Source organism: Thermobia domestica, chromosome 4 (genome assembly GCF_964235325.1).
Source record: "Thermobia domestica chromosome 4, izTheDome1.hap1.1, whole genome shotgun sequence".
Taxonomy (NCBI): domain Eukaryota; kingdom Metazoa; phylum Arthropoda; class Insecta; order Zygentoma; family Lepismatidae; genus Thermobia; species Thermobia domestica.
In genome coordinates this window covers 185279147-185351235 of record NC_137457.1, presented here as the reverse complement: position 1 = coordinate 185351235, position 72089 = coordinate 185279147, and positions in this window count along the sequence as shown.

Sequence of the window (72089 nt, the reverse complement as noted above, 5' to 3'; positions counted from 1 at the left end):
GGTGCTTTGCGCATACGCTTTTATGACATATACAAACATACTTACATCAAAAACATTATAATGGGATCCTATAAAAATATATTTACTGCATCTTAATCTCCGGTTAATGAGCTTTCATTTAACACTTGAATCATTAAAATCGGTTGAAAATTACTTTAAAAAGTCAATGAGAAAGAATGTATAATAAATATAGCATCTACTCTGGAACAGATGATTTGTCACTGATTCATTTGAACGATTCCAGTACTAGCGCTGGAACGCCCTAACACGAGATCATAAGAAATATGTTAAATAAATAGATCAGAGTTTATCTTAATAATCAGAGTTTATTTTAGCAAAACTGCCATCGCAGAAATCCAGGATCCATCTGAGAGGTCAGCGTTAATGTTTGTTGTTGCTGTTTTCTCCCAGATGGATCCTAGGATTTTTTGTTAAATTTCTATGTACCTTCTTTCCTTCTTTTCTGTAAGTGCACTTGTGGCTTTCCATTCAGCCTCGGTTGTCCCTATATGAATACGAGTCACAGCATTCACCCACACAGTTCACAATCTTATTGTTCCCATCCTATCCCTGGCGCCAGGTTTTCCCTTTACCCTCTCCTTTTAATTTGTTGGTTCCAAGCATTAGAGACGCCCAGCCACATCCCACACATGAGTCAGAGATGGGGGCAGTGTAGCCATTTGAGATGGAACAAAACCATTAGCTCAATTCACTTGACAGTTCCTTGCGAAATTACAAATTTATACCCCGTCCGAAGATATAAATTCGCAAGTCCTCGGCAAGGATTTGAACCTAGGTTGTCAGTTACAAACAACAAGCTTTAATGAACCGCGCGCTAACCAATTGAGCTACTGGCTAGCGCTGTGTAATGGAGATAAAATTCACGCTTATTCACACAGGAAGAAACCGATGCATAGAGAGAGCCATCTATTAGAGAAGCGTTTAACTATTTGAGGAGTCTGGCAACAGCAAGAGCCGTCTATGAGCAAAGTAATAAACTAAGTTCATATGTAACGCCACCTATTGTGTGAGTAATTGCTTGAATATGTTCACCTAGTCGGCAAATTCAAAACAAAAAAATATGAAAATTGTGAATATCTTGGTTCCTATAAGAGACAGAGGGCGGATATTTATTTTTTTCAATTAGTCTTTGGAAGCCCATAATTGTTTCCAACCCATAAAATTTAAAAACCATTAAGTCTAGTAACAAATTCGACCCTAAGTTTGCAACACTGCAAAATCGTGAAATTAAGATATTTGAAAAAGCAAAAATACTAGCATATTGTACATACAATTTTAAGACTTTTTTAAAGAATAACATTTTCCACGAAAACTCAAAGGTAAACCCGTAAAAATTCCCCGAAATTTTGTTTTTTTTTAACTTCGGCAAATATTCATCGATTTTACAAATTCAAACAAAGATCAATAGAGAAAAAGCTATTACTATAGTTTAAATGTCTTGTAGGTTGCATAAGTCTAAGGATATTAAAAAACTCAAATAGCTCTATTATTCATATATGGGAAAAATTTAAATGATATGCAAAAGCACTGCTTCTCCTTATGCGTCGTGAATGCATAAATCTCAGTTTTTACGAGTTTATAACCTTAAAAACACTTAAAATATATTTAAAATTATGAGTTTGGATACTACTAATAGAATTTTCTGCCAACTTCGTTATGGGAAACAATGATATCTTAAACTCAGTCTATTGGTTCAAGCTGAATAAACAACCATTGATTTCAAAAACTATTTGCGTTTCCTTTTGTACATTTTTCACAATTACATTGAAATTATTAGTAAGAATGAATTTCTTTTGAGGCTCTATACTAACTTCTGAATTTATTACTTTAAAAAATTAACCATTTTTGTTACTTTTTAGATTTATTTTTGAAGAACAGTTGGTGCATTTTATAACCATTAGAAAGATCTTTCATTCCATCATATCTCATAAGCAGTTTCTTAGTTTTCATATCTTTAAAAACTTGATCAATATCTTAATTATATCTCGGAAAAAATACAGTTTTGTATTTTTCATTTAAATATACTAATACTCTTTCAACAGTGTATTTTGTTGGTTTCAATTTCCATAAGGTTATTTCGTATAATTTTCCTTCCTCCAGATCTTGCAATTTAACAAGTTTTAAAATGGTTATATTGTTTTGCTTGTGTAGCGAACATGCAGCCAGAAGTGGCAAAATTATAAGTTTATTTAAAAAAAAACACCTTTCATTATTAAGAAATTAACATATCTTGTTTGGAACTGTGAGCATCCTTTGCGATTGCACAATAGACTGTTATTCCGCAAATACGGACACGGATGTCACAGTGACACACTTTCACTGACTTAAAATAAAAACCCATGTGAGTAAACTAGGATGCTTATCCATATATAAGCTCAATTTTCGAAAGTTTACTTGTCCAATTCAACACGAGTGAATAGAATGTCAACGCCATCGTTCTGTGCGCCGAACGAAAGGACCCGACGCCGATACTTCGGTGATGTAGCATCTTGCACCAGAGTTACAAATAGCTGATCCGGCCTACGTCCAAGTGTCCAGAAACGTCTCTGCCTGAGACGACCTTCAGGCTGGACTTCACACACCCAGTCCACGTTAACGACGAGGACAGACGTAAGCCAAGTTCGAACCCACGACCAGAAGATTCCAAGCCGAGTAGCGAGGCCCAGAGAGTTTACGAGACGCCGCCACAAGAAAAGAAGGAGAGGAAAAGTTTCCCGGCGGGTTTGAACCAAGGACCTCACCAACCGATTACAAGTGTATAGTGCGTCGTATGAATTCCAATAACAACAGTGTCAACAGTTATCCCAGTCATTGGACAGCATGCAGCCGAGAGATACGTAAGCAAAACCATATTTTGATTTGTATCTCAAAGAGGTTCATTTGAGGAAAAAGGAAGCTAATATTCAATTCCTACACATAGCCTTCCATTGGCATGTGTTAATTCATTTGTCTCAATTTGGTTAGTCTTCAGCTAACGAGACACCCAGGTCATAAACGAGACCCTTCAGGTCAAAGTGTAGAATGGTCTAGTTAAAAATTGAAATTATCCCCTTTTAGAACTCTGGATCTTTCATCTCATTCATAATCTTTTCATCATCATCTATTATGTAATAAAATATAAAATCCAATTTCCAATCTATCATTTACGTGACATATTATCTCTAACCACTGTACTCTATAGTACCGTTGTAGAACCGTTGTATGGCTCCCCGCATGTATTCAAAATGGAGTATCTTTTCCTCAAATTATCACGTAATCTTGATTGCATGCTTCAGTAATCTTCTATTTTACTGTGCTACTGTGATTTTTGAATTCTTTTTCTTTCAACATACTTTTGTGTTGCAAATTTTGTTCATTAGAGAGAACTAGTAGAGAGAAAATTTATATATGTCAAGACATAGGCAGAAATCCCCACCTCAACCTCAGACTACGACGGTTGTTCTGCCGTCAACACCCCTTCCCACCTTTTCTGCGTTAGAATTTTATTGATTCATTCAGTAGCCTTTCGGAATTACACAATTGAGATCCTAAAAAACTTATAAGCGTTTTGCAATCGTCTCTTCACGGCCCTAGTAAATATTATTTTTTGGCACATAAAGAGACTTCTCGAAATAAACTTTGGTATGAAATCAAAACAGAGCTTTTAAATGAGTTTGGTGCTACTCGAAATACTATTTCACGTTTCCGCGCTTTTCGATCGCGTGTACAGAAACCGGGTGAACCTTTAACTCTCTTCTTATACGACAAGAAATATTTAGCTGATCTTTGGACAAAAATATGGCAGAAAAAAATTATTTTTGAAGCAGTTTCATCAATGTTGCCGTATTATACAAAGCATTTCGCACAGCGGCCTGTTAATATTTTTGAGAAGCTCATTTCAGAAGCCCGCTAAGGCAATCAGTCGACGAACTAAACTCAGATCAGAAACTGGGACAGGTTTCTTTCTCCTCTCCCCCAGCACTAAAATCCTCCAATTCCCTCCCACCCAAACTACAACGCTGGAGAGCGTACGTTCTCAGCTTTGAATTCGATGTTCAGCATGTCAAGGGAATTGTCAATACCATATCTGACGAATTGTCACGTAACCCCCTCCCCCTCACAAAAGAGACAGAACGAGAAACGAACTAAGAACCTCGTGCATTTCAGTTGTTAGTACTAGACAGGAACGTTGTTATCGCTGCCCTACAGCGAGAAGATTCGTATTTTTCTGTTATTTGGCAAGTGTTTTTAGCAGACGACAAGACACACCCACAGTACAAAAATTACACCACGGAATTTTGTGATATCTAAGGGCATTCTGTATAAGAAAGTCACAGCAACTCCAGAAAACCGCTTGTTGCTATATGTTCCAGCAAAATTGCGACATGCAGTTTTTGTCGAAATTCAAGTGCATTCTCTAACACATCCAGGCTTTTTTAAAATGTACAATATCCTGAAGACCAAGTATTTCACACCACAAATGAAAAAATGATTTTACCGTCGTTTAAAGCGTTGCACAAAGTGCGCTATCTTTAAACGCCCGACACCTACTACTGTCGATGCAGTTCAATGACACCCTAATTACGTTCTCATTGAAACGTGGTCAGTGGACGTATGTGGGAAATTAATTCCATCAGATCCTGACAGATATCAATATTATTGTGTGGCAGTGGAACATAGCACACGTTTCTGTGCCGTTCATCCGATCGTTACTCCTACTTCCGATGCATTTATTTCTTTCCTTATGGAAGAAATATCCATTCCATATTCTTGCCCCAAGGTTTTGTTCACAAACCGACAGTCGAGTCACACGTCAACGAAACCAAAGCAGTTTTTAGATGTTTTAGGAGTGCAGGTTCGCATCCAGCAAGCCATTAAACTTTAGGGTTTTCTGAAACCCACGTGAAAACTGCTCAAGATGCGCTGCGTTTTCTAACGGAAGACGACCATAAGAAATGGCCAACATTTCTTAAAATCGCTGTCGCCAGTGTGAACAAGACTCCGCTCACGTCCGTAGCTGTCTCCCCTTTGAACTCCTGTATGGTGCTCAACTTGCGTTCGAGGTTGACAGGGCACCCCAAAACCACGTGAATAACGAAGCTTTACAGGATCGACTTATAACGCTAACCGACCTAAGGAATTGTGTCCCCTATAAGAAAGAGACAGTGATTCAGCGTCTCCGCGAAAAGAAACACGCTAAACAGACACCGACTGAGTTTGTTCCACAGTCCCAGGTCATGGTACGCAGTTTGTATACACGACTCCAAAAGTGCATTACTACCTGCAATTCTCCTTTTCCTGCAATAGCAGGCAACCCAAAAAGCTCGGCGGTTGGGTTGCTTGCAAATTCGAAAGACGTTGGACTAAACCTCAAATTTGTCACAAATATATCAGTGTGGCAAACTGCAAATAAGAGAATAAAACAAATTGTTAAGAAAGACAATTTTTATATTGTGACGGAGTTGAATGACATCAAAAGTTACAAAATGACTTACTTAAGTAGTTCAAACAAGATGAATGGTAAGAAACAGATATAAGAAGAAAGCATTTCTCTCTTTCCCCCTCCAAACCCAAAAAACAAACTCATAAAAAGAAAGAGTTATATAATATAAAGGTTTCATATAAAAGCCTAACAGCACCAAAACAAATAGCTAAACGAAATGAAGAAGAGAGAAACACAGATTAGGAAACATCAGTGGCGCAGCAGACTTTCGACTTATTAAAAAGTCGTTTCCTTTTCAAAATCTCTGACTCTGCCTAAGAGCGTGAATGCATATAGCGATCATGTGTGCACGTTTGTCAATGGGCGCTTCCAGAGGCCAAATGAGGTGGAAATTTCCAAGAGAGAAAAATAAAACCTTTCTTACGGCAAATTCTAGTTCAAAGTTCTAGGAACCTGCTTTTGCACGTGATTTTTTGTTCCTTTTTCCAGGGAACAGAAAAGTTCTGGCGCCTAAGAAAATATACCATATAATATTGCAAATATTGCAAAGTGGATGTATTTACAAGTACATTGCAATTTGTGGTAGTAAAGATATTAGGATTAGAAAAAAATATTGTAAAAAGTAAGTTTAATTTCTTCATTCATCGCAAGTCTTAGGGATACCTTATACCTCTCACCCCCGAATATCGATATCAAAAATTTAGAATGATATATTCATGTCCATATATTAGCGATATCGAATGCTGATATATGATAATATACGATCGACGATAGCGATGTATCGACACATCACAGGCCCAGGTCCGAGAAGTAATGCTTGAAATATACTGGAATCAACAATCAAATTCTAAATAAGTTCTCCATTTCCGTATTCAATGTTGAGGGGGAAGGGTGTGAACCCGAATAGAAATTTTAAGAAAAACAAATGTTAAGATAAAAGTAGGTTTTCCGTCTCCCCTTGAATATAAAAATTAACAGAAAACTATACTGTAATTTACCTTTTACTTCTGTTTCTGATTGTTATCATAAATCAGCGACAGTACACATACTTTACATAGTATACTAATACACTCTATAACTTTTCACAATCAAGCAAGCCGGAAGATGAATTTCCTGTGATATTAAAGTGGAATGTTCCACAAAATAGTCATATTTCATTGACCATATTTCTATCAGTACTCTGATACGGACTAAGAGCTATAAGACTAACAGAACTGGAAATTAGAGATTTCATTCCTTTTTTCCCTGAGACTAAAAGACTTCTGCATTTTCCTGAGATTTTCATTTTCTCTATATAAGTACCCTATCCTGGGCTAATTCTGGCTACCGAGGTTTCGAGGTAATCGGTAAACGCAAAAGTAAAGTTTGTCAACTCTCAACTCTCGACAGTTTGTGAGAAGACATTTCATAGTTCATGTTGATATTTCTTCGTTACAAAAACACTTATAGTTGACTCTATTCATGGTAAATTACTGAACTTATAAATATTTACAATTATTGAAAAATGAATAATTATTATTAAACATAAAAAGTCGTTACAGTTCAGTAGAATGCAGTAGTAGATGGAAGTGAATGAAAATATTGTTTATTTGTTGAGATGTGCAAACTGAATGTGAATAATAAGTGTTTCCCATTCTGTTCTCCAGAGGGGGATTTACGATGGACTTCTGGGTTCTCGGTGGTTCATAATACTCCTACTTAGAGCAACTTTTAAGGGCTCAAAACTCTGGAATGGGTTTTATTTATATGTAAAATAAGAAAGATTCCCTTTTCTGTGGGGAAATCGCGATGATCGCCCCCCGGATATGCCCCAGCTCTTCTGTAGCAGACTTTAAAGACCCTTAGTTCGTGTATGCTTCTGACGATGCAGATTAGGAATGGCCAATGTGGATAATTTTTTATTCTGATATTGGATAGAAACTTATCCGGATTTGCAATATCCGGTTGACGGAAAACAAAACGGATGACGGATACTGGATAATATCCGGATAACGGATGACGGATAAGATTGGGATAACGGATGATATCCGGATGATGGATACGAATAATATCTGGATGTTGGATAATATCTGGATAATGAATTTATCAGGATAATTTATAAAATTAAGATAACGGATAATATCTGGATCATAGACCATTCGAATAACTGATTACATCCGCATGACGAATAAAGGATAATATCCGGATAACGTATATGGTTTTAAAATGACATAATAGGAGAGGGACGTATCAGTCTTTTTTGCTCATGGAGTTATTAAAATACGATCATTGGGCAGTGGTCCTTACCATTGAAAGATATTGCGTCTTAAAATGTTTCTTAGTAACTACCAATTTTCTTATTCTTGTTGCGGGGCGCGGTGGCTCAATGGTAGACCGCTTACTCTTGTGCGTGGGGTCATTATTGTTTCAATCCCCGGCCAAGTAAGTTTGTGGTGGACAAGATCGTATCCGTGGGTTTTCTCAGGGTACTCCTTCCTCTTCACCCTTTTCATTCAACCAATTCCTCTATTATCATTGCTTGCCTTAATCATTGAGCGCGGTGGCTCAGTGGTACAGTGGTTTCTATCGTGCGTGGGGTCCTTAATTTTTGAAACGCAGCCAAGTAAGTTGGGTGGTGGACAAGATTGTATCCGTGGGTTATCTCAGGGTGCTCCCGCATTTTCCCGCTTTTCTTTCCACCAATCCTTCGAACATCACTAACTTACTTTATTCATTGGGCACGGTGGCTCAGTGGTAGAGCGCATCGTTTTGTGCGTGGGGTCCTTATCGTTTCGATTTCTGGCCTAGTAAGTTCGTAGTGGACAAGATCGTATTAGTCGGTTTTCTCAGGGTACTCCCGTTTTTTCACTTTTCATTACACCAATTCCTCTATTAGAATTTACTTGCTTTAATCATTGGGCGCGGCGGGTGAGTCGTAGGGCGCTTTGTCTGGTGCGTGGGGTCAATCTTTTTTCGATCCCTACCCAAGTAAACTTGTAGTGGACAGGGTCGTATCCGTGGTTTTTCTCAGGGTATTCCCGCTTCTGCCCACTTTTCATTCCACCGATTCCTCTGTTATCATTGACTTGGTTTAATTATCGGTCGCGGTGGCTCAGTGGCAGAGCGTTTCCTGTGGTGGGTCAAGTAAGTTTGTAATTGACAAGATCGTATCCTTGGTTTTTGTTAGGGTACTCTGATTCTTCCCACTTTTCATTGCACCAATTAATCTATTATCAGTGAAATACCTTAATCATTGGGCGCGGTGGCACAGTGGTAGAGCACTTCCACTCGTGGGCCACGTAAGTTTGTGATGGACAAGATTTTACCGTGGGTTTTCTCACGGTACCCCGCTTTTCCCACTTTTCATTCCACCAATTTCTCTGCTATCATTGACTTGGTTTAATTATCGAGCGCGGTACCTCAGTGTCAGAGCGTTTCCTGTGGTGGGCCGAGTAAGTTTCTGGTGGACAAGATCGTGTCCGTGGGTTTCCTTAGGGTACTCCCGCTTTTCCCACTTTTTATTCCACCAATTCTTCCGTTATCATTGACTTGGTTTAATAATTGGGTGCAGTGGTTCACTGTTAAAGCGTTTCCTCTGGTGCGCTAATTAAGTTTGTGGTTGACAATATCGTATCCCTGGGTTTACTCAGGGTAACTCCGTTTCTTTCGAATTTTTATTCCACCAATTTCTCTATTATCATTGACATGGTTTAATAATTGGGCACGGTGGGTCAGTGGTAGAACGTTTCGTCTGGTGTGACAAGTAACTTTGTATCGGACAAGATCGTATCCGTGAATTTCCTCAGGGTACTCATGCTTCTTCCCACTTTTGATTTCAGTAGCTGCTCTATTGCCATTGAATTCGTTTAATCATTGGGAGCGGTGCCTCAGTGGTAAAACGCTTCCTCGGGTGGGCCAAGTATGTTTTTGGTGGACAAGATCGTATCCGTGGGTATTCTCAGGGCACTCCCGCTTTTCCCACTTTTCATTCCACCAATTCCTCCGTTATCATTGACTTGGTTTAATTATCGGGCGCGGTGGATCAGTGGTAGAGCGTTTCCTGTGGTGGGACAAGTAAGTTTCTGGTGGAGAAGATCGTATCCTTGGGCTTTGTCATGGTACTACCGCTGCCTCCCACATTTCATTCCACCAATGTTTGTATTATCATGGACTTACTTTAATCATTGGACGCGGTGGCTCAGTGGTAGAGAGCTTCCTTTGGTGTGAAAAGTAACTTTCTAATGGACAAGATCGTATCCGTGGGTTTTGTCAGCGTACTCCCGCTTCCTCGCACATTTCATTTTACCAATTCATCTATTATTAATGACTTGCTTTAATCATTGAGCGCGGTGTCTCAGTGGTAGAGCGCTTCTTCTGGTGTTCCAAGTAAGTTTGTGGTATACAAGAATGTATCCATGTGTTTTGACTGGGTACTGTCGCTCCCTCCCATATTTTATTTACCAATTTTTCTATTATCATTTACTTACTTTAATAATTGGACCATGTGGCTCAATGGTAAAATTCTTCGTCTGTTGTGCCAAGTAAGCTTGTAATGGACAACATCGAATCCGTGGGTTTTGTCAGGGTACTCCCGATTCTTCCCACTTTTCATTCCACAAATTCCTCTATTATCAGTGACCTACCATAATCATTGGTCACGGTGGCTCACCGGTAGAACGTTTCATCTGGTGCGTGCGATGATTACTGTTTCGATCCCTCGGCTGGTAAAATTTTTGTGGTCAAGATCGTATCCGTGGGTTTTGTCAGCGTACTCCAGCTTCCTCGCACATTTCATGCCACCAATTCTTCTATTATTATTGACTTGCTTTAGTGATTGGGCGCAGTGGCTCATGTGGTAGAGCGCTTTCTCTGGTGTACCAAGTAAGTTTGTGGTGGACAAGATCGTACCCGAGGGTATTTTCAGGGTACTCGTGCGTCTTCCCACTTTTCATGCCAGCAACTCCTCTATTATTTTGAATTGGTTTAATCATTCGCGCAGTGGCTCAGTGGTTGGACGATACCTCTAGTGGGCCAAGTAAATTTGTGGTGGACAAGATCGTATACGTGAGTATTCTCAGGATACTCCTTCTATCTTCCAACTTTTCATGCCAGCAACTCTCCTATTATCATATTATTAGTTTAACCAGTGGCGCGGTAGCTCAGTGGTTGATCTCGTCCTCTAGTGGGCCAATTAAGATTGTGGTGAACAAGATAGTGTCCGTTGGTTTGGTCACTGTACCACCGCTTCCTCCGTAGTGTTGTATATAGAAAAAAGCCGTTCGTATTTTTTCAGAAATGTACGTTTTTTAGAAGAAAACATTGCCTCTTGTTTTTTCCTAAATTTCGTTTTTTTTCAAATAGTTATTTGTAATGTATCTTTATGTCATGAGATACAGTATCTGTATGTCATGAGATAATGTATCTATTTATGTCATTTAATTCTGAAGTATTTTTATGTAGGTATATTTACCATAAAATGCAACATAAATAAAACACCAGATACTAATACCAATAAAATACGGTACAAATATTTTACAATTTATATGAGTAGCGTACCTACTAATAATCCGGGTTTCTCTACTGTTTCACCAATATCAGCGAAAAATAACAGTATAAATGAAAACATTTGTTTTTTTCTTGAAAATTGGCCTTTAATACGTACAAAAATATTATCACGAACAGAATAAAATGCAAATAACTTGTCTAAAGGTAAAAACTAATACTAATTTGTCTACTAATATTTTTCTGAATATCATATAAATAATTTGTCGACTAGATATATAATATGCATTGCTGGCTCTACTATATGTGCAACACGTGCATTGGCACGGGGCTGCAATATCTGTCATAATTATCTTATTTAAAATAAATATTTTTTGTTGAAAACAGACTTCATGATCATGGTAGCTAAATTTACTAAGCTGACCTTCTATTTGAATACTACAGTCATAAATTATGTTTAGGTTGCATTGGTTTGTCACATGATCAGTGCTAAAGCAAATGGTAAAATAAATCGCAGAATAAATTGCTTGATTGTTGTCAAATACAGGAACTCAATGCCTGTCCCCTTTGGTTAGTTATCAGAGATCTGATATGAAAGCTTCTCTTGTCTTTGTCGCAAATAAGATCGTTATCATTGAAGGTGGAAACACTTTTTTAAAAAGAAAAAGAAAAAAATAACAGAAGTAGAATTAAAATCAAGAAATAAAATAAAAGAGTTAGTTGCACTATAATTGCAAACTGATATGTTGACATTGGAACTCGATATTGAATTCTATAAAAAGGATTACCATCTTTCAGATGTATTTGTTTTATCTTTCACTAACATAATAGATGAATATTTAAAGAAAAAAAAACAGACACAACAATATTGTATTTGTAGTAAGTATTTAAGCTTTTCCGAGTGCGACTGTAGGTTTCCTCCCTTTCGTTGTTCATGCTGGAGTAGCATATCTAAGATCGTGACTTTTGAGATTTGTTCTTTCTGGAGAAAGAGTGAGGCGGCAAATTACGTCATTGCGCGGGCGACAAATTGCTTAGGGCCGCCCCGATGATATCTACACTCATGTTCAAAATGATTGTCGCATATCTATAACTGTCTTCTTGTAAGAATATAATTTCATAATGATTTTGCAGTGTACTTTTAATACTGATGCTGTGTGTATAATCGGAAAATGTATATTTGTGGTAAATTTCAAAGGAAAAGAATTATAAATACGAAAATAAGAAAGAGTTAAAGAAAATGTTGCTAAATGGACAATAAAGTTTTATTTTCGTTTTATTGTCCTTATTTACTGCTGTTTTGACATGAAATGTGCCACATACATGTCTTTGCCGATTATACACATACTAACATTATAAGAAATACCAGGCGGATCCGTTATCAAATTATATTCCTACAACAACATATTTATAGATATGCGACATTAATTTTGGACATGAGTGTACATACAAGACATGAATATAGGATGATATAATTTGAAGGAATGCAGGGTGTTTCAAAATGAATATTAGGGTTTTGAAACTTTGTAGTATCTATTACAATTAACTTACAATTATAGGTCTTACCAAATGAAAGAGCAACTCAAAGAGTTTTGTACACACGCATGCTATGCATTGTTTCCTCTGTCTGCCGTTGAAAGAGCAAGTAGCAAAGATGGAGACTAGAGACAAGAAAGTTTTGTGTTTTTTAATTTTGCAAAGACTGAATCTGTAGTTACAGTGCAACTGCTTGTGTGAATTGAATTTTTTGTGCTATGAGACGAATGAAGCTCACATCGAACAATTGAAGCAAAACCTGTTTGAGGTGTTCCTTTATTTGATGTATTGTTTATAATTGTACATAAAATGTAATAAGTACTACAAAGACTTAATTCCCCCTATATTCATTTTGAAACACCCTTGCATTTCTCAGCATCAGTATTCAAACTAAGATTTAAAAAGGAGAGATTGCGATTGTTTACAACAATGATATTATTATCAGTCAAGACTATAATTAATTTAACACAAGTTAGTATTCAAGAAAATGTAATTAAATGTACACTCTTAACCCTTCCGGACCCAGCTGGACAAAGTGGCACATATGGGAGTTTCACCTTTTTAATCCGCTCCTGTATGGTCACTGATTAAGATATCGGTATATATATATTTATATATATATATATATATATATATATATATATATATATATATTTGCCAAATATGGTTGGTCCATAGTTTATCATTTTAGTTTCTTTTTCTTCTGTGTGTCGAATTTCCTTCTCAAATTTCACCCCAGTCAAAAATTCAAGAATTTTCGAATTTTCTTTATTACTTTGCCCCTGTAGCATCATTCGTTGTAAAGAGACCTCCTTAAGACTTGTCACGTAGATACGTCGGATGGTTACCTAAGTGTTGACATCAATCGTAAGGGTTTGCGCGTAGTGTTGCCAACTTCGGAAATTAAAATCCTTAAATTTGGGCAAACAATTTGAAATTTTTGTTACAAACCGTACCTATCCGTCCGAATGCAAGTCAACTTACGCCAGTTGAACATTTGTCCTTATTGAATACTCTCGGGTGCATATGGTTACAGTGAGGTAATTAGGGGACGCACGAAAAATTCGGATTTAGGTTCTAACTCATGATTTTCCTTTTCTGTTTATCGAAATATATTTTTGGTAATTAAAAGCATTGTTTCTTAAATATCGCCATGATGCTTGCAGGATATATTAGCAATGTACCAGTGTCTTTTTAAGATAGTTTTCGTCTGTCTGGTAGCAGTGTTGCCAGCTACGGAAATTTTAAATCAAGATGTTAGGGAAAAATTACGTGTTTTGTCTATTATATCCCTCTTGTTGGCTACATAGGAACAAAAGTACCAGTATCTGAAAGCCTTTTCTTTGCCCTTCACAACGCACTATATAAAGTTTCAGTAGGATAGTTAGGGGAAGTACAGTTGAGGTTTACAGTTGACCTTGTTCTGTAAGTGGAAAGATAACTGTGATTTTTTAGGTAGACTGAAATTTATATAAAAAATGTAATGACCTGCTTACTTTATTAGATATCGTCACAGTTCTTGTAGGGTATATTATGGAGATACCAAAGCTTCTTTTAAGATAGTTTGTGTGTGTCTGCTAGCACTGTTGCCAGCTACAGAAAATTTTAATTTCCGATTTTAGGGGGAAATTTTGAAAAAAATCCCATTTTGTCTCTATTATTTCCCCCTTGTTGGCTACATTCAAACAAACGTACCACTGTCTGAAAACCTCGTCCTTAGCCTACACAGCACACCATAAAAAGTTTCGGTAGAATAATTAGGGGAACTACAGTTGAGGCTTATAATAAACCATGTTCTGTAAATGGAAAGAAAATTGTGCATTTCTGAGTTAAAATGAGATTTTTTAAAAATTTCATGCTTGCTTTGTTAGATATAGCTATGATACTTGTAAGATATATTCTTAGGGTACCAATATTTACTTTCAGATAGCTTACGTCTGTTGTATGGCAGGGTTTTATGACCAAACAATTAATTCCCGATTTTAAGTGAAAAATTCTGCAAATTTCCCTTTCCCATTTATTATTTCCCTCTTGCTCGCTACGTTGGAACAAATGTACCTAAAAGCCTTCTCTTTAGCCTACAGAACGCATCATAAAAAGTTTCAATAGGATAATTGGAGAAGCTGTAGGCCCGGCATATCTGTTGCTTTTTGCTTCTGAGGCGTAAAAAGTGTCAAAATTTCATGTGTATGGAAACAGAGAAGTTTTCTTTCTCTCTTTGAATGGAAGCCAGCGACTTCAGGTTTTCACTGTACCTTGTCAATGCACCAAAGAATTTTTAGCTGACTTAAACCCATATGGCAACAGTGGTGCTAGATAGAAAAAAATCTTGAAATTCGGTTAGGGATTTTTTGTCAATTTTCACCCCTACATTTCCCTCAGTAATTTCCCACCCGCTCGCAACACTGCAATGTAGCACACACCAAAAATAGCCATATACCTTTTCTAAAAAACGAGGTGTTAGCCATATCAATAGAGTAAACGGTTTTTGAGCAATAATTCACTAACTGACAAAGTAGGAAAACCCCCAAAAGATCTGGGTCCGAAAGACATAATCACACGATTTTGCTCGTATAGGTACAAGGAAACATCCGATTTGTAAGTTACGAGGGCTTCGACTCAAGTTCTATTGATTATTTCAATAATCTTCAACATAAATCAATAAATAATAGCTGCCAGAAAAAAAACAGACATTTGAAAAAAACATGAAAAAGAACGATGTTTTTTATTGAAAAAAAACTTCACAGAAAAAAACTGTTTTTTTACAACACTATTGCTCCTACATTTCATTCCACCAGTTTCTCTATTAACATTGACTTGATTCAATCATTGAGCAAGGTGGCTCAGTGGTAGAACGCTTCATCTGATGCATGGGGTCCTTACTGTTTCGATTCCCGTGTTGGTAAATTTGTAATGGACAAGGTCGTATCCGTGTTTTTTTTCAAGGTACTTTGATTCTTCCCACTTTTCATTCCACCAATTACTATATTATCAGTGACCTACCTTAATCATTGGGCGCGGTAGCTCAGTGGTAGAGCGCTTCCGCTGGTGGGTCAAGTAAGTTTGTGTTGGACAAGATCGTATCCGGGGGTTTTGTCAGGGTACTCCCGCTTTTCCCACTCTTCATTCCACCAATTCCTCCATTATCATTGACTTGGTTTAATTATCGGGCGCGGCGGCTCCGTGTTAGAGCGCTTCCGCTGGTGGGCCAAGTAAGTTTGTGTTGGACAAGATCGTATCCGTGGATTTTCTCAGGGTACTCCCGCTTTTCCCACTTTTCATTCCACCAATTCTTCCGTTATCATTGACTTGGTTTAACTATCGGGCGCGGTATATCAGTGGTAGAGCGTTTCCTGTGGTGGGCCAAATAAGTTTGTGGTGGACAAGATCGTATCTGTGGGTTTTCTCAGGGTACTCCCGCTTCCTCCCTCATTTCATTCCACCAATTCTTCTATTATCATTGACTTGGTTCAATCATTGGGCGCAGTGGCTCAAGGGTAGAGCGCTTCCTCTGGTGGGTCAAGTAAGTTTCTGGTGGACAAGATCGTATCCGTGGATTTTGTCAGGATACTACCGCTACTTCCAACATTTGATTCTACCAATACCTCTATTATCATTGACTTACTTTGATCATTGGGCGCAATGGTTCGGTGGTAGATCGCTTCCTCCTGTGGGCAAAGTATGTTTATGGAGAACAAGATCGTATCCGTTGGTTTTCTTAGGGTAATCCGGCTTCTTCCCTCTTTCTATCCATCAATTCTTCTATTATCATTCACTTGCTGTAATCATTACGCGTGGTGTCTCGCAGTGCGCATCGTTTCTTGCGTGGGGTCCTTATTGCTTCGATCCCCACCGAAGTAATTTTTTTGTTGGAAAGGATCGTATCCGTGGGTTTTGTCAGGGTTCTCTCGCTTCCTCCCACATTGCATTGCAGCAATTCTTCTATTATCATTGAATTGGTTTAATCATTGGGCGCGATGGCTCAGTGGTAGAGCGCTTCCTTTGGTGGATCAAGTAAGATTGAAGTGGACAAGATAGCATCCGTGGGTTTTGTCAGGGTACTCCACCTTCCCCTTACATTTCCTTTCACCAATACCTCTATTATCATTGACTTACTTTAATCATTGGGCGCAATGGTTCAGTGGTAGAGCGCTTCCTCTATTGGATCAAGTGAGTTTGTGGTAGACAAGATCGTATCCGTGGGGTTTCTCAGGGTACTCTCGCTTCCTGCTACATTTCATTCAACCGATTCTTCTATCTTCATTGACTTGATTTAATCATTGGAGAAGTCTTGGTGCCTTGAGCATTGCGGTGATGTCAGAAATCTGATTCGGTTCCAAGCATTTGGGTTATGATGTAAACCTTTGCTGTGGTTCAATCCCAGTATTTTATTACGCGTGATAAAATCACCCATACACCTATAAATGTTGTTCTATCTTGCCCAACCAGGTGTTGATATTGAGTGAATTCGGAACCTCATTTGTGGCGCTTAGAAGCCAGGAACTGATTTCGGACATTACGCTGTCCTCAAAGGACAAGGATTTTTCAATGTTGCCATCCGCGTCCAACAACCCCATGTTTAAAAGGGGAACAGAATGGACCCGCCTCTAAAATTTCGGGACCCAGTTTATTGAGGTTCAAATCTAGGGATCGATTTTTGACATCACAATTGTGCTCAACAAATCAAAACCTTTCAAATGCCGCCAACGCCGTCCAACAACTTAATGTTTAATAGGTGAATAGAAGGGATCCGAACCCATAACGTCAGGACCCCATTCATTGAGCTTCGTGGCCTTGGCCCGATATCTGACATAACTACTTCACTCAGGGGCAGTGGTAATGTCAGAAATCATCAACCTAACTTTGTCCTCCTCGCTGGGCTATTGGCTAGCACGTGACTCTTTGATGCCCCAGAGTTTTTCAATGAATGCATTTTTTAATAATTATACTAATTTTGCCAATAAAAAGGTGCATTCAATACTTTTGTTTACCTAATACGTAGTGCCTCTTGAACAAAGTTCTCATTTTTATATCTGGCAATAAGATCCCCTCTCTTCTGTCTCTAGACTCAGTCATATTACATTTAACAAATTCCAAATTATGATTTTTATCAACAAAGATAAGCTGGAAAATAATAATAATAATAATAATAATAATAATAATCCATCATAATAAAAAAGATATTTTTCACCCTTCTATAAAATTTCTGTAGGCTTCTTTGAATCTGGATATGTTGTTTTATAGTGTATAAAGCAAAAAGGCTTCAAACAGCAATCTGGCAAAAAGTATTTGTGTAAAAGACACAAACGTCTTGTCAAGTTGTTCTACAAACAACTAAACAGCTGACCTTGTTTCTGTTTGCCCTTAAACATAATGTTACGATTTACAAGGCACAGACAAAAGTAGAGAGCAACGTGATATTCGCCTAAGGGTAAATTGGTTGCTAAACTGAAGACTAGCACTCTGTCAATATATTGCATAGCTATCAATAAGTCACACTCACAGTTCTTTCCAAACGTCTTGTATAACAGGTTAATCAAACTACGTTGTTGTAGGTAAGGGATGAGACTCTGAAAGACCGATAAGTGTGGGAGCTCAGAGCCGTAGCTAGAAATTTCGTTGCCCGGGGCGAAGTAGAATTCGGCGTCCCCCGACATCTACCTTACCAAGATTTGACTTTACTTTCTGTGCTTTTATTTTTAACACAAAATTTAAACACCTTCTTTTTGTTATGCTACGCTGACATTTTTCTTTTTTTACCAAGCCGCTTGTACGGACCACTGCAACAGCCAAAAGTGATCGTTATGTATTCTTTAACAAACAAGAGCCGCTCTGAAGTGGCTTACTTTAGACCTGCTGCTAAACTTCCTAAGCTAACAAAACTACCTTGTATACAAATCCATTCGGAGAATAATTATGAAAAGAGAATGGAATCGATTCTCCTACGTCAGGGGGACCACGTTAGACACGGAGTTGTTGGATGCGAGTGGAGCGTTGGAAAGCTCCGGGTCCCATGAGTGCAGTAGTAATGTCAGAAGTCTGGCCCGGGCCACGAAGCTCAAGGAATTGGTTCCTGATGTTATCGCTTCGGGTCCCTTTTATTCAGCAATTAAACATGAAGTTGTTGGACAGCGTAGGCGGCATTTGAAAGATATTGATCTGTTGAGCACAATTGTGATGTCAGAAATCGATCCCTAGCGTTGAACCTCAAGAAACTGGGTCCCAAAATTTTAGAAACGGGTTCTTTCCATTCCTGTTTTAAACATGGGGTTATTGGACGCGGATGGTAACATTGAAAAGACCCTAGTCCTTTGAGGACAGCGTAATGTCCGAAATTCGTTCCTGGCCACAAAGCGACAGAAATGAGTTTCCGAATTGGCTCAATCTCAATACCTGGTTGCGCAAGATAGAACAACATTTATAGCTGTATGGATGGTTTTATATTGCGTAATAAATTACTGGGATTCAATCACAGCAAAGCTTTACATCACAACCCAAATACTGGGAACCGAATCAGATTTCTGACATCACCGCAATGCTCAAGGGACCAAGACTTCTCCAATGATTAAACCAAGTCAATGATGATAGAAGAATTGGTTGAATGAAATGTGGGAGGAGGCGAGAGTACCCTGAGAAATCCCACGGATACGATGTTGTCCACCATAAACTTACTTTGCCCACCAGAGGAAGCGCTCTACCACTGATATACTGCACCCAATGATTAAAGCAAGTGTATGATAATAGAAGAGTTGGTGGAATGAATTGTGGGAGGAAGCGGGAGTACCCTGACAAAACCCAAGGATACGATCTTGTCCACCAGAAACTTACTTTGCCCACCAGAAACTTACTTTGCCCACCAGAAGAAGCTCTCTACCACTGAGACACTGCGCCAAATGATTGAAGGAAATCAATGATAATAGAAGAATTGGTGGAATGAAATGTGGGAGGAAGTGGAAGTACCCTACAATACCCAGAGATACGATCTTGTCCACCACAAATTTATCAGGCAGGGATCGAAACAATAAGGACCCCACGCACCAGATGAAGCGTTCTACCACTGAGCCTCCGTGACCAATGATAGAAGAGAGTCAATGATAATCGAAGAATTGGTAGAATGAAATGTGCGAGGAAGCGGAAGTACCCTGTGAAAACCCACGGATACGATCTTGTCCACCTCAAACATACTTGGCCCGCCAAAGGAAGCGCTCTACCACTGAGCCACTGCACCAAATGATTGGAGCAAGTCAATGATAATAGAAGAGTTTGTGGAATGAAATGTGGGAGGAAGCTTGAATACCCTGTCAAAACCCACGGAGACGACCTTGTCCACCACAAACATACTTCGCCCACATAAGGAAGCGCTCTACCACTGAGCCAGTGTGAGCAATGATTGAAGCAAGTCAATAATAAGAGAAGGATTGGTGGAATGAAATGTGGGAGGAAGCGGGAGTACCCTGAAAAAACCCACGGATACGATCTTGTACACCAAAAACTTACTTGGCCCACCAGAAGGAACGCTCTGCCACTAAGGCACTGCGCCCAATGATTGAAGAGAGTCAATGATAATAGAAGATTTGAAGAAATGAAATGTGCGAGGAAGCGGGAGCACCCTGTCAAATCCCACGGATACGATTTTGTGTAGCACAAACTTACTTGTTCCACCAGAGGAAGCGCTGTACCAGTGAGCCATAGCACCCAATGATTGAAACTAGTCAATGATAATAGAATAATTGCTGGAATGAAATGTGGGAAGAAACGGGAGTACCCTGAGTAAACCCACGGATACAATCTTGTTCACCACAAACTTAATTATCCCACCAGGGGAAGCGTTCTACCAGTGAGCCACTGAGTCCGATGATTGAAGCAAGTCGATGATAATAGAAAAATTGGTGGAATAAAATGTGGGAACAAGCGGGAGTACCCTGGGAAAACCCACGGATATTATCCTGTCCAACACACAACTTACTTTGCTGGGGAACGAAACAATAAGGACCCCAAGGTCAAGAGGAAGCTCTCTACCACTGAGCCACCGTGCCCAATGAATAAAGTAAGTCAGTGATAATATAGGGATCGGTGGAATGAAAAAGGGAACAAGCGGTTGTACGCTAGGAAAACCCACGGATATGATCCTGTCCGACACACAACTTACTTGGCAGGGGATCGAAACAATAACGACCCACGCACCAGAGTAAGCGGTCTACCATTGAGCCACCGCGCCCCACAACAAGAACAAGAAAATTGGAAGTTACTAGAAAACATTTTAAAAAGCAATATCTTTCAATGGTAAGGACCACTGCCCGAAGATCGTCTTTTAATAACTCCATGAGCAGAAAAGACTGATACGTCCCACCCCTATTATGTCATTTTAAAACCATATACGTTATCCGGATATTATCTTTTATTCGTCATGCGGATGTAATCAGTTATCCGAATGGTCTATCATCCAGATATTACCCGTTATCGTAATTTTATAAATTATCCAGAGAAATCCGTTATCCGGATATTATCCAACATCCAGAGATTATCCGTTATCCGGATCATATCTGTCATCTCTTACCCGGATATTATCCGTTATCCGTTTTGTTTTCCGTCAACCGGATATTGCAAATCCGGATAAGTTTCTATCCGATATCAGAATAAAAGTAATCCAGATGTCGCCATCCCTAATCAGCATCGTCAGAAGCATACACGACCTAAATGTATTCAAATTCTTCTACGCAAGAGCAGGGGCTGATCCAGGGGGCGATCATGGCGATTGCTTCACAAAAAGCGAATATTTCTTATTTTATATACAAATAAAACCGATTCCAGAGTTTGGAGCTCTTAAAAGTAGCTCTAAGTTGGAGTATTATGAACCACCAAGCCCCCAGAAGTCCATCGTAATTCCGCCTCTGGACAACAGAATGGGAAACACTTATTATTCACATTAAGTTTGGACATCTCAACAAATGAGCAATATTTTCATTCACTTCCATCTACTACTGCATTCTGCTGAACTGTAACGACTTTTTATGTCTAAAAATAATTATTCATTTTTCAATAATTGTAAATATTTATAAGTTCAGTAATTTACCATGAATAGAGTCAACTAGAAGTATTTATGTAACGAAGAAATAACAATATGAACTATGAAATATCTTCTCACAAACTGTCGAGAGTTGAGAGTCGACAAACTTTACTTTTGCGTTTACCGATTACCTCGAAACCGCGGTAGCCAGAATTAGCCCAGGATAGGGTACCTATATTAAGAAAATGAAAATCTCAGGAAAATGCAGAAGTCTTTTAGTCTCAGGGAAAAAAGGAATGAAATCTCTAATTTCTAGTTCTGTTAGTCTTATAGCTCTTAGTCCGTATCAGAGTACTGATAGAAATATGGTCAATGAAATATGACTATTTTGTGGAACATTCCACTTTAATATCACAGGAAATTCATCTTCCGGCTTGCTTGATTGTGAAAAGTTATAGAGTGTTTTAGTATACTATGTAAAGTATGTGTACAGTCGCTGATTTGTGATAACAATCAGAAACAGAAGTAAAAGGTAAATTACAGTAATAGTTTTCTGTTAATATTTATATTCAAGGGGAGACGGAAAACCTACTTTTATCTTAACATTTGTTTTTCTTAAAATTTCTATTCGGGTTCACACCCTTCCCCCTCAACATTGAATAAGGAAATGGAAAACTTATCTAGAATTTGATTGTTGATTCCAGTATATTTCAAGCATTACTTCTCGGACCTGGGCTTGTGATATGTCGATACATCGCTATCGTCGATCGTATATTATCATATATCAACATTCAATATCGTGAATATATGGACATGAATATATCATTCTAAATTTTTGATATCGATATTCGGTGGCGGCGCGATATAAGGGACCCTAGGAATTGTGATGGATGAAGAAATTAAACTTTGTTTTTTACAATATTTTGTTTTCTAATCATAATATCTTTATTACCACAAATTGCAAGGTAAATATATCCACTTGCAAATTTGCAATATTATATGGTGTTATTTCTTATGCGGCAGAACTTTTCTGTTCTCTAAAAAAAGGAAACAAAAAATCACGTGCAAAAGCAGATCCCTCGATCTTTGAACTAGAATTTGCCGTAAGAATGGTTTTTATTTTTCTCTCTTGGAAATGTCCACCCCTTTTGGCCTTTAGGACCGCCCATTGACAGAACGTGCACACATGATCGCTCTATGCATTCATGCAGAGTCAGAGATTTTGAAAAGGAAACGACTTTTTAATAATAATAATATTACTATTACTATTATTATTATTATTATTATTATACCAATGGGGTTTACAACTAGGGTCACATTTCTTTATCTTGCATGGGAGCGCCGCAAGTCTGCTACACGACTGGTGTCCTCTATTCTGTGTTTGTCTCTTTTTCGTTTCTTTAACTATTTGTTTTTGTACTGTTAGGCGTTTATATGAATCCTTTATATTGTATAGCTTTCTCTTTTTATGAGTTTCTTTTTTGGGTTTGGAGGGGGAAAGAGAGAAATGCTTTCTTCTTATATCTGTTTCTTACCATTCATCTTGTTTGAACTGCTTAAATAAGTCTTTTTTTAACTTTTGATGTCATCCAAATCCGTCACAATAATATAATTGTCATTCTTAACAATTTGGTTTATTCCTTTATTTGCAGTTTGCCACATTGATATATTTGTGACAGAATTGAGGTTTTGTCCAACGCCTTTCGAATTTGCAAGCAACCCAACCGCCGAGCTTTTTGGGTTGCCTGCTATTTCAGAAAAAGGAGAATTGCAGGTGGTAATGCACTTTTGGAGTCGTGTATACACAAAAACAAATGAATCTGGACCTTTGAGACCTTTATTTCAAGGACCGTATCAAGTTCTAACTAAACTGGATGAAAATTTATACTTATTTTCAATAGAAGGCAAGCTGATGCCAGTTGCTAAGAATCGGTTAAAGCCCTATCTCCCGAAGAACGATCGGACGCACATTTTGAAAAAAATACAGGCAGTATTTGCAATAAACAAGGCTCGAACTCCATCACAAAACCATATCTTAGTCAATAGCTCCCAACGTACGTTTCTTGCTAATTCCTTGTTATGGGAGTTTTCCTGGATTTTCTCCTTTGTCTTTCAGAAATCCTTGCTTGCAAATTGTTCCCTTGTGTTTCAAACCTCTTCCCCATCCTACTTTCTTAATTCAGTAGTAATTTCCTACTCTCTTTTCATTCCACCATTTGCTCTTCCGAGTTTAATATTGAATTGATTAAGTAAATTTTTTGAGTAGTTGTAAAGCTATCAGCGCTAAAATTTTCTACTTGCAAAAATTCCAGGACAGTGCACAAAGCAAGTTGAGGTACTCACATGCGGTAATCCTTTTGATACCTTCCGGGTTTGTCCCTCTACCTTTTTTTCGTCACATTACGAAGTTTCAGCACTAAAAAAGAACTTTATTTTCGCAAAAAATGTATTACTAATACACATGGGTTTCTTTTTTTTCATGATAGGAACAACGTTCACTAATTACTCGTAACTACAAATGTAACTTATTTGTATCCCACTCAAATTTTCACTTACAGTGTAGCCGGTGTTTGTGTTTCCTCAGCACGGTCTTGTAATTTTCTTTCGTCGCCAAACCCACTCGGTATGCAAACATTTTTTTTGGTATAATTACTCGAAATTTTATCATTTTTCCTTTTGGCACACATGTTTCAAAATTTTCCATGCAGGTGTCTTTTCAACTTTGCTTTACCGAATACCTGCAATCTGCAAAACATCCTGCCAACCCGGTTTTCCCTCTTCGTATGCTTGTGACGTATGGGATTCACCAGGAATTCGAAGTGCACTAACATTTTTTCGGAATGCCGATACGTCAGAATCATGACGAAAATAGAAAACAACACGCTTTTCTGAAGTAGTGGCTGGCCACCACACAATGCTTTCAGAAGATCATGCTCTTCCTTTCTCCCCTCTCTGCAGTTTCATTACTCAGAGTAAGTCCGAGAACAAACAAAAAAAAAATACATTACAAATACCTAATATTTCACGTCAGGTCCTCACCCTGAAGACATTTTCCTTTAGTCTTGCAGGAATGCCATTCATTTGCTCCGAGTTGCTTTCAATATGCAGCTATCAGGAATCCTCATTATTACACTGCTTTGTACTGTCGTCGCTGGAATTCTAGTTCTGCTCATCTTTTGTTTTTACTTTTCTCCGAAAAACCGCAACCGTTTTTCAAAATTTTAGACGTAATATCACGTATCAATGTAGACCTACTACATGACAACCCACAAATGACGCTGATCTTGATCATTTGTTTGATGCTCTAAAACTTCCCGAACTCAATCGAATCACCACCCCAAATCCTGCACCCTTTCTGACACCTGTGTCCTCTCCTGTGTGCTCGCCCATTTCCCCATCTCTCCGTGGTAACTCACACTCTCCTGCATCTGATACTTCCGTTCACAGACAACGCACGAAACGTTACGTCACGTTTGCCCCAGCTGAGAGAGATGTCAATACCCACGTGAATTCTTCCCCCACCGCCATGGGACTACTTCAACAGGAGCATCCCGTCGGAGCTTTGGGATATGCTTCCCTCAGGTCAAATCATTTTGCTTTACAAATCATTTTCCTCTTTGTTGATATTGGGAATGTTGTATTTCGTTTTACTTGTGCTCTTTCCCACCTCCATACCTAGCGTGTTAGTAATAGATTACTTTTCTCTAAGGTAGGATGGAGTTGACTCAAGTCAGTAGCACTATTAGATCCATAGCATGTAATCAGGATAAAAATTAGAAAGCTCGAATATGGTTTTCTTGCTCATAAGATGCATGGAACATCTTATAGTGAACTCTGATTTTCTTTGGATTGCAAGTGGTGTTCTCCCAGAAAATAAGGGACTTTCGTCAGTGTTCACCTTTCCCCTGTGGACATGTGTTTAGAATGCAGTGTTTTTTACCTCCTTTGTTTTTTTCAACAAGGCTTCCTGTCACCTGCGACGAGAGGCAAGGACATTGAAGTTGCCGATCCAGGACTCTCTTTGATTGTGGACGTTCAGTGCCAACTTGTGTAAACACTGATTTGTTTTTTTCTTTATTTTTTGGTGATGGAATATGCATTTTTCTTTCTTTTTTGCTCTTTAATTGCAAAGAACCAGGATTGAGTATTTGAATTTTGGAATTTTCACAAGCCACAAAAAGGCATCCATTTTTCTCTTTCCTTTTTTCAAATTATTTTGTATACACCTCTGTATATCATTTCTTTCTTCATGCCTTTTTTGACATGAAAGATCATGCCCCTTCACCTTCCATTTTAATCAAGCCTCTTGTTACATGGACTCCGACACTTATGATTTTGTAAGGTTTTGTTTACTCGCTGTAGCTTTCGTCGTCAAACAATGCGAACTTTCCCCGCCAAGGTATAATTTCGTTCACCGACTTTCTACAGTAAACCTTGTTCATACAGGTGATTAACCAGATCTTATTGCCTCTGACCCGAATGGACGAATTATACAGATAATGGCGCATACTTCGATGTCGCCCTACCAACTCTTGTTCGGAGAGATATAGCGAACATACAGCCAGAATGGGCAAAATAAGTTTATTTTAAAAACACCTTTTATTATTAAGAAATTAACATTCTCCAGGTCCCAGTCCAGGTCCGCCGAGGTTAACGACGAGGACAGCCGCCAGCCAAGTTCGAACCCAGGACCAGAAGGTTCCAGTACCGAGGCCTAGCGAGTCTACCAGGCGCCGCCTCAAGGAAAGAAGGAGAGGAAAAGTTTCCCGGCGGGTTTGAACTAAGGACCTCACCGACCGAATACAAGTGTATAGTGCGTCGTTTGAATTCCAATAACAACAGTGTCAATAGTTAGCCCAGTTCATTCGACAGCATCGAGCCGAAAGATACGTGAGTAAGCAAAACTATATTTTGATTTGTTTCTCCAAGACGTTCATTTGAGGAAAAAGGAAACTAATATTCTATTCCTACACATAGCCTTGCATTGGCATGTGTTAATTCATTTGTCCCAATTTGGTTAGCCTTCAGCCCCCGGCCAGACGCCAGGTCACAAAGCGAGACCCTTCAGGTCAATGTGTAGAACAGTTTAGTTAAAAATTTAAATAATCCCCTTTTAGAACTCCAAATCTTTCATCTCATTCATAATCTTTTCATCACAATCTATTTTGTAATAGAATATAAAATCCAATTTCCAATCTATCCGTTACGTGACATATTACCTCTAACCATTGTACTCTATAGTACCGTTGTAAAACCGTTGCATTTGTTTAATTGTGATGCCACTTCCTATCTATTGTACAAAAAACTTTTAAATAATGGTTCATATTTGTAATAACCTTATCTCGTTATATATATAGTTAATTCTATCAAAAATGTCTTTTTATGTTATTCTGTTAATTCTACATTCATTACTTTAATAACATTAAGCTCATCCTTGAACAGGAATTTGAATAAACATATTTTTATAATACTCTGTCTTCAAAGCTATATTAAATCATGTTGATAGACAAGTGATAACGGCAGAATGTACATACAAATGCTGTTGTAATAATCGAATAGACTGTAAAAAGAATAAATATGTATAAAACCTGTTGAAGCAGAAAGCAGTATCGAAAATGCATTAAGAGTAACATAACTACATTTTAATCTCTTAAATTTCTTCTTATTTTTCGCTAGAATGTTTTGAAGTGTTAACATAGTATCTTCAATTAACGCAATTAGATTGTGTCGTGGAATGTTGTTTGGAATCTTCATTTTTATTAAGTAAGTTTTTATGATATTACCATAAAAACACTTACAAACTAAACAAATCTAATAAACATATAATTAATTTATATTTTCTCTATCATTTTTTTTCCTCTTGCACATCATATTCAAAGTTTTTCTTACCAATCAGTTCAACATAACAAATCGTTTTATCTGCTACATCGCTTTCAAAATTAACAGTCAATTTCAAATTAGTTATATAATTTACAGTTACTGATTTATGCTTGCTTGTGTTAATTACAAACATTTGCCTATTTTCTAAAAACTCTTTTAATAGAAAACATCTCAGTGTCCCAATTGCAACTCTCTTATATATCGAATACAATTCGGAAGCTTTGGGATATTTATGCCTTTCAAAATCTAAGTCGAAAGATTCTAAAGAAAAAGACTCATTTCTAGAATTAGGAAAATGGATATTCTTAACTTTACAATGAAGAAAATAGCTTGAATCTCTTTCTTGGTCATCATTTGTGTCAGTTTGGAAAAATACAATCAAGAAATTAGAGATGTCAATCTCACTTGAGCTAAATAATGTGGTTAGGTCGAATTCCAAATCTTTGTCTGTAACTGATTTCTGTTTAACATTGGTATGTGTTGAAGGAAATAGGAATCTTACCCCTTTTAACATGTTAGATCTTAGCAAGGTAGCGTACTTAGGTTCATAATTAACAATAGGCATTCTCAACTGAATATTAGTAATTTTAACTTTATCTGGATGCGGTTGATCATTCTCATACGTTACGTCCTTATTTTTTATGTTTTCCAATTAGCAAATACATTATCATCAGAACCACTTCTTTTAAATTTATATTTTAATCCTACTTTCCACATAATATCTTTATAATCTGAGCAAAATCCTGGTAAAAGTCTTAGTAAAAATATTATTTCTTCATCTTTTCTTCGCCATGTAATAACTTCCCATTCACATTCATCATAATGATTTGCTTCTGGTTTTGAAATCGTACTTGTGTTTACAGCTGTCAAAGTTAAACCAGAGTAATCTAAAATATCCATTATCTGTCCATGCTTAGAAACTTGTATTTGAGAAAAAATGGGGAAGAAGTTATTAATGAGTCTAATATTCTGACCAGCAGTATATTCTGCATTAGCATCTCTACCTCTAATTCTCAAAAGTTACATAAATATCAGCATAATAAGGATGAACCAACCCATCCCTAACATCTATATCAAAGTCAATAGATCTGTTTGGTTTATTTAAATTTTCGATTGTCTTTTGATTAGGTTCAAAGGATTGTAATTCATATGACTCCATTTTATCCATATTTATTATAAAGAAAAACTATTTTTATCGTTTTATGGATTAAACCCATAAAACAACTTAAATATAACTTCTCCAAATATCCTTATTCCTATTCACCAGACTAATGATTTTTGAAAAACTATATTCATCTGTAAACATTTTTTATACTACAATACATAAATGCCCACAGATTACCTCCCTAAAATGTTATATACGATTGACACTGTACCCTATATTATAAACAAGATATTTTACAAGGATTTTTGATGGTTTACCTCCGAATGAATCAAATACATACTTTCTATTTCCCTCTTTCCAATAACAAATCCAATGAGTACCTATATGTATAGACGTATCAAAATTAACAATTAACTCTTTCTTTTCTGGCTCTTTAGGTAATTAATCACTCATAAATACACCTCTAAAGTTTCTTATCTTAAGCTGCTTAACAAGATGAATTAGATCCAAGTTACGTAAAGGTTTAATTTTTTCGTCTTTACTCTTTGGGGCTTTACGTTCTTTGGTAGCTTACCACCTTGTTTTTCTTCCATTGCTAAGTTATGTCTCTTTTGTTCTTCTAATTCATTTTTATTCTTATTCACATTATTTACCGTTTTGGCTATAGCAGCAGCTCCGGTGGCAGCAGAACCTAGAGCACCTACTATAGCTAAAATTGTTAGAAGAGCAAATATAAAACTGACATTGTGAATATTGTTTTTAGTTTTCATTTCTTTGTTTATTTTCTTCACTTGTGGTATAGAAAGAGATAAGTGCATTTCTCTACCTCCTTTAATCCTCTTAGCTTTATCATTCAACTGTTTCTTTGTTAAAATGTGTTCAATATTTAATTTCTTACGTTCTTCGTTAGGTACTGTAAATGTAAAACTACTTAACTTCATCTATTATAAAATTTAATGGCAAAATCCATAATAATTAAAAACAATACTTAAAAACCTAAACCAAATCTTACTTTTGTATTCATAGTCAAAGCAGTTCCTAAATCTGGTAACTGTTCTGTTAAAAAGTTTGCATCCTTAGCAAAAGCTCCTTCCCATGCTTTATTTTCTAATTATTTGTCTGCAATATGTCTAGAAGTTGTATCTTTATTATCTCTGTACTAAATATCATGTTCTCTACAAGTTTCATCTAGGGAGTTAATACCTTTATCTCCTCTTTCTAACCTTTGTTGTAGTTTTGTGTAAGGACCGCAAAATTCATAACCTGGAATATGTAGCTCTGGTATTCCTTTCATGTTTAAAATCCTATTCATTAATCCTTTTCCATGCTTCTCACAATTCCAAGACTTTGGTGGTAACGTATGTAATATTTTTATCAAATGCCCTATACGCTTCGGATCATTTGGAATAAATTGTGAGAGTTTAGAATTAACCATATCCATTATGCCTACTTTTCATTATAAAAGTTATCATTTCCAGATTTTTTCTCTCCGTCAATAACTATTAATCGATCAATTAACTTTCTCACATCATTCATCCATATATATTCTTTAGGTAAGTCGTTGTATATTTTTATTCCTTCTCCAGACTTCGGTGTTTTCTGTCTTGTTGGTTTTGGACCCAAAGTTGGCTTTATATATCTATCCCAAAAAGGTTTGATAATTTCTTTATATTTTTCGCTTCTACTAGATCGTTGTTTTCTTGTATTTGGACCATTGTTATGAAATACTATATAAGAATCAATGACTATTTGTGTATTTCTCTAGATCATCTTCATTATAGTTTTTTCGATTATGTTTTGTTAGTAATTTCCACAAACCTTCTGTTCCTGTGTAATGTTGATTATTAATAACTTAATCATCACTATGATTTTTAATTTCTGTATTTCCTATGATATGTATGATTTTTCCATCTCTATCACATGGTTGTATTCCAAAACTTTTATCATCTCTAGTTGCATAATATTTCGAATCAATCATACCAAAATGGGTAGTTGCTAATGATTCTATTCCTTCTACTTTATACTTAATTTCCTTTTTCATATTTTTTATTTCTTCTGTTATATGCATATCACTTTCACATATTGAACTCACATACACAGAAGGTGTTACTAATAAGCTTGAATCTACTTTCGTCCTTTTATTTACAACTAGAACTAACTCTTGAATTACATTTTCATTTTCTTCTGCTACTTTTGATATATCTTGTCCTAAATCTTTAATTGCATCGATAACAGGTGGATCTTGTTCTTTATATTTCTCATTTTTACTTCGATTAGCTTCTTTACTTTCCTTAAATCTTTTAGCAAATTCTTTTTTAACTTTATGTATTTCTTAGCTTTATTAACATCCATTTATTATATAAAGCAAAAATTAAAAAAATATAACTCAACGTAACGTAACATATACGTTCATCTACGTTCAAGTACATTCGCTTGCGTTGTTTACTACGGCTTATACTTTCAAAATATCTTTAATTTTTTTCTATTTGCCTCGTTTCCCTAGCCATATCTATTGTTAAGAAACCATGCTCTGCTTCCTAACACTTATTGCATAAAGATTGCAATTTTTCAAACGAGGTGTCAGATCCAACAAATTAATCATATATATGCTTTAGATTTAAATTATCCTGTCTAAACATACAAAGAACGTTTAGGTTATCTCTAATTAATTGTTTTGGTACTTTAGAATATGTTTGTCCTAGATAGAAACAGTTTAAACCCTTATGACGACCTTTTGTAAAATATTCTCTAACGTGGTTTTGCTGTTCTAAAATGAAATCATCAAACGCTACCACAGATTCATTCTCACATTCATCTAATGGAATAATCTCTTCGTTGTTTCCCCTTACTATTGCTATTGTGTCTTTAATATTACATTATATATCTCGAAAAAGTTGTATTAGCTGTTGGTAAATTAGGTTGATATAAGCTTTTAGAAGAGATATAAACATTTGAGTATTTTAACCAGAAGCAGGTGGTAACAAGAAATTATCAATCACTTGCGTTGTTTCTCCGCACCCATTAGGTCCAACTATTAAACATCTTATATCTTCAGGTAACAACACACTATTCCTTTCTTCTTTGTGGCTTTTTCTGTTAACCTTACTTTAATATCCCAATTATCCATTTTATTATTTATTATATAATAAATGAAAGTATTTAATTTAATTGGTTATTCATCTGTGTTAAAAGTGTCTTTGCATTATCCATTTGAAAATTACTTAGAAATAGCTCTTGCAGGATTTTACACAACATACTTAACTCCAAACATTAGAGAAAGAAATAATAAATTAACATTTTGTAGTAACTTTTCTAACTTTCATCTATTTTCAATACAACTCATAGTTCAACCTGATCAATATACTTTAAAAGAATTAGAAGAATATATTAATTCAAATCTTCCATGTACCACCGATACTTTTAAAAATATTAAATTTACTAAGGACAGAGTGAAAAATAGAGTTAAAATATTTAACGGACATTGTGACATAATTTTAGATACCATTAATACTGTATTAGGTTTTAGTGAGAGAAACTTTGCCGAAAACGTAGAACATGTTGGAGATAAGGTGCCAAAGTTTCACCCATTTGATACTATAAATATTCACTGTGATTTAGCAGAAGGTATTATTTTAAAACATAATAATACAACACATAACGAAACAGATTGAACTGCAACATTTAGAACAAATGCAGAATTTAGAGCACCAATTATACATGTGCCTAGAGAAAAGTTTTTTCCAATACATCACAACAAATTTTATAATTTCAAAGTTTCAATTCGAGATGAGAATTGTGATTTGATTGATTTTGGTGGAGCTCGTATAACTGTTCTTCTCGTTGTTAAATAGATATATTTTTTATATAATAAATAATGGATATCTTTGGTAATGTTAAAATTGGGGTAAGTGTTATTAATATTAGTGAAGATAAATTAAAACGATTAGAGAATTTAAATAATGTTGTGAACGTAAAACAACTTTAATCATTAGAAGCCAATATTCATAGTCAATTAGAGAACGACAGAAAACGATTTGAAGATGTATTAAAAACGTCACAAGACACATATATCACGAAAAATCCTATTGATCCTAAGATGTATGCTACACAAGAATACTTTCAAATGTTGAGTTAAGACACCAAAACTTAATAAAGCAAAAAGAAACTATACCTCTATTATACCGATTGAGAGCTAAAAACGTCAAGGAGCCAATCGTTAGAATATTTAATCTCTCTAATGGTTACAAATTTCTCTATAATGGTAAAATAATGCACATGGATTTAAGCTTTGATAAATATTTTCTAGACATATATTTGGGCGATACTTTGATTAAAGAGTTCCCTTTTAGCTTTAACAAGAACGATATAATTACGATTAAACCAAATGAATATTCTGCTATGGAAGAAGGACATTTATTGTTGGTTGTAGTGTACATAGAAAGAGACCTTTCGTAAAAAAAAATATTTAGTATAGAATAAACATGGATATTTTTGGTAACATTAAAAGTAGAAAAGAAGTTTTTACGTCAAATTATATCTCCTGGATTGATTTTAAGAATAAAAGATTGGTTAATGTATCTAATGCTATCGGCAAACCAGATGTTTAAACATTAAAACAGCTTGAAGCAGCGAAAGAACAGTTTACACGAAAATAAACTGTAGAATCACCATGTCAAATGGCAGAAGATGTTGCTGAGAACCCCAATATATTTTTTGTATATAATTTAGCTCCTGCCTACAAATTTGTTTATAGAGGTAGGTAATGTATATAGAACCAAGTCTCAATTCATATCTTATAGACATATTTTTAATTGACATTCTAGTTGAAAGTTCTCCATTACACTTTAATATAAATGATCATCCAAAGATAACAATTAGATCGTCCAAAGATTCTGATCTGAAACAAGGCAAATTATTAATGCATATTATGTATATACCTAGAAAGAGAAGATGAAAGCGAATCAAGTGATAATGATGATAATGTTAGTAGTGTAGTATTAGGTAATGATGAATTTTAAATTTCTATAAAAGAAACAGGATGTATTGTGTTAAGTGTAAGAAATTAACAGATAAGAAGTAAAATACCATTAGAATAGAACAAACAAAGAATGGAAGATATCTAAAGAAAGGTATTTGTTTTGTATGTGATGTTACTAAAACTCAATTCGTTAAAAAGAAAGATTGACTAGAAAAAGGTAAAGGTATTAAAGAAGACATTATAGAAGAAATTCACAAACCTTCCAGAAAGAATTATCCTAGGTTAAGTGTTATTGTTAAAGATATAGATAATTTATGGCAAGCAGATCTTGTAGAAATGTATGGTGGAGTATAAAAAGGTGTTTCCAAGTTAAACAAATGCTAAAAGTATTTGCTAACGATTATGGATGTATTCTCCAAATATGCGTTTGCTGTTCTTGTTAAAGATACAAGCGGTAAAAATGTTACAGAAGAATTTGAATCCATATTAAGAACGAGAAAACCTAGTAACTTACAAACTGATCAAGGCAAAGAGTTTTACAATAAATAATTTAAGAACTTGATGGAGGAAAATAATATTAATCATTACTCAACCTTTACTGAGAAGAAAGCTTCTGTTGTTGAGAGATTAAATAGAACTCTTAAACAAACCATGTGGAAGAAATTTACAACACAAGGAAATTATAAATGGATAGAAATATCACCAACACTACTTAACGAGTATAATAATCGCGTGCATAGAACATTTTTAAAAGCCTATAGAAGTTAATAAAAATAATGAGCAAACAATATTGGATAAACTGTATAAGAAAGAATATAAGCATGTTAAGCCGAAGTATAAGATTGGTGATTATGTTCGTACAAAAAAAATAAAGCTACAGGTACTGTAACGTCAAATTTCTTCCTTTCTCTTCCTCACCTCTCACCTACCCACACTCTCTCTCTTCAAAAAAGCTAAAATTCTCATTTTTATTTCTCTTAAAATCAAACAAGTGTCATCCAGTCCCAAAACCTATTCTACCTTTAAAAAACATTCCAAAAACCTCACTTTAACAAAACGGCTTTCTTTGAAAATGTTTTTCAAATTAAGCACCCGTAAAATAAGTAAATCAAAAGGGTTATTTGAGAAAGTATATGCACCTAATTGGTCAAGAGAAGTATTTTTTATTAGCGAAGTTATTCCATCTAACCCACCTACGTATAGAATTAAAGATTTCGAAGAAGATGTGCAAGGTAGATTTTTCGAACCAGAATTATTAAAGACAATACTTGGTGAAAATGTGTTGAGAAAGGAAGGTGACAAAGTACACGTTAAATAGTTAGGATTTGATGATTCACATAATAGCTGGATAGATGAAACTAATGTTGTAGTGTAAATTTAAATATTGTTTTTACGGAATAATAACCATAAAAGGTTAGTATGAATAAAACTTTGAATGAGATATGTTACGTGCAGGACAAAGATAACTATTGGTATCCTATTTTCGGTATTTTAATCTGATTATACATAAGAACACAGGTACTTCAATCCTACTAAATTGTGTGCAATGCGAGGTAGAAGATTTAAAAAATGGTTAGAAAATAAAGATTCAAATGAAATATTAGAATACTACAATAACAAGCAAAGTGGACCGAAATCAGTCCACTTCAAGAACTCATCTTATACAGTAAAACTAGCTGGCAACGAAATAAAGTTTAAAAAAATTTTCTAAACAATAAATACGAGTACTATGGATAGTTTAAAAGATATTTGCTACGAACAGATTGGTATGGTAAGTTTGGCGATTTCAAGTTGATTATAGACAAACCAATAGGATATTTCAACGGTACTAAGTTGTGTAAAGATGGTGGTAAGAGGTTTCATAATTGATTCCAAAATAAAGAATCAAAAGCACTCAAAGCATTCATTTCAGAACCGGAATTCCAGGAGTAGAAATTATTGGAAAAGCAACTTACGAAATAAAACTTACAGATAGCGACGAAAATAAAGTTAAAAAATTACTTCTATATAATAAATATGGGTACTATGGATAGTTCCCTTAGTTTAAACGCTATTTGTTACGAACAGATTAAGACAATTATTGGTATGGTAGTTTTGGAGATTTTAAACTGATTGTGAATAATAGTTCAGGTTACTTCAACGCTACTAAGTTGTGTCAAGATTGTGGTAACAGGTTTGATAATTGACTGAAAAATAAAGAATCGCAAGAATTGATAAGTTACTATCAGCTAGAATTAACCAACTCCTCTAATTATAGGAATTGCTCTTCCACATACCTAATAAAAGGAGGAAACCAGGAAGCAACCTCAATCATCTCTGGAACTTATGTATACAATAAAATATTTCTTGCTGTTGCCTTTTCGTTATCAAAAGATTTTTATAATAAGTAATATGATATTATCGAAGACTACTTCATCCAAGACTTTAAGCAATATAGAGACCACAACGAATTACTCCTAACACGAATGCAAAAGATAAAAAATCAAATGAAAGAATTACATCTTAAGAATAATAATCTAAAAGAAATAGCGGCACCATATACAGACGATGATTCAAAAGATAATTGTCTAATCATATACAAGAACAAACCTAATGATCCTTTCCCTAATTACGCAATGAGATGTGTAAAGAGAAGTCTATATAAACCTCTTAATGAAGCAATAGAAAAATATCCAAATCATGAGATAATATACGAAAAGTTTAGAGATCGTAACAGTATGAAGTTATTCAACCTAGTGCAACAAGATCAAGATATTCGTAAAGGTAAGGGTAACAAGTTTTGGACATCTCTATTGGAAGAAGTTTTGGTTAAAGAAATTGATTGTTCATATGATCGGTTAACATCCAATCCTATGTAAAAACTTTTATGTTTATTATTTCATAAAAGCTTTACATCACTCTTCGCTGTTGTTAGTTCCATTCTTCCTCAGAAAAAAAAACGGATTATCAAAATCAGGATTTTCTTCAGAAAAAATCGCATTATCAAAATCAGGATTTTCTTCAGGATCTTCTTCTGGACATTCATTGCTGTCACTATTGTTGTTGCTGTTGTTGTTAAGTATAATAACTGTTCTACACAAAGGACAAGTGTTATTATTTCTTAACCAGGTAAGCATACACTCAACACAGAACACATGCTTACACGTCGTTTCACGCAATTCAGTTTTTGTTTCTTTACATATTGGGCATTCTTCTGAGTACTCTATTAAACGCAAATCTGTTAAGAGTAACAATAGTTTGTTTCTAAGGGAATCGTTAACATGCTTATTTACTCTTAAGAATTTAAACATATCTATCTTGCCTCTGATTTCCATTAGAAAGTTTTCAGAGAACTTCGTATCTTAACAAGTGCGTATTGGGCTGTTTAATTCCAAACCTTTGCTTTCGAACTCGAGAATGAACTTTTCACTTTTATCGTGTAAACTAACGATAGACCAATAAACTTTATTTTGATATTTTCTCACATGTGTTCTATCTAGCAGTGGTGTAATATCGTACCAATCGATAAGAGAATCAAATTCTCTCAAGAAGGCTGGTAATTCATTTCCTGAGATGCGACAACTTTTAGAAGCTACATCACAACAGAGTTTGTCTTTAAAGGTTTTCAGGAATGTAAGTTTGAGCAAATCTGTTTTGAAAGAGGGTATGCCCCAATGTAAATATTCTTTGAATTGTGTGCAAACCTCAATATCTTGTTTCTGCGGATATTCTCCCCAGTTCTTTCTTCCCTAAACACGAGCCAATCAACTTCTTCTCTAATTCATTAAGAAAATCTGCACTCACTTGTTGAGCGTATTCATATGTGTAGTCATCTCAACGAATATGTTATCTTGTATGTTCTTTATGGTTTAGTACAAATTCTAGTTTATGGGTTGATGTAACTGAACACCAATGTATCTTATTTTTGAAGATGTGTAGAAAGTCATCGGGTAAGTTCTTTATTTCTGAATTTGTTTTCATTCTTTGAATTTTCGACTACTAAGTGCATCTATAACTATATTTCTACAAAGCGGAATTTGAAAGTAGTTTACAATATGTTCAGGTTTCAATTTTTGAATCATGTCTTTTATAAGCTCATCTTTATTTATCGTTGTTTAATCTTGTTTACTTGGTTGTTGTGAATTTGCAGCAGTTGTTGCTAAAGACTTATTTCTGTGCTCATTGATTAAGGCTATTATTTCTGCTTTCCTAAGCTTTGAACAACCATGTATTCCGTTTCTGTACAGTATTGTTTAAGTTGAGGCATAGTTTTCCTTTGCACAACCTCGTTTGTTGTAATAAGAAGAATATAATTATTCATTTTTGTTAAATTTTGTATATAATAAGTATTGATAAGCAATATGATTTGATACAGAATAATCAGACTTATACATCAAGATCTTAATCTCATAACAGCACTACTAGAGAAACAAATATTATTAAAAGAAAAAAAAACAGAATGGAATACTAGAAAGATACACACTAGGATTAAATTGGGATGGTGACAAAAAACTTGAGTCAAATGATAGTGACAAAGAGCTTGAGCCTATAAACGATAGTGATGGTCATGATGAGGTAATTTGAAAAAAGAATAAAAATTAATTAGTTTTCATTATATCATTAGTAACTTTGATGGGTTATTCCCATGAAAGCCATGTTCTAATACAATATGCTAATAGATATTAAGATTTCCTACGTTACTTGAATATTAGCTGTTGTATTAAATAACGAAAATGATTAAAATTATTTTTTTGTATAATAAAAAGGACAAAGTAATTATGAAATTAATTGATCATACTATAGTTGAATTGAAAAACTTATGTAAAGCAATGGGGATAAAAGGTTATTCCCGATTAAGAAAAGTAGAAATTATTGACCGTATTAAAGAACATGAACATGAACTAAACTAATTAAACTTTAGGCAAATATTTCCCTTTCGAGAAGACATCTTTGGAAAATCAAAACCTAAAAGATTAGGCAGAAAGAGAGCTTTAAAACGGTTTCCATTTAAAGAAGAAGTATTTGAAGAACTGAAAATCAAAGTTGAGTCGATGTAAGACGTCAAAATCAACATTAGAAACATGTTTAAGTTCTAAATATAAGAAAGGAAAAGAAATTCAAGAGTTTTATTTTAATACTGAAAACCAAGAAATATAACAATCAACCAATTTAAATGGAGTACTAACTAATATGAAACAAGCATTAAGAATAAGAATGGATGAGTTTCATGCTAGAGGTTCTGGCTGGGCTCCTATAAACATTAACTTTTTAGAACTAGCAATTGTTAAATATGTACCATACAGAGGATTATCATACATAAAATTACCCAAACAGATTCAACAGAAACAAGCAGTAATTAATGTAAAGAATGAAGATGAAAAATGATTCTTATACTCACTATACAGAGCTTTATATCCTACAAATTTATATCCTGAACGAGTGCCAAAAAATAATGAACTATTGTCAACCTTAAAATCTAAACTAAAAGATATTCATTTTCTTGTAAAACTAAGCGATATTCCAAAAGTCGAAAAATTACTTAATATTTCTATAAATGTCTATGCATATGATAAAGACTATTCGATGTATATATTACATCACACACAAATCAAAAAAGAAAAACATGTGAATTTATTATATATAAAACAACTTGTTGAAGAAAATGTCAAAACACATCTTTGTTGGACTAAAGAATTGAGTAAATTAGTTAGTTCTCAAATGACATAAAAGAAAGCCCGAAAATATTTGTGTGATCGATGTTTGTTATACTTTTACTCACAAAGTGCACTAGATAAACAAGAGCAAGATTTTTCATTGAATAAAGCAGTAAAATAATAATGCTTACAGAAAACACATATGTTAAATTGAAGAACTATCAATATAAAATGAGAATACCCTTTATAATCTATGCCGATTTTGAATGCTTATTACATAAGGTTATGGTATGTGAAGAGTGTTATCCAGAAAAATAAACGATATACAAAAATTATCAGCAACAGAAACCTTCTGGATTTTGTTATTACATTGTAAAAAGTGACGGAACTAAAACCGAACCTATTTTGTTTAGAGGTAAAAATGCAGCTAAAAGGTTCATAAATAAATTGCAGAAACAAGCTAAAATGATATCAAAGATTTATAAGCTAAATAATGAATTGCCTTTAACAAAGAAACAGAGAAGAGAGTTTAATATACCCTAATTTTTTATTACTGTAAAGAAAAATACACTGAAAAGAATTATAAAGTTAAACATCATGATCATGTTACAGGAGAGTTTATAGCTCCTTTAGGTAATAATTGCAATTTAAAAGTTAAAGTTCCAAAGTTTCTACCGGTCCTTATACATAACTTAAAAGGATACGACTCACATTTAATCATTAAAGAGCTTGGATGTAATAAAGAAACAATTGATTAATATTTATTAACGAAGAACGCTACATTTTATTTAGTAAAAAGGTTGGAACTATCAAATTAAAATTCATAGATTCGTTTAGATTTATGGCATGTAGTTTAGACAAATTATCATCAAACCTAACAAGAGAACAAATAACTCACACCCAAAACTTCTGCCCTAATGAAGAACAATTTAACCTTGTAACAAGAAAAGGCGTTTTCCCGTATGATTATGATAGTGACTGGAAGAAGTTTAGACAGAGACAATTACCCCCAAAGGAAGCATTCTACAACAAGCATACCAACACACATATAAGTGACGAGGATTATGGGCATGCAAGATAAGTATGGAAAATATTTAAAGTTAATAATCTCGGACAGTACCATGACCTATACATAAAAACTGATGTGTTGTTCTTAGCAGATGTGTTTGAGAACTTTACACAAACATGTCTTACAGGTAATGGTCTTGATCCAGCTTGGTATATGACAGCACCATTTTTAGCTTGGGATGCACCGTTAAAGATGACAAATATAGAATTAGAATTATTAACAGATTATGATATGGCGCTGATGATAGAGAAAGGTACAAGAGGTGGAATTTCATAATGTAGTAAAAGATATATAAAAGCAAACAATAAGTATATGGAAGGTTACGATGGAAATAAAGAGGATTCTTACTTAATGTGCTAAAAACCTGTATGGATGGGAAATGAGCCAATACTTAACTTTTGGGGATTTAGATGGCTATGTGAAGACGAGATAAGAGAAACAGATTTCACAAATATACCTGACGATTCTGATACTCGTTACATATTAGAAGTTGATCTTGAATATCCTAAAGAATTGCATGATTATCACAAAGACTACCCAAAACATGTGCCCAGATGGTTGAAAACGATCAAAGCTGTTAACAACTTTATACATGGATAAGGAAAAATATGTAATTCATTATCGAGATGAGTTGAGTTGAATTTCAGTTTAGCGTTCCTTTTCAGCAGCAAGGCTATATGAGACGTAGACCTACTGATTAACGTGGAATCCGAACCACATGAGCTCCCGCCGGGATAATTCATTATCGAAACTTAAAACAATGTTTATCACTTGGATTAAAGATCAAGAAAATTCATCGTGTAATAGAATTTGAACAAACAGATTGGTTAAAGAATTACATATATTTAAATACATAGATGAGAACTAGAGCAACAAATGATTTTGAGAAAAAAATCTATAAGCTTATGAATAATTCAGTATTCGGGGAAGACAATGGAAAATAGTAGAAAGAGAGTTATCATTAAACTAGTAAGTAATGGGAAAAATTTGAAAAGCTTATAACAAAAACTAACTAAAAAAGCACTGCAGTTTTTACGGAAAATTTTGTAGCTGATCATACGAATAAAAATAAAGTACAATTTAACAAGCCGATTTATATGGGTATGTCAAGTTTAGACTTATCAAAACATTTAATGTATGATTTTCACTATAATGTGATGAAACCTAAGTATCAAGACAAAATAGAAAGTTCTTACACAGGTACAGATAGTTAAATTTATCAAATTCAAACAGAAGATGTGTACAATGACTTGAAAAATTATAATAGTTACTTCGACACGACTGATTACTCCAAAGATAACGGGCATAAGATGCCCCAAATCAATAAGAAATACTTGGCAAGATGAAAAGTGAACTTAAAGGAACAATTAGAAAAGAATTTGTTGGTTTTAGATCAAAAATATATTCAATGAAATCCGGAAAGGATAAATGTAAAAAATCAAAAGGAGTTAAGAAAAAAGTTATAAGTATGAAATACATACCCTGCCATGGAGACATTATAAAATAGAAGAGTTGTAGTTTTAGATGTAAGTAATTAGATGTAAATATGTTATGTTTTCAAATGTCATAAAAGCCTATACGCAAAGCACCCTGACAAATCACACTATACTCAATCTGTGTTGGTCAAAAATATTTCCAAAATGGGCCGGCGTAAAGTTTTGGCCCAGAAGTAACCAATGTACACTACTACTATGCATATAATAAGTCAGGGAGAAACAGTGAATAGGTTCGTCATTCACAGAAACGTTCATACCAAAAAGCAATGGTTTAAATATATATATGAAAAACAATGAAAGACTTCTTTGTCCAGTTGCGTGGGAGAGAAGCAATTCTCAAAGAAGAAAGAACTTATTTGCTTCGCAGAATAAAGTATAAATCGAAAGGCTAATCATTGTCTTTACGAAATATACTGAGCGTCCACAAAAAATACTTCTATAACCTGGTGGTGGATATAGATTTGACATTCGACAAGCGGAACGACCTTTTAAGTATACACGTAAGCAGCTTCAGATCTCCTGGCCGTTTAACGAGATTTGAGTAAAATTAGGTTTTTCTCCAAAAATTTGAAATCAGTTTGTTGGCAACACCGTGATATGGTGTGAGATTTACGCGCATAAACGTTGAATGGTTTTTCACCTGAAAAGGGCTATTTAAAATAGCTAACTGGCTTGTTCACTCACTTCAACATGATGAGGTTTCTGCATGAGCAGTATGCAATCCAAATGATTCTTGAAGTAATAAGTTCCTCTTGAACGATTGGTGCAGTTGGGTTTCCTTATCCTCTGTCTCCTCATATATAGAAGTTTATGTAGTCTTCCTGTGTTGAATATTTTCCATGGTTTTCCATCGATGAGTTTATGAGTGGAGAAGAATAGTTTTTTAACACTGGTGTGATAAAACACCTGTATGATAACTTTTTTCACTGATAGAGCATAAAATCGTTTACAGGGCTATTTAAATTGTTATTATTTATTCAAACACTAATAAATACTTTTCGAAAAATGTTTTAAGTTTTCCGTTTCGGTCACTTTATTTGGTATAATACGAAATACATATACACACGCAATTACAATTCATGAAAGTATCAACTTTAACGATTATCAAGCGTGTCAATAAAAATTAGTAAATGTCTTCTTTTAAAATATACTGATATCTGTATTTATAACATTAAAATGAATGAATATGCAAGTTGCAAACATGTTAAACGTATTAAAATACTAAGTTATTAAATTTTCAATATTACTATAATATATTTGAAAAATACGAAAATCATTGAAAAAGTAAAATGAATGAAAATGTAAACACATTATAAACTGAAAATATGCAAACAAAATAAAGTTTTCACCTGTATGCGTTTTTTATTGTCTTGTGTTGTTTACAGATAAGGAACAAAAAATCGTATTTCCAATAAAAATAAACTTAAGTGTCAAAACTGACCTTCATAGTATTTCCAAGAAACAAGGATGTTTCTGCATATCAAGAAAAAGATTGTGACTTCGTTGACATGTATGAAGAAAATTCGTTACGCCATAAGTTCAAAATGTCATCTGCTCGCCATGAGAAAATACATACTTTAATTCGATAATGCTCAATATAAGAAATGATTTTATTCTGAAACAGTTATCAATAGCTTAGGCCTAGAATAATAGTTGTTTTCACTTCCAAAAACGTAAACATTGAAGGGTTACCAGAACAAATGGGTATTGTCTGCAAAAGAACTTATTCATAAAACGTTGAAAACTATAGTGTTGATCCAAGTTTTTCGAAGGTCTGAATCAACAAAGTTGACTCACTAGTACAAACATTCCTGAAAATAAAAGGTCATTACGCCATGAAATGACCAAAACCATAGGTGGAAAAATGTGTAATACTACAAGTACTTACACAGAAAATATGCAACGGTTTCCCACGATGCAAAATTAGAAACATGAAAAGGCCGGCAACCCTAGGCACTTGCAAAAATTTCTATACGTAACTGAAATATAAACACATTAACATTCAGTAAAATACATGTATGTTCCCTAGAACATAACGTACGCCTTCCACCTAGAAAAAAATGTGTAAACACAAAAAATACAGATGCTCTTATAGCATCGTAAAGATATGCCTCTATAAGACAAAATACATAAAACCTATTAAAACGAAAATATGAGATTCAAACACAAAAATATATTCAACGACATCACAATTTTCTGGTCAGCCTGGAACATCAAAATTAAATTCCCTAAAAAACAGTTGTGACAAGCTTCTTTAGGCATATTCGCTACAAAATATTCAAAACGGGTTTATTAAAGCATTAAAATTTAAAGACATCGAACATATAAAATAATTACAGAAAGTAATTTCTAGAAAATGTTATGGCTTCATGGTGTTTGAAAGAAAGAAAATAAGTTTATTTTTCCTAATCTGTATCGAGTTCAAATAGTTTCTAGCACATACTGTAACTAAAATACAATTTTCTCAAAATTAATATGAAAAACATTACGACGTATTCCCATTCCAATATACATCATATAATTACGATTCATAAACAATAAAATATTCATTGAAATGTTATTAGCCAATAAAATATACTGCAAAAATCTAACCTAAGAATTCACATACTTAGTTACGGTTTACGATTAAATTGAAAACGCAAATTAAGATAACACTAAAAAAGAAATTTAACATTAATTATAATAGTAAAAGTTCATATTCTACACATGAGGATACGTACTACATTTCAATTACAAATACACAATAACCAATTTTCTTATCGTGAGCATCTCGATACATCCTTTTTTTTAAAGTCTTCTAAAAAGAAAATCAAACATTAATTGTGAATCATATGTACTAATGTTGTTAAGAATTTGGAAAGATGGAAGGGATTCTAAAAAGAATTTAAAAATTTAAAACACTTAATAAAATATAATATACAGCCAAAATATATTCCCACTAGTTCAAAATTGCTTTTGGATAAATGCAATCTCCCTACGTATGTAAAAGGGATTAATTTTTTACTATAATTCTTAAATTTAAATATCTGAAAAAAATTAGACATTAAATTAAAAGTAAGTTCTTAATAAGGTTTGCCACGTTGGTATTCAACTGTGAAGTGCGACACTGAGTAAAGACAGAAAGAAGAAAAAGAATCAGTGAGCTATGTGTCGTCCGTTATTCATAACCATAAATAGGTGTACGAGAATCCAGCGGCTATCTTATCAAAATAAAAAAAAGAAAGAAAACCGTAATAGTAACACTTTGCTGAACAGTTGGAAGCTAGAAACTACAAGAAAGAAAAATGAATACATGTTTATCACCTAGCAGTTGAAAGAGATGAAAAGAAATGCATGTTTTTCCCTATTCCGTGTGTCATCAAAACTAAAGTCAAGACAAAGATTAAAAGAAATACGTCGCTTCCCTGGAAGAAAAATTTGTATCAACATACAAAGTCTTGGTTACCTTTTTTCTTTTTCTATGATTAGCATTTCTATTTTGATAACTACAATTGCTTTGTATATTACTACAACGGTTATTTCTATGTACTAATCTATGCTTAATGTTGTCACTCAAGTTGCAATTCCTGTCTCGTTTGTGATAAATCAGATTACGTGACCGCGATCTACGAATCATTTTGTTTCTATTATTGCCATTTCGTGTGCGGCCTTGGTTCTGATTATCGTTAAATTTCGTATTGTTTGCGATCTGATCTTCGTATATTTGCCTATTGATATAACTATAATCTCGTTTACGCTTTTTCTCCCTGTGGTTGGTGGTAGTAGCCGGTTTAATGGGCTAGCGACCTCTGTCGTCTGCAGTCATAAGGTCGTGTGTTTCACTGCTGCTATTACTACTACTATATGTGTCACTGGATTCTGAATAAGCCGAATCACTATAGTGACTATTTCTTACTTGTCTAGGAATATCTGTGTCTAGTAGGGGCTCAAATTCCTGCGCTATATTTTCGATACTTTCTATTCTCTGAGCGAGCTCTCCCATATCAATTCTAATTTCGCTTATTTTCTTATCTATTGCCCGCATTTCAGAGCGACATTCTGCGTTAGATTCAGTTTTTACCTTCACATTGTAGCCTATTAGTTTGGCTTCTTCGTATACCATCTTAATGTCTTTTCCTTCCTTTTCAACACGTTCGGAAATTTCCACAATACGGTCGTGCATCTCAACTAATTTATCAACGGTATCTATGTGTAAACCACCGCTGTTGTATGAACGTATATTTACTGTTATTTTTTTATTTTCTTTTTCTTATTTTGTTTATCATCTTCGATGTACCTCCTCTTTTAGCAGTACTTACCTGGAATGCCACTGTATATAGTGTATATAAAGGTTCGGGGTTCGATTATAAGTTAGTGTATTTTATAGTTGTTATATTATTTTGAAGTCAATGTTAATATTGTATAAAAGAGGAATCTGTATTCTTTAAGCTATTGATAATGTGCCAGCCAAGAACAGGATGTAGGGTCACTGAAGGGTCACACATATGTGATGATATTATATGTACTTTCAAAATAGTCACTTTTGTAATGGTTTCTTTTCAAGGAAGTATGATAATGTATGAGCGTGTACATCACGCAGTGAGAGCATGGATTACTAATTCCAATTTCAAAGTCTGTATGATAGGTCTTCACGTGCGTCCACGTGTCGACCTAAACTCATGTGATGATTCGATCTTTGTGCTTACGATAGTTTTATATACTAGTTGCTATACTGGGTTTGGCACATTCCAGGAAAGACACTCGTATTATCATTTTTAGTTCTGCGGTCTGTATCTCGGATTATAATATCTTGACTTATAACAAGTATCTTGGTTCATAGTAAATTGTTTTATAACATCTTGTATTTTAGTCTATCTTATTAACGAAAATTTTTACATCGTATATTCTGGTATTTCTTCGTATTTGGTGATTCTATTTTGTATCTAAAGTGGAACTTTAACAATTTTGCTAAAAGAACATTCAGTGGAATTTTGTAATCGTTTGTAGTGGAACTTGTAACTTTTATTTTTCGTATTAACTTCAATAAACTTATCACGCCTACCAAAGTGAGGTCCTATTTTATTTGAAGAAAAATAAGAACCTGCGCAAGACGAAAACATCAATCATACAACACCGAAGCGCTCCTTATTACCCTCACACACATCCCATGCTGATTCCAATTGACCCTAACTGGATTGTGTGCATTCGTGCTAACCTCATAAATGATTCTGGATTTTACAAACTTTAGTCTCTACATGTTCTACACGATGACATGTTTCTGGCGAGTTAGATTGCCTGTTTCGTACTATGACTAACATCGTGAAGTTTGTCATGGATCTTAAGTGTTAGGCCATCATATTTGTATTCAAGGATTTCGTTCCTACGTTTACCCTCGGGTTCTATAGTCCTAATAATTTGCTCTAATCTTTCTTTATTTTCACGACATTCTTTTTATACGGCGTTTAATTTCTGACCTAATTCCGTCTTTAACTCGACAAAATTTTCTCTATTTGCCTGTTTTAATTTAGCTAGGTTTTCTTTATTCTCATTCCTCAGCTCGACACTAATCGCAAGTTCTCTTTATTTTTCTTTTCTGATTTAGTGAAATTCTCGTGAAGAAATAACTTTATATTAGTCATCAAATTTACTTCCTACTGAGCCACTTTCGACAAAAATTATACTTAAAACGTATTATCAGAATAAAATATACTGTCACTAAAGAATATACTTAAAATCCCCTGAAAGAACATTTTTTAATTCCTGAAGTCTGAAAGAGAAATGATATATTTAAATACTGATTTTATAAATATTCGAGCAAAAACGGTCTCCATTCGGGTCGGTAGTTCGGGAGTCATTTAATCGTAACCATCGATTGTATCGAGTCGGTGTTCGGGCTGATATTTATTTGTAATCAACCAGGTATCGGGTCACTGTTCGTGCTGCCATTTATTTGTTTACCAACCTGGTACCGCGTCGCTGTTCGGGCTGCCATTTATTTGTAACCAACCAGGTATCAGGTCGCTGTTTGGGATGTCAATTAATTGTAACCAACCAGGTATCAGGTCGCTGTTTGGGATGTCATTTATTTGTAACCAACCAGGTATCAGGTCGCTGTTTGGGATGTCATTTATTTGTAACCAACCAGGTATCGAATGGCTGTTCGGGCTGCCATTTATTTGTAACCAACCTGGTACCGCGTCTTTGTTCGGGCTGTAATTTATTTGTAATCAACCAGGTATCAGGTCGCTGTTCGGGCTGCCATTTATTTGTAACCAACCTGGTACCGCGTCGCTGTTCGGGCTGCCATTTATTTGTAATCGCCTGAAGTATCGTGTCGCTGTTCGTGGTTCTGCCAAAAAGGGTTTTCCTGAGACCTGAACTTACCTGGGTACGACGTTGAAGGACCTTTCCAAGAAGGCATTACAAATTGTTTCCAAATCGCCCTTTGTCTCAATGATGAGATGAGAATTAGGCGCCGAGAGGTTCGGATGACTCGTCTCAAAAACCTCACGGACGATCAGACAGTCATCCAGACCATAACGCACACAAATATCATTCACACACGCAACGAAAACACACTGGATTAGATAACACTATACTTATTTATTAGAATATTATTAATAAAAAATAACGAAGAGAAATAATCACAGCACTTAACAGAGAATATATATTATAATTTCCACTATCAAAATCGCACTTTATATTTCACTATATTGTAGCCCTTTCTATCAGTTTGAATTATAAATAGGAGATTATGACTGAGATTTCACTATAAATGCTTTTCTCAGAATCGACGCACTTGTGGGATTAGAAATGGGGAAAGGGTTGCCGGGATAATCCCACGTAGTAACCTGGTTGCTGCTCCAAACAGTCCTGAAGAATCGACGCGAGTCTTCAGCGAAATAATTTTCGAAGTGGAATGCTGATCTTGGAGGGCGCGTTTAAAACGCTTTTGGCGCACAAGGTTTATGAACCTGGGACTTATTGATTGGGGCTAGCCGTAAGAAAACGTCCTTCACCTGCTAATAGCTTGTGCCCCTTAACACAAAATCATACTTCATTCCCGACGCGAAATGCGTGGTTACGGCTTCCAAACCTGAAATCAAAGTCCTCGAGCGCAAAAGTTCGAGATCCGAGCTGCAATACTTCACAGAAGAATGTTGACAATTCATTCAAAAAAACATTGAGTTAATTCACCTGTATGCACATGCAAACAGAATACAAAAAATAATTTATGTTAATTTTAGTCCACTGATTACGATAACTCGGGCGTCAGAAAGTGCAGATAACGAGCTGAAAAATCGATGTAGTTGGTGTCACTCTGGTGCTCGAATATCTGGTCTACTCTTACCTGCTCTAATCTATTTCAATATTTCCATAAACGATTAAAGAAAGCACTTAACTCAGTTCAAAATAACTGAAGAATATATACTGTGCATATAATAAGTCAGGGAGAAACACTGTAAAGGTTCGTCACTCACTGAAATGTTCTCACCAAAAAGCAATGGTTTAAATATATATATGAAAAACAATGAAAGACTTCTTTGTCCAGTTGCGTATGAGAGAAGCAATTCTCACCGAAGGAAGAACTTATTTGCGTCGCAGAATAAAGTATAAATCGAAAGTATAATCACTGTCTTTACGAAATATACAGAGCGTCCACAAAAATGCTTCTATGACCTGGTGGCGGTTTATGTGCTCAGTTGCTTTTTTTGCGACAAAGTATTGATTATATATATATATATATATATATATATATATATATATATATATATATATATATGGAGTGCTTAATACATTAACCATTACGTCAGAATTATTTGGAGGATAGTGTGTCGTGTAAAAATGGTGCATTATAGCGTGTAGCAAATGATTCGGATATTTTCCATTAATCACAGAACATAATAGCTGTTTGCAGAATTGGTGAAAATATATGCGTTCAGCGTACATTTCCGATACTACTCTGCAAACTAAATGTTTTTTCCGACCTCGTTTGATATTAAGCCAAGTTCACTACTGTTAGCGGAGGCGACGAAGTGGATGGGATTTATTAATATAGAACAGTTAATACAGTAAAATATCGTTATACCGTACAACTCGTCCAAAATCCCCAATATCCATTAATTTTCATTTCTTCTACTTCCAGTATATATGGTGTTTTGAAATCAGTTGACGCCTCAAGATGTAGCGACTCTTGCTGACTGGGAGCGATTGCTAACAATTTGGCAGACAATTTGCTAGTACAAAAATTACTTATTTATTGTTTCAATTTTTGGCAATTCTTCTTAGAATATCTTCTATTTATCGACATTATTCTTGTTTCCATACTTTACTCGTAACTCTACTGTAAATTTCTGAGGGGTCGGACAATTTCTTTCATGTAGAAATTCTAAATTTCAGACCACACCATCATTTCGGTAGAACCGGAAACTCCAATGGCGTTTGACCGAATACAGTGAGGAGTGGGATTTCCTTAAATCCCTTGTCTTTATGAAAATCCCATTGAGGACATTGACTCGTTATGCACTTGGAGATGCATTTTTATCCACATATTTGGTATTCTATCTGTTGGCTGTGGTTTGTCATATTTCTAAATTGGAACACTTATCTTTGTAGTTTTAGTGCCCTGGCTTATTGTTTTGGCGCGCCGCGGTCTTCCCTTCTCTAGTTAAACTTCTATTTTGTCTTCTCTAAGGATTTTTTTCCAACCTTCCCCCAAGATTTGAACTTGACAAATATCAACTATTTAACATATATTATTTGAACCTGAATTACCAACTGAGATGTCGCGAGACACCATTCGTGGAGGTATTCGTTGATGTCCAATATCAAGGGACTGTTTAACATCACTTATCGTCCCACTGCGATAGCAAGAGATGGTTCAGTATACGATTAAATTTTGCTCGTTCCTTTCATCATTATCCGTTTGGAATTATCCATCTGTCTATTAATCATTTCTAATTGCGTTTCCATTAGTTACCATAAAGGTGAACGTTGTCGTAGTTGTTATAGCTGAAATGTATTATTAGAATTTTAGAGTCCTATATTTAGATATATTCTGTGTTAACTACCTGCCTTGAACATGAAATGTCAACTACTTTAAGCAGAATGCTTGAGAGTATGACGTTTATCATTATGTGCTTTCAATTAGTTAAACTTGTGATATAGTCGGATTTTCTTACGTGAAGTGTTGCTACCTAAAAATATTAATATTAATTTGAAAGATTAAATAATTAATCAGTATATGTATGTTGAGATAAAAATACGTGTGGAATATAAATATGATAGTAAAGTAAATTGTATAATGTCGAATTGTGTAAACAAATATATGTAAAGGGCCTCTGTACCTACTTCAAACGGTCGTTGGTTGCCATAGTTTATAAATATGACATATGTCCGACGAATATAAAATGTAAGTTTTAAAATACCGCCACATGTTGTATAATTTCTTTCAAATTTTTTAATATTATTAAGTAATATATGTAACTATTAATATCTGTCATTATCCTAAATACATGTAGCTTGAAATTAAGGTAGGTCGTAATCATTACCCTAAATTATCAGCTAATCTATCCTCAAGTTTACAAACCTGAAATTACTTTGTACCACTACGTTGCAACTTTGTCTATTATATACTGATCCTCAAACCTGAACAGTGTTCCACCTCAGTGAGCAAGTTCTTCATACGTAAAAGAAATTCCTTTGGACTTAGAAAATTCTTGTTTTGCTATATATTGTAGAAATATAAGTACAAATATGTGCGAATTGTGATATAAGGCGATAACGATTTAAAGCTTCTCGAGGAACGAGTTAATAACCGAAATGACCCGATAAGTGACGTACTCACCGCGGTATTAGTGACAAAACTTTCTTTTCTTAAACCAGGAAATGGAAAGATGTTTAGACAAATACGTCTATAGACTGAATATGTGTCGTTTACAATTGATAAACATGATCTCATGTGTGTACATTTAAACAAAATGAAGTTAAATGTATGGAAACCAAAAAGGTGCTTTGATAATACGTGTTACTTCACATATCGTCGGAAAGTACGAGCGAGAACTAGTTGAAATATTTTTTCCTTTTAATTTTTTATGAGATACAGACTCATTGTAACCACCATTTCAATTCTTTTGTAATATTGTAGAAAGAATTACTTCTTGTTTTTTTTATATAATTATTTTTCTCTAGGTTTATTTTTTACTAAGAAATATATATATCTACATTGCTATAATTCAATGTTGTATGTGGAATGTTACATTTATATTTATACTTATTTTCATTTTCATAACATTTTCTGTTTAATTTTTCAATAGACGTAATAAATATGCACTAATTGTTGTTAGATGGTGATTTCTTTTAAACTGATTCACCTATCGCAATACGTGGTACTGTATGTAATGAATAAATGACAAATTTAGTTTTAAGTGGTAGACTTTAATATTAATTTACGACAATACTCTTTATAATGTATGTGTAACCTATATTATATTTATGGTGAATGCCCGAGGTCATAAAAGATAGCTAACTCTAAATTATTCTAAATCGGCTCTGGGAGGAAAGCCAAAATAACAGGATAAGCTCTAATAACGACAGTCTTGTCAAGAATCTCGAAACTTCTATTTGTGAAAAATATGAACATCACTAGTTTTTTTTCTTGGCTTATTCGGATGTGGGCTTGATCTCCGCCATGAATATTCAGATACTGGATAAAGGTTACTTAAGCCTGTGTCCAACACTCGGAATGCGATGTGATTTCCCTATATAATAACATGGCATATTTCTTTCCAAAATATTATTAAATCTATTTATTTTATACGTTTCAAAATTCGTCCAAATGTCTGTTATATTAATATTGCATGTTCACTTTTACTTTTTCTTGATAGGGTAATATTAAAGCGCGCTAATTAAAAATTAACTTTCTTCCATTTAAAAGCTGTTTAATTTATGGCCTTTATGTTGCAACAACGCAGAACAGCAGATAGGAGGCTAAGCAGGTAGTTTGTTTCATTCTCTGCCCCCCACTAGATCACGTGCGTGAAATTTGGGTTGTCCCCGCAGACGAAGATACCAAGGAAAAGCAGATTGACAGCAAAGTCAGTTTTCTCTCTCTTCATAGATCATAAAGATTCTGCGTAAACATCTCGGCGAATCGTTACCTGTAGAGGCATATTGGAACTAACAACGTACGAAAGTTTCAGAAAAGATCTCTGTGTTGCTTTCAAGTGAGGGAAGTGTTTATCTTATAAAAATAGTTTTGAACTGTATAGTGAACTGAATAGCAAACTCGCTTCAACTCGCGTGGGCTCAGTGGTAGAGCATTCACCTCCAGTGCTTGGGGTCCCTGGTTCGATCGCAGCTCGCGCCGTGTAGCCTTTGTGGTGGACAAACACCGTGCTCATAAGTTTTCTCGGGGTTCTCCCGTTTCCTCCCACTTTCTTCATTCCACCATTTTACTCATCTCTCATCATCACCGTCTCCATTAGCCTAACAGGCATAACCGTGGGACGTAAAACTTAAAGATTTCATTTCATTTTTCGCCTCAACTCGCCGGGAATTCAACTCGGATCTCCGCATACACTATCCACATAGCTCCGACGGGCTCTATGGAGCCTGAAACCGGAAGAGTGAAACTGTTTTACCATATCCTGTTTAAGTAGAGAGATACAGGGGAAGATGGTATTTTTCTTCAGATTGTAGTATATCTTTTCGTAACTATCTAATTAATCTTCAATTCTTCTTTTCATATGAAACTACCTGGCCTAATTATCGAATCGGCCCTTTCCTTCAGGCAATAGTCGCTCAATATATATATATATATATATATATATATATATATATATATATATACTAAACATAAAAATTATATTAATACGTATATAATATTATCCAATATCTAAATATGTACGTACTTCTCAGTTTAATATATACGGGTATTTTTAACTGAAATTCCTTGTTCCCGAATTGAGAGACTTTTTTTTTATTTTAAAGACAAAACACCATTATTTTGATGATCCTTTTATTTACAAGATATATGTACGTATTAGAAGTTTTAGTAATAGCACACGCATAGTTATTCCCACAGAGTCTTCACTGCAAACACTGAAGTGTTTCTATCGGTATAGGTCCTCACTCCGAACCAGTACATGCCTAATGTAAATTCTCTAATACTCTAAAAGTCCTTTAAATGTTGGTGTGTCCTGTGGCACAAGCTTTTTGCTGTCCTCACTGATGCAACAGCTCATCTTAGCCTTAAATTTAAAAGCAATTCTCTCACTGGAAGAAAAGCTTGTCCTAGCTACACGGAATCCTCGTATACAAGAAAAACTGTGTTCGGGATGCCTAGCTAAAAATCTTTATTAGGATATAGGTGAGGGTAAGGTAGAAAAACAGTCTCTCATTATCAGACAAGAAAATGGCCCTTAAAGTAGACCGTGCCCTATCCATCGGTCTCTCACTAATGAGTCCAGAAAACTTGGCCCTTTTACGAGGGCCAATCCCTATCACAGGTTAAGACAGGAAAACCAAATTACAACATGTAAAACTATGCAAAGTTTCAGAAACAAATTCTCAACCAAAAAATGAATCGAACCCAAAACCGTTTGAGTCCGGGAATGTCCTTCATAAGACCTAACCAAAGGTTTATCAAACCATCACCTTAATAAAATCTCATCTAACTAAACATAATTCCTAGCAAGGGAACAAACTTACGAAAATTGAAAATTCCTATATCTTAAGAATAAGTTAACATTTTAAATTATTAAACTATGTATTCTATCTCCCTACTTGGCCGTTCGCAAGACCACCTAACCAGCAATCCTTTCACTGCATAGCCCTGACAAAAAGAAAAAAGTCCTCGAAGTTGACTTAAAAACAAAAGTGGTTGATCCACGTTAACCCAGGACCGAAGGCCTTATGTAGCCATGTGATCCAATGGTTTCTGAAAGAACAACCCTGACCAAGAGAACAGGGATCGCTTATATACGAATCGGGAGACACGTTGCAGAATCTGAATACGAAAAGTTCCCTAGCCAAAAGAAAGAAAAGATCGTTAACTTTGAAAAAAGGAAGGACACTAACTACCTCCCCTGCTATATTGTTTTCCGTTTCTCTGAAACACATGTGGACTAAAACTATAGCTTCTAATGGACCAGTGTTTCTACCTATCTTTAAAACTAAAATATTCATTTTTATCTATATGAGCTGCAATGCTTAAAAAAATAAATATACAGTTTGCATACAATATTCAAATTAATATATATATATATATATATATATATATATATATATATATATATATATATATATATATGAAATAAATGACTAGCTTGGGAATAAGCCTAATATTTATACGTTCATATATATAGATATATTTATCATATAAAAGTACAAATTAAAAAAATCATTATTAATATAAATCAAGTAAGTGGCATAAAAATGTCCACTTAAAAGATGCTCAATCGATTTTCGGAAATTGTCGTTATCTCTTACCAATTTAGTTTTATGGCGATCAATGTTAAAACCGAAAGAGATGATTTCTTCCACTTCTGGTTTGAATATAAGGTTAACGGAAGAAAGATAACCTATTCTTGAGACGCTGTATGAATTCCCGAAAATTACTCGCTATCTCTGACAGCTCACCTCTGGTGTGTGGGGTGGCCGGTTCGATCCCAGCTCGCGCCAAGTTGGCTTTGTGGTGACAAACACCATGTGTACGGATTTTCTCGGGAATTTCCTGTTTGCTCAAACTTTCTTCATTGCACCATTTCATTCATTTTGATCACTACCGTGTCCTTTAGCCTAGCCGACATAACTCTGGGACGTAAAACTCAAAGATTTTATTTCATTCCTAAATAATAACCTAATGCATTCTACAGTGCTCTATTCCCCAATAATAGTGTAAAGGTTTATTATATGCTTGGAAATTGATATGTCATAATATTGATTATTCATGCAAAGAAATGTACCAACATCTGCCAGGTAGTCGCTACAAGAAAGAGTGACATATATTTCGTTCAAATAGTGTTCTCTATGAAACAAGACGAGAAATAAGGTTTCCTCGTCTCGTCTACTAAATTTAATAGGTCTTGTCTTGTCTCGATCCTCGATGAATTCTTTCCCTCTTATCTCGAAATTTTATTTTTTCGTTTAGTTAATTTATGTAAAAAAAATCATGCCCTAATTGGTTTTCTTAATTTCAACTGGAAGTCATCACAACCGTTCTGTTTCACGATTGGTCCATGAATAGTGTGATATAACAACATTTAAACCATACTTAATATTGGAGTAAATTGTGTAATGACTTTTATATTTTAAACTTAAATAAATGCTCTTCATTGTTTTCGTCCCATTATTTTATCAATTTGTAGTTTTTTTACGTATGAATCTTGTGACACTAAAATAGTGTTTGACATCCAAGACTTGGGTGAATAAGTGTTGCCCACAGGACTCGAGGAATTTCTCGTCTCTAAAACGAGACGATAATTGTTGTGTTTCTTGCCTGGTCTCGAATTTCAAAAGGTAAAAAGATGCAATGTCCAGTTTTTGTTTTCGTGCACCACAGTGAAATATTTTCCAGTATAAACTGCCAATGCACTTGTAGAGATGTTAGTTTCAAATGCAAATTAACAAGTATCTATGGCATTTTTATTCAAGAGGTCAACCCTTTGAAACTTCGTTCGACAAGACGACTACAGTTATTAAGATCTTACGTGTTCTTATTCCTGTGATAATTCAGGGTTTGAACTCCCTATATAGTATTACTGCTTATAATACCAATTCAAATATTATCAAAACCGGTGGCAAATTTAGGATCTTGTTTCGAGGGGGGAGGGCTTGAGAATCAGTAAGATGCATTTATATTGTTCATATAATGCGAAAAATAATAATGCTATTATTTCGGGGGAGCTTCGAGTTCGATAGCTCCCCCCTAAATATCCAACTGATCAGAATATATTTATTATAATTATTAGTGCATAAATGTAAATTAACCTTCATAATATTACTAAATACTTATGTTCACATAGAACAATAGCATGGTGGGGCAAACTTTTTGTGCTGTGTCTCAGTTACATGAGTTACATGTTATTCGCCTACATAAATAAATTCTTCGTTTCTGAATTAACAGATTTTACACGTAAATTTTCAAAAAAAAATGGTACTCCGTTCTTGTTTTGCACTTTTATCTAATGAAATTATATGGTGAGCGAACTGTGAAGATCTCTCTTTTACGCAAGGGTTATATTAATAACCCTGGAACTAAGTCCTTAAATATCTTTCCTTTCCTCTTTCAAAAATTAATAAAATCACTTATGTTCTGCCTTCTCATTTATTTATTATAAATATTATTATTTTTCAAGTGTATAGTGAATATTTTATGGGCTAACTGGGAAAGGATATGATAAAGTTTGTCCTCTAAAAGTTGCAAGACATTTAATGTCCTTTCGAACGATTTCAACAGTTATACCACTTTCCATTTCATATTTTGATGTTGCCCACCGTTGGAGGTATTCACTAGACGCCACTGGTCACGCTACTATTTTTATTGCATTCTACACATACGATTTGGTAATGCAATTTTTTGTTTGAAGGCTATACGTGCAGTATTAGCTGCGATATAGGCCCGGTATGTTCTTATTGAATCAGTTTGGGGGAAAACAATAACACTCATGTGAGCTTAATTGTCGAAAGAGTTCAAATTTGTAACAACAGCATATTTAGTATGCTTTTTTTCTTTTTTTTAATCGAATTGTTTCCGCAATCAGCTCACATGAGTGTTATTATTGTTTCTTGTGACCCTGTAACCAACTCTCGCGGTTTTAAAATTAGAGTTATCATTGTATTCCCCGGAACTTTTCAATCAATTCTGTAAATCAGGTTTTCAGTCAAAAATCAAGTGAAAAAAAATTCACTTGCTTATCTTTGGAATGCCAATATCGGGTCCAAATGATCTAGATCCTCAGAAATATTGTAATATTTATTTATTTATTTATTTTGTATATTACTGTTAGGCACACGCCTGAAATTCCATGATTTGTTCTTTCATCTTCCCAGATATTTCTTTTAAATTTATAAGTTTTATTTTTTTAAAGTTACATTCCTTATGCTTTTAGTTTTGCGTTTCCTCTGTTGTGTCTCGTCTTTTTCACCGCGCAAAAATCAAGACAGGCTAAAAATGGTCGAAAAATGACAATAGAGAAAGTGCATCCTGTTCGACAAGGCTTGTTATAAAATACAAGTAAAAAGATGTGTAGGCAGATAAGGTTGTCTCATTTCTGACAGCAGCCAGTCTTGCCTTCCGCAACCCTTTCTTCTTCCGAACCATATGGTCAGATTGTCAACTAACATAACTTCGAAGATTTACAATCTCCACATTATTAGATGAACAATCTTTTCTCATTGCATAACCTGTTATCCTCCCCGTTTTGAAGATCAGTGAGGAACAATGGTGTGAATGAATCAGGAGATATTTTATCTGCAACTTCACGAGCAGGAAAGGAAACACTGGTGATTCTCCAATACCTGAATTAGTGTTTAGTTTCATATTATTTTAGCGTTGTCACATTTATTTTCAAAATGTAATATTAATGAACTATAAGAGCTAGATTAAAAATAAAAGTGAACGTGTAGTATTGGGGTAGGTTAACATCTGGAGAAAGTTTGAACTGCATAAGACAAATAGTTTTCATAAAATTTTGGAAAGAAGTTCACCATGTTTTTATATAGGGATTGATGATCTCAGCTCAAAACGTTAGACATTCGGGAAAAACAGACAAACAATTAAATTAAAACTTCTCTTCACCTGAGCAGTTCTTGGGCAAATTACACTTGTATAGTTGACTGGATTCATGTCAGGGTAGTATAAGGGAACAGGTGTCTCTTAAGGAGTCGCAAGTTTTCAAGATGATAAAGAATGTGGGGGAAATGGAATGCGATTATAGAGTTCGTTGGTTGGACTGGGAGGAGGAATTCGGACAACTAGGAGGAGGGCGTGCGGTTCCAGAGTTTGAAGTATGTTAACAATCAAGGAGAAGCGGCTATAAAGGCGGTAAAACCAAAGGGGAGAAGGGGATGCAGGAAAATTTTGTAAGTAGTTAAAAGTGTTGGGCTCTTTAACTCTCAAGTTGTACCAATGACGCGGCGTAAAAGACTGAGGCGATTGTAATCTTTGGCACATATAGATTTCAGATGAGTTGCCTATTTAAGATGTCAATCGAAGATATTTCAAAATATGAAAGTGTTCTGTGAATTGAGAGGAACGTGATCGACATGGACAGAGAACTTGGTCAGATTGCGATAGACACGTGAAAGCACTTATTCGGAGGAAGAAAGGTGATTGTTTGTATTCCGGCAGCGTTTTTTTTCGGTCCCTATCGTCTGCACCAGCAAAGAAAGGTGGAATAGTAATCCGCAGTGTTCGATTGATCTCTCAGACAGTGTATGCGGTTGACTGATATTTCCAGGTAATGGAGGACAGTCAGCTACATATAAGAGATATTGTAACGGGAGCAATGACGAAACTTGAGGACGCCTGTATGCAGAAAATAGGGGGTGAGAGGTGGTTGTTAATAGATATATAACTAAGGCGACAAGAGCGAAAGTAGAAGATGATACGAATGTGACACAGAGGAAGAGGGAAAGAGAGGATTTTATATACAAGACTATGTTGTCACATATTATCTAAAGCTTTTTCCAGAAGGAATAAGACAATACAGGAAGGATTAGATGTATTGAACTGCATTGTAATATGGGTTGTTAGGCGCTTAAGCTGATCTTAATACTGTTCGAAGACTGAAACCCTGCTTGCTAAAGAGGAAGTAGACTATTGGGCGGATAGATGTGTAATAAAGAAAAGTTCCAGAATTATGCTGAACACAAGAATGACTTGAATAGGCCTATACAAAGAAACAGCATATGAAAGTTTGATTAGTTTGAGAAACATGAGGGTGATCAAGGATTTCCAAAAGTCGGAATGAAGCCTGTGCGTAAAATAAACGTATAGGCAGCGGCAAGAAAATGAAGCAGAATATAGGAAGCTTCTTTCACGTGCCGGTAAGAAACACGATCAGCGCCTAGCGCCGACTCAAGTTTTCTGGCGACTGTGTTGTGGATATCTTCAATCGGTGAAAAAGCTTCCAGTATTTTGTGGAATGAGTGGTGGTGGAAAGATCATTGACAGAAGTGATCCATCGACAACGTTTATAAACAACTATGTAGTTATGAATAGTGCGTTGGTACTGACAGTGGAAACTAAAAGACTAAAGGTTCCCTATGTGAGAGAAATCTCTGTAATGTGCTCGGGAACGTTTGTTGAGCGTTAGATAATGAGAAGGAAAAGCTGGTTTGTAAGAATGAACAGTGTAAACCGGAATGTTTTGGGAGATGAAGTGTGGATGGAAGCAGTAATATCATCTAACAGAACAAAAAGATCGTCTTCTTTAGTGGATTTCTGGACAGTTACTAGCTGATGTTCAAGTATGGTGTAGTAACCACTGCAGTTGGCTTTATCAAACACTGGATAAGAGCGAGGTGGTTGAGACGTACTACTAGAAGCCAGACGTGGCATTGTGATGTTAAGAAGTATCGATATATGGTCACAGCCAAAATAATGTAGTACATCAAGTCTGCAGCAATTCTCGAGATTAATACAAGTGATAACAACATTCGGCGTTGTATTACTACCAGGTCCAGCAGACTTAGGTAACGGATAAATGTGACCTGAAATAAGTGTGTGAAGGTAATTGTGAAAATCTTGCTTTCGACAGGGAGTGCGACTGTGAAAATTGAGGTCAGCTAAAATGAAGTAAGTGCGATAGTTATCCGAGATATATTGAATAAACTGATATTCAAGAGGATGCCCTGGACGAATATAGGTTGTCGTAAGTATGATGTTAACTTATTTAAAATACAAGGTATTAACTAGATGTTCAGGTAATGGACGAATGAGAAGAGTAGAGTGGCGAAAGGAAGAGATGGCGAAAATCTGATAGCGACTACACCACAAGCCCTTCTTGTTGGCGTCTGCTTATCGTATTGTGGCGTTTTATAATTTGACCATTGTAGTTGCTTGCAGGCCGTTTCATTTAAGAGGAAATACGAAATGTGTTTTTCAAAGAGCAGTTGTTCAAATAACATTTGTTCCGTTACAGAACTAATGTTCATAAGGAGAAAATCAATGCCCATACAAAAAAGATGCAGTATGACGTGTTAACACATCAGTTCGCAAGAGACTAGAATGGAGGTATAAGGTTTGGCCAGAATAAGTAGCTGTGAAATTGATGTTGAGGATGGCTTTGCCAGCTTGTTGAATTTCACAGAGAATATGGTTGCGCAATAAAGAATAAATATTTTGAAGTGTAATAGTTATAAATGGTAAGAACTGTGTGATCGTGACTAGCTGAGGGGCCGCGGTGGCTCAGTGGTAGAGCGTTCACCTCTGGTACTTGGGCCCCGGGTTCGATCCCAGCCCCCGCCAAGTGAACTTTGTGGTAGCCAAATACTGTGTGTGTGGGTTTTCTCGGGGTTCTCCCGTTTTATCCCACTTTCTTCATTCCACTATTTCATTCATTACTCATCATCACCGTCTCTTTTAGTCTAACCGGCATAACCGTGGGACGTAAAACTCAAAGATTGGCTGACATACATCGGAGGAGCACAAGCAGTTTGAGTAACATGTGGTTTCAGTGGTACGGTTAATTCAGGCTTGAATGGATCCGCAGTAGGTGTTGCCTCCTATTTGTAACTGTAAATTGCATGTCGAGTTTCGTTAGAAGTGCAACATTTGGGAGTTTCGTTGAAGGTACTACAATTGCGGGTGCTATGAAGGAAAGTGCAGAAACCACATTTAAGTTGATGTGGACGTGAAGCCATCGGATGGTCGGCACTTTTCGCAGCGGACAGGTAGAGGTGCAGGAGACCTACATGGTGCAACACGGTGATGTTTTCGACAGATCATAGCCCCATTTGAAAGAAGAAAATCGATGCTGTGTTGTGAGTTAGTTAGTACACAAAACATGCATATATTTCCTTGAGTTTTTTAAATACGAGTACATTTGATGATAGAATGTCCATCAAGATGGAGGTCCTGTGTGATTTCGTTTCCTGTGAAGAAAAGGTCAACACCTCGGATGAAGACAGACTCGGATAATGGTGTATGCGTGGTGACGGTGGTAACTTGGCTGATGGAGTGTTGAGTTTAAAAATAGATGCATTATTTCCAAAGACTTCATACTTATGAGTATTGCGAATTGTTCATGAAAATATATCGTCTGGAGTTTTAATGATGATACCTTTCTAAGGGATACTTGTCCTTGGGACGTCTCCGGTAATCGATGATACAGCTTCTTGAGACCGAAATATTGAGGATCGTACTTGGTGAGCAGAAATCAATGAATAGTTGGTTTGACATATATGAAAGTAGAAGGTTCAGCGTCCATGCGATAACATGAGTCTTATCCAGTAGATGATTCGCTACGAGTGTGATTGCGCTTTGGATGAGGTGGCTGAGGCTGATTTTGATGAACATCATCACGTTAGAGCCCACCTTTCGCTTCTCAGCAAATTCAGACGGAGCGGAGGGGCCCAAGGAGATGCTAGAAGTTTGAGGTCCAGTAGCTATGATAGTGAGCACAAGGAACAAAAAACAGCTAATAAGGCATGTTAAGCAGATAGAAGCAACTCATTCGGATAATGGCGTAGGTGCAGAGATGATAGAAATACCTTATAGGCAGCCAGCTACGCTCTACTAGATGAGTATAGTAACAGTTGCGCTGTAGATTTCTTAATCCAAATCCCAGGTTCGAGGATAGGTTGTATTCAAAGAGCACAATAGTTAATTATTCTATTGTTATGTTATTGTTACGAAAGATACTTTAACGAGTTGCGGCGCGCAGCATACAGCACGATTTTTTTTTAAATAGAGGGAATTCGGCATAACAGTGGCAACGTCTCTTTTGGCTGTACGTGAGACAAGCAAAATGGTTGTGTGCGTTTGGAGTAATTATTTATGATTTTGGAACCTATTGCAATGAGCGTTCTGATATAGTATGTTGTGCGAAAACTATAATTTAAGTGTGTTTTGTTTCAATGGCATTTGTTGTTCAAAACTGGAATTAGTGTTCCCGCATTGAAATGTAGGGCTCTCGTATGCTAGGGAATAGTATTGTATTTCAAATTTAGTATTATAGTATTATAAAACACTCGTTTATTAATATTCTTAAAGATTGCCATATAGGGAAAGTTGGAACATTGTGTTGTTATTAGACTGAGGAGTTAGGAAAATAGTGACGACTTTTATCAAAGGTAAAGCATACCAACTTATCTGGATTGAACACAATTGTTCCATACTTGGAGCAAAAGGAGGATAAAGGCGGAGTTTGGAACAAACCAGGGAAATAGAAGACTAACAAAACCTTGAGGTTAAGGAAGATTCGAGTATTCAACGATCGGATTTCTTTCAAGATTATACACGCTCGTCGACGGACTATTCACCTATTACACAATGAAGCTTCTCTCGCTTCTAAAGTTAAAATACACCTACAACAACTTGGAAGGCAAACACCAAATGAATCTTTAACTCAATTACCCAAAATTAATTTGTGTTGTGTTTTATTTCTAACTTTATAGATAAAAGCTACATTCCCATAGATTTGAAAGAGAGTAGTAATTTGTTGAGTGTTAAATCTGGAACCATTGAGTAATTTAGTTACATTTATTTTCTATTTTATACAATTTACAAAATTCATAGTAAAAGTAGATCACGTTACCATTTCACCTTGAGCATCAGATTTAACAATAAATAACACCGTTTTAATATGAAGATATGTATCCTGATATTCAATTCTACCAAGCTTATTGTCGTTCTTGAGGGATATATTGTGATTATGATACAATATTCGAAAACAGGAAAGTTTTTACTCTTCACTCGAATTTGTTAATTAATTATTTACAGAGCGAATGCCACCTCAACATCACTCTAATATACGTATGAAGCTATATATATCTGAAGATTCGAGTGATTATGATTCGAGTGGGGTAACTCATGATATATGATAAAATATTCGAAAATATGGAAAATCTTGAATTTTCATTTTAGTTGATTAAAGAGTCACAAATATTGATTATAATATTGTTAAGAAGACATACATCCTTAGGTTCAATGCTAAGATGATTATGATACGAAGAGGGTAACTTGTAATATATGATAAAATAGTAGAAAATTTTGATTTTCACTGTGTGTGTGAAAGTATGTACCTGGATATTTAATGATACCAAGATGATGGGCATACAAGGGCGTCATATGCGATACCAAGACGATGGCGTCATATGTGATAAAATATAAGGACAGATGGAAAATTTTGAGCTTTTTTTCTAATGATTAACAAGTTATTCATTCCTTGAAATTCGCTGCAAATTTCGCTTCAGATTACATAAGTTGATTGATCTATACGTAGCATGGATACAATTTCTGAAAATATCCCACCCCGGAAACTATTATTTCCTGATTTGTGATAAGTTCTATTCTAATAGGAAATTAAAGATGGAGAAGAAATATATTTTTGGGGTATGTAACTGGTTGCAGAAAATGGCTTTTCTCTATCTATTACCATTTTTGCTCTTTAGCAAGGAACCTTGAAACAGGAAATGGTTTTACGTTTACTACATCTTGTTTGAATATTGTTTCAAAAAATCCTTTCCATCTTTATATTCTTTACATTTTGACCGGTTTCTTTCTCAGGCGGGTGGACGTTAAAATATATAAAGGTGGTCTTGTGAACTAAATTCTTTAATTAATTTTACGCACGTCGTTGGTCACACATCATTCAATTCATCTTTTAATAATTTCCTAACGTTTATGTTGTGATACAATGGTACATATATGAACATTACATGAAACTACTGAGTTTTTTATATTTAGTGATCTTACAGCCCAGAAATTTAATTTAATGCATATCTGTTATTAGGACACAATTTTTGCAAAATAATTCATAAAACGGTGTTGAGTTTACAGAACGTAAATGAAGAAAATGAAAACTGTCTACGCGATCGTTATGAGACTTCACCAATTTTATTACATCGCTACGGGCTGCTCTTAATGCTCAATCCTACAGGGGAAGATGCTCATAAGCGTTTCACACCATGTAATATCCAGTTCGTAGTGTAAGATTCGAATCAGTTCCTCAAGGGGTTGTCTTCTAGATTGCTGCATCATTCCATGTACTTTTTGTGACATAATATGGTACAGATCCTACCATAATCTATAAAAGAATACATACTTGAAAACCGTTCCGCTACTTTCTGTGCCCAGTGACACGATGCATTGTCACTTTGGAAAACAGAACAACTTAAACGAGGAACTGAAAAATAGTCAGGAGCTGTTCTATAAGTTTCGGTTCAGTATATCAATATAATATCCATCTTTAGCTTGTTTACTGCTGAATTCATTCATAAATTCCCTGTGAGGTAAAGCATTCCCACAACAAAAAATTTCATCAAATTTCTTTGTTTTGGATAAGTACTTTCGCTTCCGGCTTTCTCCCTTTCTTATGCATAATTGCATTTCATTGTTATTTGCAATTATAAATTTCGTTTGCACCAAACCAACTCGTTAAACCATCCTTCAAGACTCCATACTCAATAACTCTCTTCTAGCGTTTATATGTTTATGATTTGAGAGTTCCTAATTTTTTTTTTTTTTTTAGAATTTTCTTATGTGTGCTATTTATTCAATCTCTGATAACAGAGATCCACCTTACATTTCAACCTTCCTTAGAATAATTTCCCTGGAGGTGCAAGCTCTGTGTGATACAGCCAAGCGAGCAACCTCTCTATCCAATCTCGAAGTTGTTTTCTTTTTGTGCCATACCATCTCACTGAGAAGATACACCATGTTCTTCCTTCTTCTTTCTTATGTTATCTTTATAAGCTTAAAGATAGTATGATGTATTGTTAAAAGGAAAAGACATGATCCTGTCAATGGGACTTCCTACTCAAATCTAGTCAATTCGCTAAACATAACAAAGTATAGGATGACTAAACATAACATAGATCCAGTCATGCACAAAAAATTGTAACATGGACAAGGGAGTAAGTTCCTGGGGCCCATTGACACTGTTAGTACAAAGAAAATCGGGTACTAGCAGCAAAATAGCTATTGCATCATCACTGTTCATTAGAAAGTCGTGTTTTGTAACTCATTATCTTCAGCGTGAAACAAATTGCTCAGAGGGCCTATGTATTGGCGACCCTAACGTAATTGAACTGGGAGGATGTCGATATAATTCCCAACAGAAATCCCTCCCATCAACTTCCGACCCCTCTAGAGTGTCCCCGGGTAAAAGCACACAACCTTAATGTATCTAAACAAATAGTATTGGGGATAGAAAATGTGTCTGCGATGTTTTGATAGGCGGATTATGTATGCGCGAAGATTGTGTATTGGTTTACAAGCTTTTCCCTCATATCAGTTCAGTCTATCAGTGCAAAACTTGATATAATCATTTCGTATCCTCTTTACTATTTTTCAGATACATTTTGATTTTGAACATTTACCCGGGGTTACTCCAGAGAGGTCCAAATTTGATGGGAGATTTTTCTGAAGGAAATCTTCCAGCCATTCACCCAATTTTTCCTTTTCACGTACGTTATCACCCACAATGCGTATAACACAGCGGTATAGATATTATCCCAACCTTACCTTTTAAAAAAAGTACTTTTGTTTATGTGAAACACAAGTTATCTTCTCCAATTAAATAATGTGATACTCGTACATAACTTAAGAAACTCCGGCAATATATGAGGGTACAATAAGAGTCAAATTACAGTAGCAGACGACTCAGAAAGAGTAACTGGAAAACAGCGTACCTGATTGAGTGCCATCTCTCTTCGTTAGTGTCATCCAAAGGTGAGAAAATGAATTGAAAGAAATTTCCAACACTACTTTGCAGCACAAAACACATCGTAATACTTCCAAGTTTATTCGCGTTTTAGTACTTTACTCCAAGCATCAGCAATATTAGCCATGATAGTAAAACAAAGATTTCGTCCTACTTCCAGAGTGACCATTTACTGTATTTTTGCTCCAATTACCTATGTCGAATTATATTTGAAAAGTCAACTTAGATATTGCAATAAGGAATTTGCAGTTCAGAATTTTGCATTGTGTCTTATATATGAAGCAATATATTTTCTACTGTCCAAAGCATATCAATTTTTAAAAATAAATATTAAACTATTGGGAAAACACCTATTGGAACGAATAAATAATATTGCAATATGATTTTCCTTAGAATATGTATTATCGATGTATCAAATAATTATTACATTATTAATGCTGGCATATAAAACCATAAGATTAATATTATTGTATATGCAAATGTGCTGATATTATGTTTTTATTTCAGAGATTACGCACAATATTATTAATTTTAGTTTACGATACTTTAAGTTATTCTAACTAGGCACAGAAATTTACGGATTAGGAGTCTATCTCGTTTTACAGTATCTTGAGCATTAATTATAAATAATCCATCCCTTAGAGTGCATACCTCTCTTAATTGTAATTAAATGTGTATAATATAAAACGTAAATGCAATGTACTTTAAGAGTAGATGTAAGATATTAAATATTATTGTTTTCTGCGTAAAGATATAGAACTTACAAAATGGCGATAATGTATATTGATATACATAGGTTGTAACATAGCTATTAACAAATAGAAAATTATATGTTGCATATACACCGACGAGCTTAAGATATTAATGTCTCAATCAACTTTTGTGCATTTTACAGCAACGTGCATATGTAAGTTTATGCTTTTTTGTTTTATAGGTAAATAACATCCTAATAATGACGATTTCATAAAGGAGAATTTGAGTTACGATAGATATAATAATAATTAAAATAGAAGCCGAAAATTTTGTCTATACTCCGTTCAAAAATTCCGCCTCGGAGGAGAAAAAGAAATTCATATTACTTGTATACATTTCTTAGATTTAACTCTTTAATTGGCGAGCATTGACAGGTTTAAGATTGAAATGTTTAGTTGGCTCTAATGGTTGAACAACGTCTTCCTGACATAATCTCGTCATTTTTAGAAGTATTTTTGTACGATGGTAGCAATATACGTTATCTTTATTTCAAAGCAATATTGCCATAAAATATATCTACTGAGCAACATTGCCTTATTATGGTCAAACATCATAAGAATACTCCCAGTAATTGGCAATAGTTTCGTTGAAATATTTTGCTACAGAGCAATAAACCGCAAATAAGAAATATGTTTCTTGGAACGTAGGAAATAATGCTTCTACAATACTAATTTTGACTGTCCCCTGTTGACGAAGATAGGAAGTATCTAAAGAAGCGACCCGCAAATCCTGCGTATGAATATTGCATGAAAACAGTAATTCCAATTAAATTACCACCAATTAAATTATAATTCGTGCGGATAATCCAATAGAATGCGGCGTTGCTTAGGAGCAGCAGTGTCAAATAAAGGGTTAACTGAAATATGTATATAGTTTCTGTGCTCCAAAGATTTTTATGGATAATTAGAGTCTAAATATATTTCATTTTTCTTATATAATTCTTGCCATAATTATTCGAAGACGAACGATTAAACACTTAAAGTATCGAAATATATGTCCGCAGTATCGTTATCTGCTGGTCAGGCAGGTAACAATCCCACATTTAGGTTTCCCTCCATCGAAAGATAGGCCATCTACGAGATACTTCATATTACGTACATGATACAAAAAGGGTGTATAAATGAAATGTGAAATAGATTCAGCACAACAAAACGAACAAGAAATATCTCCTACATTGTATTAAAGCCTCATATGCTCGTATTTCAGTAGTGCAACTAATATTAAATACTAAACAAGTATTACCCAATTATTAAAGTTTGAGTTAAGTCATACTTTGTCTCTTGTATCTAACTTGTGAAGCACTGAATGCCTTACAGTCGTGTTAGCTACATTTATGATAGCATAGCCGAACAAGTTTCCGTCCATGAATCAAGATTCATCATCACTGGGTTTGGGGTCAAAGAGTCAGTTCATATCGTTGCTATATCCAAAGTTCTCTAACGGGTAATAATACATACATCAAATTTCATGAATGTTACATAGGATAAAAGCATGAAATTTAGAAAATACATAAACAATTTTTTTCTGCCAACATAGAACCAGAGTTCACACTGTAAAATTATGTATTCAACTTTATTTCTTCCTATGGGTGAAAGTAGAAAAATTCCAAATCTGAATTCCTGTGACGTAACGTATCTTCTTGATAAGGATCTATAATGTTATAAACTTGAATAGATTACAAAATAATTAAATTGTGTTTTAAACATCCTCTATAAGAGAATATCAAGACAGTTTAATCTGCACCTCTGAATGTGCGATCTCCATTAAAATAGTTGCATCATCTTGCTGGTATCAAAAACAACTAACAATAGGCAATTGCTGCACGAGATATTGCAATAAAGAGACGACAATTGGAAAGACAGTGGTTCAATAAATCAAGTTTCCTTTTAGAGTTATTAACAAATATTAATTAATGTAATGTAAAATTTTATTGTACGAATGGCTCTGTTCAATGACTGTCAAATATTAAAGACCTTATGGAACACATTGCAACCATGATATAGTAATTTACTACATAAACATATCAGGAAGAAGAATAATTACTGATTATACCTGAGTCAGAAGGGAACAGAAAAATCATTATAATAACAAATACTAAGTGATTGAAGGAAATACTAATTAGTTTGGAATTTATTGTAATAATTGAAGCACCCCACCGAAAAACGACATATTTTGCATTTTAGTGATTTTAAGAAAAACAAGAAAAGCATTCCAGAAGTACGAGAGAAAAAATAAAACCATTTACAATCACCGTGGCCAAGGGGCGCACCGAGCTTTTAGTATGTCCGACATGTTCTGTTGATCATAATTGCACTCATAACTCAAACTGTCCCACGAAGCAACACGTATCCTTCTTCGGTAGGGTGCTTCAATTCATCCCCCCTGCCGAATACGTTTCATTATGCAACATCTCGGTAGTTAAGCACAAGATTGGATATTGCTTGCAACACCGAGCATGTATTGAAGTTTAAGCTGAAACGTGGTAAAAGTTACATATATGTTACAATTCGAACAGCGGTATTCTTCGAAACTGAACACATTAACGACTTACTTACGCTAATAAGGTCCTCGAGTTTGATCAAAACTATTAGCTATTTAGGGTCATTTATAATAAGTATCGATTAGATAGCAAGATACAATGAACAGATAGTGATTAGTTTAAATAATTATTTTCAATCGTCAAGATTTATTGTGAATACAATTATTTTTACTATTATATTATTGTTTTATGCTCCTGATGATAACTCCTGCTTCTATCATTTCGCAGGTATAATCTATCTTTATCAGTTAGTGTGACATCAAGTTAAATATAACTTGTGAAAATATGCATTTAAATATTGTAAGATGTGTGATTTCTAGTTATTTGCCGGGAACTGATTCATTGCTGACTGTGAACAAAACATGCTATGGCCCAGAAAATAACTTTACGAAAGGAACTTTCGAAACATTAAGTACTTCAGATGTGTGAGGAGATTAATAATCATTTGATCGTAATTCTCTCTCAGAATTTTCTGCTTTAAGAACACTTCTTTGAATAACCATTTATCCTCTTAACTTCTAATGACGACTCAGTTCGTCATGAGAATTTTGCTCTTATTTGCAGTTTGACGATTATATTCCTTAAATGTGTTAAAAACTTCAATAGCTTTGGGCTGAACGAGATTTCTCGTCGCAGTTAATGCGACAAAGACTGTAATCTTTCTCCAATTTATTCACCGGAGGCAGTATCCTGGACAAATTAGTTTTGTTTATAGCTCAGTATTTTGGAAGAGAAACTTTTCTTTCTTGTGGTGTTTCCGAATAATTTAGACAAAATGACTAAGGAAGTTATTCCATATACTGCTTTTTCAGAAATGCTTACGGAATACCCTGTGTCCTACTTCAGACAATATTTTCAATGATAATATGTTTCAATTTATTTATAATGAGGATAATTGATACGCCGATCAGTTCTTTCATGTACATCCAAATCTCAAGCCGAAGTCTCGCGCTTTGGACTACGTTCCTACAGCTTCTGAAGAAATAGAACTTTTTATAGCTCTTCTAATACTTCAAGGTATTGTCAAAAAGCCGACCTATGCTTTGTACTTTAGTCAACGAGAATCACGAGTAACGATGCACAGGAAACCATACATGGCATAGTATACGAAATTCCAGGCGAGAATGCGCTGTGGAATGTCACATAATCCCACAATCTGGAGTAACATTTCATGCTAGATTTAGCTGGCGTAGAACGAAATAATCCGCCTTAGTAACCTGTTTTCCTTCCTACAACAATAATTGCATGTTTATTCTTATTTATATACCTCAAAACCTTTAATTAGCTGTTTTTCAAGCGAAACCATTCTTCAAGTGTTTAATTATATAAAAGCATGATAGTAATTTCAATTCATACGTTTAATTTATGTTACATGACTTTCTTGCTAAGTGAATCTTTCATTTTTGACTTTAACATACTGACATATACATGAATTCAAATCGTTAGAACATTACACGCTTAATGCCCTCTAACGAAAAATCTGTTAATATAAATTGGTTATCAGGTATAGCTAATACAAATATATTAATCAACAGAATAAACACAATAACAGACCTACTAATGTTTGCAATATTTAACTTTGTTTTGTAATGCTTCTTTATGTCTATGAATATATGAACATCAACAATTAAAATGTAATGTAAAAATATAACATAATTAACTATTATAAAACATAAAGAGTGAAATGTGAAAGCTTTGAAATCTAATTTGTATTAGTGCCATTCGAAAGGAAATTAACTGTATATGTCAAACGATATAATCTATCTTATTTTGGTCCAGGATTCTTTGCTGGTTTGTAGGTATTCAACCAAATTAACAATTCCAATTTGTTCAGAAGCCACTTTATGTAACGTTTGTTTGTGTAAAAATGTAAGTACTGTTATGGGCAATGGTTGGGCACGGAACAAATAATTTACGTTCTTAGGTTTTGTGACCATACAGATATCTAGGGAGTTAAAATATAATACTCTAGAATATATTTATTTTGTGAATTGATATATATTCAACTTAAAAGGAAGAAATACCGTAAAAATAAGGTAATTTTTGAAAAGTCTTATAAAAACAAATTGCAAAATGAGAAAGGTTTGGTTGTTATTCAGAGTCGAGTGCGAATGGGAAGAAAATAACTTGTCACTATTCAGAAAACTGAAAAATACATTTGTTTGTACGTTTTCTAAACAACATCTACTCTGTGAGAGGTGAAAAGATAGCAATCCATTTTGCCTAAAGTAGTCATCAGACTACCGAAAATTGTATTTCCTTAAATAAAAATCGTGTATAATCGTACATGACCATAA